Source organism: Nicrophorus vespilloides, unplaced genomic scaffold, assembly GCF_001412225.1.
Source record: "Nicrophorus vespilloides isolate i.1.1-1 unplaced genomic scaffold, Nicve_v1.0, whole genome shotgun sequence".
Lineage (NCBI taxonomy): Eukaryota > Metazoa > Arthropoda > Insecta > Coleoptera > Silphidae > Nicrophorus > Nicrophorus vespilloides.
Window position 1 is genome coordinate 21,609 of NW_017096091.1, and position 60,948 is coordinate 82,556.

At 29.4% G+C, this 60,948-nt stretch overlaps 5 protein-coding genes across 5 annotated transcripts in view; 3 read left to right on the forward strand and 2 right to left on the reverse strand.

The window, feature by feature from the left end:
- LOC108569483 (tankyrase-1-like) overlaps positions 1–3,871 on the forward strand; it is a 4,386-nt gene extending 515 nt beyond the window's left edge. The window contains exons 2-4 of the mRNA XM_017931053.1: positions 866–1,139; positions 1,336–1,444; positions 1,501–3,871. Coding sequence (XP_017786542.1) covers positions 866–1,139; positions 1,336–1,444; positions 1,501–3,738 — 2,621 coding nt within the window. The 3' untranslated portion in view covers positions 3,739–3,871. The remainder of the gene's footprint in view (positions 1–865; positions 1,140–1,335; positions 1,445–1,500) is intronic.
- An 83-nt stretch (positions 3,872–3,954) lies between these two features.
- Positions 3,955–4,569, reverse strand: LOC108569486 (39S ribosomal protein L14, mitochondrial). Its single transcript, XM_017931055.1, has 2 exons — positions 4,281–4,569; positions 3,955–4,226 (listed from the first exon to the last, which is right to left on the reverse strand). Exons 1-2 carry the CDS (start codon positions 4,486–4,488, stop codon positions 3,973–3,975), a joined length of 462 nt encoding a protein of 153 aa, XP_017786544.1. The 5' UTR covers positions 4,489–4,569; the 3' UTR covers positions 3,955–3,972.
- Positions 4,570–29,056: 24,487 nt separating this feature from the next.
- LOC108569479 lies at positions 29,057–33,181 on the forward strand. The gene is made up of 12 exons (XM_017931046.1): positions 29,057–29,271; positions 29,328–29,565; positions 29,627–29,904; positions 29,959–30,302; positions 30,353–30,619; positions 30,681–30,831; positions 31,297–31,509; positions 31,565–31,802; positions 31,861–32,138; positions 32,192–32,538; positions 32,589–32,855; positions 32,916–33,181. The coding sequence occupies exons 1-12, from the start codon at positions 29,087–29,089 to the stop codon at positions 33,083–33,085; spliced, it is 2,976 nt and encodes a 991-aa protein (XP_017786535.1). The 5' UTR covers positions 29,057–29,086; the 3' UTR covers positions 33,086–33,181.
- A 540-nt stretch (positions 33,182–33,721) lies between these two features.
- Positions 33,722–37,947, forward strand: LOC108569480 (cytochrome P450 6j1-like). Its single transcript, XM_017931047.1, has 7 exons — positions 33,722–33,900; positions 33,952–34,258; positions 36,088–36,281; positions 36,347–36,584; positions 36,650–36,927; positions 36,989–37,335; positions 37,390–37,947. The coding sequence occupies exons 1-7, from the start codon at positions 33,722–33,724 to the stop codon at positions 37,818–37,820; spliced, it is 1,974 nt and encodes a 657-aa protein (XP_017786536.1). The 3' UTR covers positions 37,821–37,947.
- An 8,633-nt stretch (positions 37,948–46,580) lies between these two features.
- Positions 46,581–48,404, reverse strand: LOC108569481 (cytochrome P450 6j1-like). Its single transcript, XM_017931048.1, has 6 exons — positions 48,177–48,404; positions 47,881–48,118; positions 47,543–47,820; positions 47,145–47,488; positions 46,828–47,094; positions 46,581–46,766 (listed from the first exon to the last, which is right to left on the reverse strand). The coding sequence occupies exons 1-6, from the start codon at positions 48,359–48,361 to the stop codon at positions 46,603–46,605; spliced, it is 1,476 nt and encodes a 491-aa protein (XP_017786537.1). The 5' UTR covers positions 48,362–48,404; the 3' UTR covers positions 46,581–46,602.
- Positions 48,405–60,948: the final 12,544 nt, after the last annotated feature.

Consider the following 60,948-nt stretch of genomic DNA (forward strand, 5'->3'; position numbering starts at 1 on the left):
TGCAGATGTCGTGACACACGTAAATAACTTGAATTTAAAGCTCCAAGGTAAAAACAACTTAATTTGTGATTTATTCAATCAAATCAAAGCATTCAGAGCCAAGCTGATATTGCTCGAAAGTCATATGAATGAATGTAATTTTTCCCATTTCACGTGCTGTGAAAAATTGAGTACAGAATCTGACGAAAGATTTCCCACCATATTTGCTCGCGGATTTAAAACTAGAATTTCAAAAGCGTTTTTCTGATCTTGACATAAATTCAAGGGAAATTCGGCTGTTTCAAAATCCAACGTTGGTGACGTTTCAAGTCAGTTTCAAATGGAAATAATTGATCTTCAAGCTAGCGATCAAATCAAGAACAAATACAAGGAAGGAAACTTGATCGATTTTTACAAATTTTCCTAATTTAAAGCAATTGGCTGGTAAATTTATTTCTATGTATGGCACTACCTATATGTGCGAACAAACTTTTTCCAGGATGAAGTATCTGAAATCTAAATATAGGGCAAATTTATCGGATGATCATTTGCAATCATTGCTAATAATTGGTGTTTCCGATTTGAATCCCAACTTTGAAGAAACTCTCCAGGAAAAAACCCAGTTCCACCATTCCCATTAAAAATTCCATGAAATAATTTTATAATTTAGACATGTTTGTTTAGTATTGTTATATCTGTAATTTACTATAAAAAATAAAATTCAATGCTGCTTTACTTGTAATAAGGTTTTTTAATTAAATACCAAACTGGCACTCGCAGCAAAAAGTTTGGACGCCTCTGTGCTAATGAAACCTGTTTGAGGAACACTGTTGCATGTACATCTAATACTTTATAGTAAATATTTTACATCTTTTGTTGTTTGCAGTTGAGTTGGACGAAGTCTTCAGAGTGTTCATCCCGGGCAAGAATCTCGTGCAGGTGGAATGGGACAGCATTTTCATCGAGAAGTTCGGGATATTGCACAACAAAGGGGAAAAATGCGATGGTTGCGATGGCGACGAAATCGCGACAGGCCAGATCCGGTGCTTGATCGGTGCCGACTGTCATCTCTGCATCAAATGTTACCATAGCAACAAACACTTTCCGTCGCATCCGTTCCGGACTTTCGGAAGCCACAGTAACGATGGAAATCACTTGACGTAATTGACATTTCAAATTTATGTATTATTTATTGATTTGCAGGATGTCATGAAAAAAAGCGTTGCCATTTTGTTTGTCGCCATTTTTGTTGTTAGTTTGAGGTTAATTTTAGACTTTTAGATCGTTTAATGGAAAAACACAATGTTTATATCAAAAACACAATTGAAACGATGTTAAATATTTTTTTTGTTGCAGATATCATTTGCCGGAGAGAAAATACGCGAAGATAGAGTTGGCGAGGATAGTGAAAGCGTTTTGCGGAAGATCGCTACCAGAGGGCGGTTTCGGTCTGAAATTCTATAAGGTGAATTAGGTTCAATTCTTATTGCGTTATTGAATTGACAACGTTTCTTTTTGTAGAGCATCAAGTTGAAGAGTCAGAAGAGCGCGCACGCGGCTCTCTTGATTGGAGAACTTGCGTTCGCCAGAAAGTTGATCCAAAGAGGAATGAATATTGATGCTCGCGACAGAGATGGGGACAACCTCTTGCATTACGCCGTTTTCGGTGGTCACTGCGATATCCTGCAAATGCTGATACGATTCGGCGCGAAGTTGAACGCGACCAACAAGTTTAAACATACGGCTCTCCATTGCGCGTGCAGATACAGCTCGAAGGAATGCGTGAGAATCTTGCTTGCAGCGGGTGCTGATTATCGGATAAGAGATCAGAAAGGAAACACGACTCTGCATTTCGCCGCGAAAGGCGATTGCTGGGAAAACATGCAATTGTTGATCGGTGCTGGCGCCGATCTGGAAGCGCTCAATAAATCGAACAAAACGGCTCTTCATTTAGCCGTAGCCTACGATTCTCGTAAATGCTTTGAAATCCTTTTGGCGGCCGGAGCAGATCCGAACTGCGAGGATATCAATGGTGATACTCCTCTTCATGTATTAAGCGGGAAACCTCATCAAGAAATGTTTGATCTTCTGTTGCGGAAAGAGCCGCAGCTGGATGCAACCGATGGGATGGGACGCACCGCTCTTCATATAGCCGTGTCTTCGAATTCTCGTAAATGCGTTGAGCTTCTTCTGGAGGCTGAAGCAAACCCGGATTGCGAGGATATCAATGGCAATACGCCTCTGCACTTTCTATGCGCGAATCCTCAACTTGAAGTGCTCGATCTTCTGGTGAGGAAGAATGTTAAAGTGGATGCGATTAACGGGTTGGGACGCACCGCTCTGCATATGGCCGTGATCCAAAATCGTGGACAATTCGTCGAGGCTCTGATGGGTGCAGGCGCTGATCCCAATTTCAAAGACTTGGATGGAAACACTTCTCTGCATCTGGCAGCTGAAAATACGCCGGAGATGATGGAAACGCTCCTGAAAGCAGGGGCTAAAGTGAGCGAGATTAACGGGAAAGGATGGACGGCGCACGTTATGCTCGCTCCAACTGGATCCGATGAGCATCTTCAGCTGCTTCTGTCGGCGGGCGCCAATCCCAACTACAGGACACGCGAAGGCGACATCCTGCTGCACGACGCCGTCCGAAGAAAGAACGTGGAGCGAGTGAAAATGCTGCTGAAAGCAGGCGCCAAACCGAACCTGATCGATCGTAACGGCAACGCACCTCTTCACATCGCCATTCAACGCTCGAATTACCTGCAGATGATCGACGTGCTCTGCTCAGCTGAAGGAATCAACTTTGGGGTGCGAAACAAGCTCGGACACAACCCTCTGCAGCATGCAGCCGCTCACGGCAACGAGTACGCAGTCGAGAAGATTCTTTCGATCAATTCTGATAAGCAGTTCGTCGATGCGAGGACCGAAGAGGACGGTTTCTCCGCTCTTCATTTGGTGCAAAACAACAAGGCAATAGTAGAGATGTTGATCAACAAAGGCGGCGCCAATATCGAGTTGAGGAGTCGCAAAGGACACACGCCTCTTCATCAGGCCATCATCAAGCGTTACCTCAAAGTCATCGAGATTCTGATCCAATTTAGAGCCGACTTGAACGCGGTCAACGATAACGGTAACACCTGCATTGACATGGCTCTGGCCGCCAAAAGAAACGTCTCCGAGCACGAGTTGGATCAATCGCCGACCATCAAGGCGATCTACGATTCTCTACCTGAAGAAGTCTTGGATACGAAATGCGGTATAGCCATCAGCTGCTATTTGTTAAAGCACGGCACAGATTACAATGCCAATAAATCTGCGATACAACATCTGGATGCGAACAGCAGGAACGTGTTGAGGAGTTACAAATCGCAGGTCGAGTGTAATTTCTGTATGGATTTCACTGATGAGAACGTGTATCTGGAGCCGTGCAAGCATTCTCCAGCTTGCGTCCACTGCACATCGTTCATGATGAAGTGCATGATTTGCGGCGTCTCCGTTAATAAAAAAATCAGAGAGGACGGTACAGTTCTGCAGGAAGCGAAAAATACGACCGGCGATGAGAGGGTGACGCAGTTGGAGATGAAACTCGCTGAGTATCAGAAAGTTCACGAGAGTTTGAAGTGCAGCCTTTGCAAGGAATGCAGGAAGAACATAATGTTCATCTGCGGACACGGCACCTGCTTCAAATGTGCAGACACCTTGACGGATTGTCACGAATGCGGATCGACGATTACGAGAAAAATAATCATCTATTAATTTCAATTTAACAATGAATCAAAATCGACTTAAGTTGGTACATTGTACAATTGCATCTGTCAGTCAAATTGCTCTAATTAATACCAACTTAAAACAATGGATCTCATAATGTTGGTAGATGTTTATGTCTTAAATTAGACATGGTGTGTATTCAACTTTAAATGTAAATAATTACGAAAATCAAATTAAATAATTAACAAATTTAAATATATTTACTAAGAGCTTTTCTATACACTATACAAATTTCGAGGCTATCGCCAAAATCTTCGTGTAATCGGCGCCCTTCGACTGCGTTTTCTCTTTCAATATCGTCCTCAGGATTGTTGGAATCGGTACGTGTATCCTCGTCCCAACAGGCGTTCCACTTTCATCGATTAAAACCAAATTGTTGCTATCGAATTTCGGAACTTTCGTCTTCTGATTTTGCTTCAGACCAACCAAAATCCCCTTTTTCTTCTCACCCTTAATAGCAACTAACACCTTATCACCTGAAAATCATACACTTTTTAATATCATTCCAATTATTTATGAACAAAACACACCTATTTTCCCAATGCCTGTCTTATTGTAAACATGTATGCATTTGGGTGGTTTTCCTTCGGCCATGGCTCGTTTACCAATCTCACTGTTATCAACAACTCTCAGCTTGGTCATCTTCTGGATTTCCCTGCAGCATGATGAAGTGTGGAAGTACTTGAGTCCATTGGAAACGCTTCTGCTTCCATTGAGAATTCCAGAATTCATCAACATTTTTTATTATTTACGTTATTAGCACTCTTAAATAATGATTTTTTTTGTAGGTTATGGTTCTTGTCAATAAATATTTAAGTTGGCGAAAGATGTCGCTGCTCTTTACGAATATAACCAATACTTAGAAATAAATCAATACAGATGTCGCCACAAGTACCGAAAGACATCACTTAAAATTAATAATATTCATAAAATTCATAGTAATTAGATACGTAAACAATTAATAAACATATATAATCAAAAGGTAAATTAATTTCAACTTGATTTATAATAAAATCAAAGATATCTCTGTAAAAACAAACAAATGAGAGTTGTTAATAACATAAACTAATTAATTGCATAAAAAACAAAACTTATTTTATAACTTTCGTTAAGTATAAATATTACATAAAATATTGATTGATGCAATGCGTGTTGTTGGTTGTGTCGGCTTTCGGTCAATAGGTGAAGAATGTTAGCACCAGACGTTCCCAACCCCTCGAAACAGTGGCGTGCACAAATTTAATTCAGATTAAAAAAAATTAGGGATGATAAATATTTGTGTTGTGAACATCTTAATTTTATACATTTAGTTTAACTAAAATTGGAAACTACACTCATAAGTATTTGAATTCGAATTTAATTATATAAAAGACGTTTTTATTGATTGAAATACTCAGATTTCCTTATAGAAATGTAACTGCTTTTTTCATACATAAATTGTATAGTTTTTCAAAAACAATTATAAATGTTTTAGTAATCTATGCAATACTAATTGTTCACTAGTCCATTTGTAGTTTTTCAATTAATCAATTTGAAACTGATAATTATTGTTATTTAAAATTTATACTTAAATGTTAAATAATGTGCAGATTTCAAAAAAACCATCTCTGATTTGATGTATCAATTATAATTTATGAAAAAAATAAAATACGCAGCAACTTGATTAAATTATCGTAATTGATAAACGTCTTTATATAATTTAAGTTGGTATTAATTTAACTTGTCATTTAAAATTTTTGTGAAATTGATGCTTTAATCAAATGTGGACAAGATACATTATATAACTCCTCTTTTCATTTATGTTAGTAGAAAATTTAATAAGCAACTTGACAAGAAATTGCGTTTTGTAAGTTGTAATAAAGATATACAAAATAAAATTCATATCTACGTCTAGTTTAGTTGGTATTTGTTTAAGTTAATTGGATGTATATAATGAAATGTCTTAAGGTTGGTACTTGTATAAAATTGTTTGTAGTTACTGTAAACAAAGGAAACAATAAACAAAATGTTTATGCAGAGTTACTTGATTAATTAGTAAATAATTAAATGATGGTAATTTAATAGTGAATGTTAAAATTATATAAAAATTTATGGATTAACCAACAATTTCAATAATTTAAAAACGTATTGAAATAAAATAAATGTATGTTATTTCTAATCTAATTGCAAGATAAATTTGGAATAAAGTTATATATTATAAAAAACAATAGACAACATTAAAGTAGTAAATTGAATCATGGCATGCTTCTAACTTCATTTTTTTTTATACATAACAACCAAAACAAAAAAAAAGATGAAGAACGTTGAGTATGAAATAATGAATGGATAAATAATAGTAGCAATGGAAACAAATGTAAAGAAAAATCACTTAAAAAAACAGTTATTTCATAATTGAGAATTAAAAATCTATCAAATACTTTTTATTAAAAATATAATTAATTGGATTAGACTTGGTTTATTTCATAATTGTTATTAATTATGAATAATATTGTAAAATTGTTGATATTAACTATGTTTTTTTTTTAACATTATTTATAAGAAAATTAATTATAAAATTATACAATTAATAGGAAATTAAGTAAATTTTGAGTGTTTGAATGATTTATTTATAAATATTAAGTATTAATTTGTGCGGATTGCAATTTCGCATTGTGATAATATTGAATCGAGCGTTTATAATTGTTTTTTGTTTTTTCCCTCGGCCATTGCGATCATTAAAAATTAAAGTTAATTGTGATTTGTTTAAGTGCAATTTATGGATTAAGAGAAATGTTCTTATTGGAATGACATTTTCGTAACGTTATCGATTTTTCGGATTACTTTTAAACTTAACGATGAAGAAGGAGTAGCAAAGAGATGTTTGTGTAATACAAAAAAACAAGAGATGGCTTTTCAAAACCAACAATTTTAATAATTTAAAAACGTATTGAAATAAAATAAATTTATGTTATTTCTAATCTAATTGCAAGATAAATTTGGAATAAAGTTATATATTATAGAAAACAATAGACAACATCCAACTTCATTTTTTTTTTATACATAACAACCAAAACAAAAGAAAAGATGAAGACAGTTGAGTATGAAATAATGAATGAATAAATAATGGAAACAAATGTAAAGAAAAATCACTTAAAAAAAACAGTTATTTCATAATTGAGAATTAAAAATCTATCAAATACTTTTTATTAAAAATATAATTAATTGGATTAGACTTAGTTTATTTCATAATTGTTATTAATTATGAATAATATTGTAAAATTGTTGATATTAACTATGTTTTTTTTGTTAACATTATTTATAAGAAAATTAATTATAAAATTATACAATTAATAGGAAATTAAGTAAACTCCTCTTTTCATTTATGTTAGCAGAAAATTTAATAAGCAATTTGACAAGAAATTGCGTTTTGTAAGTTGTAAAAAAGATGTACAAACAATTTCATATCCATGTCTATTTTAGTTGGTATTTGTTTAAGTTAATTGGTATGTATATAATGAAATGTCTTAAGGTTGGTACTTATATAAAATTGTTTGTAGTTACTGTAACCAAAGGAAACAATAAACAAAATGTTTATGCAGAGTTACTTGATTAATTAGTAAATAATTAAATGATGGTAATTTAACAATGAATGTTAAAATTATATAAAAATTTATGGATTAAGAGAAATTTTCTTATTGGAATTTGTAAATTTTTGTCTGTTGCGAGAGGTTATCGAATTTTCGGATTACTTTTAAACTTAACGATGCGTGGAATGGTGATGATGAGGTGTTTATGGTGGAATAGAAGAAGGAGTAGCAAAGAGATGTTTGTGTAAAGGAGATGGTGCTTTTTTGTAGAAATTAAATGTTTGTTATTCGATATTTTGGGCTCGCGTTGTGTCCGTTCGTTCGTTTCGTCATGGTAACGATACAAAATTAATAAATTTGCAACTTTTGTTTTATTAACAAGAATCTTCATTATAGAAAAAAAATAACTATTTTCCCCAATTTCCTTCAATGCAATTGATACATCAAACAAGAGATGGCTTTTCAAAACCAACAATTTTAATAATTTAAAAACGTATTGAAAAAAAATAAATAATTGAAATAAGATAAATTTGGAATAAAGTTATATATTATAGAAAACAATAGACAACATTAAAGTAGTAAATTGAATCATGGCATGCTTCTAACTTCATTTTTTTTTTATACATAACAACCAAAACAAAAAAAAAAGATGAAGAACGTTGAGTATGAAATAATGAATGGATAAATAATAGTAGCAATGGAAGCAAATGTAAAGAAAAATAACTTAAAAAAAAAACTGTTATTTCACGATTGAGAATTACAAATGTATCAAATACTTTTATTAAAATTATAATTATTTGGATATTGTAAAATTGTTGATATTAACTATGTTTTTTTTAACATTATTTATAAGAAAATTAATTATAAAATTATACAATTAATAGGAAATTAAGTAAATTTTGAGTGTTTGAAAGATTTATTTATAAATATTAAGTATTAATTTTGATAATATTGAATCGATACTTGAGAGCGTTTATAATTGTTTTTTGTTTTTTCCCTCGGCCATTGCGATTATTAAAAATTAAAGTTAATTGTGATTTGTTTAAGTGCAATTTATGGATTTTAATCAAATGTGGACAAGACACATTATATGACACCTCTTTTCATTTATGTTAGTAGAAAATTTAATAAGCAATTTGACAAGAAATTGCGTTTTGTAAGTTGTAAAAAAGATGTACAAAAAATTTCATATCTATGTCTATTTCAGTTGGTATTTGTTTAAGTTAATTGGTATGTATATATAATATAATGAAATGTCTTAAGGTTGGTACTTGTATAAAATTGTTTATAGTTACTGTAAACAAAGGAAACAATAAACAAAATGTTTAATTTAATAGTGAATGTTAAAATTATATAAAAATTTATGGATTAAGAGAAATTTTCTTATTGGAATTTGTAAATTTTCGTCTGTTGCGACAGGTTATCGAATTTTCGGATTACTTTTAAACTTAACGATGCGTGGGATGGTTATGATGAGGTGTTTATGGTGGAATAGAAGAAGGAGTAGCAAAGAGATGTTTGTGTAAAGGAGATGGTGCTTTTTGTAGAAATTAAATGTTTGTTATTTGATATTTTGAGCTCGCGTTGTGTCCGTCCGTCCGTTCGTTTCGTGATGGTAACGTGAGTCCTGTAATTCTTAAAGGATGTTTGAGAGGCAGGTGTCGGGTCCAATAAGTCCCCAACGAGGAGACGGGCATTCATCGAGGTGTGGACAGGCCATAGAGCGCTTGTCAAACAAGCCGTCACGAACATTCGGCCCTTCTGGAAAAGCCCGCAAAGAGACGACGACGAGGACGACGACGACAACGGCCTCACTTGCAATATACGAACGCACTTCTTCGGCCCTTTGTGCACATGCACAACACACACACTTGTCCAAAGAAGAGGTGATGTAGTTGATGATGATGATGTAGATCATTTAGATGCAGTTGTTGATGATGATGATGAAGAAGTAGAAGTAGCAGCAGCCGCCGCCGCCGCCGCCTCAAAGGTTAGAAGGCCTTGGCGCGACCCTGTGTGCGATTTTTAATTTATGGAAATGAATATTGCACACGAAATGTGTGCATGCATTTCACAAAATCACCACCCTCCTCCTCCTTCTGATGAGGACGAGGACAATGCAATCCTTTTTGTTGAAAAGGAAACTCAAACGAAACGGGAAAGACGCGCAACCGACAACAAACAACAGCAACACACAGCACAAAACGTCAAAGACCCTAACGATGCCCTTTTTTTTTGTTGTTGCTTTTCTCCTTCTCTCAAAAGCTCTTCTCTTTTTTAAGATTCGCCACGTTTCCTTCAGTTAATTAATCTAATTAATTTACAAATTATATAAACAATACTTACTAATACAGACAATTTTCTCGTTAACAACTGCAACACACAACACACGATACTTGTCAATTTAATTAACATGTACCAACTAGTATAAAAAAAATAAAAACTACAATTACATAATTCACAAAACTACCAACTTAATTATATGAAAAATATTAATATATTAATTTCAATTAATTGGTAGCTTTTACACATTACAATTCGCGTAATTCCACAATTAATTAACTTAAAAGATAATTAGAATTATATATTTTATTGATTACGCAGAATTACATTTTGTTATTTTTATTTTTGTTTCATTTATTTAAAGTAACTACAAATAATTTCATTGAAGTACCAACCTTCAGACATTTCATTTTATACTAATGTTTACCAATTATGCAATTAGTTTGAACAAATACCAATAGATATGTTTTTTTTATTATCAAATTGTATACTAATTTAAATAAAACGTATATTTTATATTATAAACGTATCAATCATAAGAATTGTCATTGCATTGTCAAATTAAATTAGTACCAACTTAAATATTATTATAATTTTATATAAATGTATATTTTTGTTTATTAATTAAAACAAAGTCGATAATTTAGATAATTTCATGCATACTTTTGTATACTTGTTCTACTCTTTCATAAATTATACAAAATTAATAAATTTCCAACTTTTGTTTTATTAACAAGAAACTTTATTATAGAAAAAATAATAACTATTTTCCCCAATTTCCCTCAATGTAATTGATACATTAAACAAGAGATGGCTTTTCAAAACCAACAATTTCAATAATTGAAAAACGTATTGAAATAAAATAAATTTATGTTATTTCTAATCTAATTGGAAGTTAAAATTGGAATAAAGTTATATATTATAGAAAACAATAGACAACATTAAAGTAGTAAATTGAATCATGGCATGCTTCCAACTTCATTTTTTTTATACATAACAACCAAAACAAAAGAAAAGATGAAGACAGTTGAGTATGAAATAATGAATGAATAAATAATGGAAACAAATGTAAAGAAAAATCACTTATAAAAAAAAACTGTTATTTTACAATTGAGAATTAAAAATGAATCAAATACTTTTTATTAAAATTATAATTAATTGGATTAGATTTAGTTTATTTCATAATTGTTATTGATAATTAATAATATTGTAAAATTGTTAATATTAACTATGTTTTTTTTTTTAACATTATTTATAAGAAAATTAATTATAAAATTAATTCAATTAATAGGAAATTAAGTAAATTTTGAGTGTTTGAATGATTTATTAATAAATATTAAGTATTAATTTGTGCGGATTGCAATTTCGCATTGTGATAATATTGAATCGATGCTTGAGAGAGTTTATAATTGTTTTTTGTTTTTTCCCTCGGCCATTGCGATCATTAAAAATTAAAGTTAATTGTGATTTGTTTAAGTGCAATCTTGTAACACTAGATGGCGATTCGCAAATGATCAATAATAATTGACGCGAAAACGATTTGCTAATGACTTCAGTATAGAAATCATCGCAAATAAATGGAATATGCAGAAGAGACGGACGTAGTTATTTGTTTTGTGATGCATCTCTTGTAGGTCTGCAAATGCATACATGCATATGCACCGATGCAAATTCCGATGAATGCTTTATTATATTTATTATATATATATATATAATATGATGTAAGTGAGAGAAAGAGAGAGAGAATGAGAGTATGAATGATGTGGATGTAGATGGAGTGAGTGAGAAATGTATGGATTTGGAAGTAAAGTCAGGATGAGGTGGAGGTTGATGGTGATGGAAGAGGAGGAGGATGAGGATGAGGCGGAATGGCGCGACTCTTAATAGGGGTTTACAATTAGAGATAATTAGAGCTGCAGCGAGCTCCCACCCACCCATTACTTTTCGAGTGGCGACCGCCAGATTAACTAACGATGTTTAATTGGATTAGTCATTCAAAGATGTTTAAAATTACACGGAACTCGGTGAAAATGAAAATTCCCCCGACCGCTTTTTCATCAATTTATTTCATCTCTTTCCATCTTTCTCATACACACTCAAACACACACACAATAATCGTTTTGCTGCGTTGCCAGGTGACACAAAAAGAAGAAACAAATGAGTCATAAATGAAAAAATTCAGTAGCAACAAACAAAAAGGAGGAAAATAAACAAATTTGGAAAATCAATCGTGGAAACATTCACACTTACACCTGTAACGAGGAAACGCGGAAAATGACGCTTCGTTCGTCCGTCGGAAAGTTTACTTTATTTTATTTTTTATTTTAAAAAACAAATCTAGAAGCTACAATTTATTCATTTACAACCTGCAATTATTTTCGTGACAACAACAACATTTGTTTTTTTTTCAATTGCTACTTGATTTATACCGCTTTAATTGCGTAATTTATTAATTACAAACATAAATGTGCAATTAATTACTTTTAGACCTTCAATTTATTGTTTTGTAGAATTTCCATTAAATTAAAAATAATGAATTGTTGATTTTCCAACTATAAATTACATAAAATTACTTATTGAAATGATTGTATGAAGTATGAAGTTTTTTAATAATACGAATTTGTATTATTTAGTATTAAGAATTTTTACAATTTCTCACTCATTTTCATGTTTCAAAGTCATCTATTAATTAGATGCAAAAAGCAAAAAAAAAGTGTTATTTTTTTCATTTAAATATGTAATGTAATGTTATAAATTCTTAAAAAAAATGGTTTCAAAACATAAAAAATAAAGGAAAGCAGAAATAATTAATACCTAAGAAAATTTATTAAAAAAACTAGTTATAAAATTAAATTAAAAGATTAATTTGATTCTGATTTTATGTAGTCTTAAGTCACGTTAATCTTAATAAAAATTGTAACTAAACACATACATTATTGAAGTTGGTACTAATTATACAAAAGCTGCTTATTTTTAGAAGATTTCATGAAATTTGTAAAGTGACTAAAGCATTTTTATTTATTTTTAAGTTTTCAATTTTTGTTTAGAATAAAATTAATAATAATTTAGTGTGCGAGAGAGAGATTCATTGATATAAAATATAATGTAAAACTGAAATATACAGCTGTAGTAATATTGAGAGGTTAAAAACAGCTGTCATTTTAATGTCACTGTCATCCTTGATTACCAAACGTATTGTAATTAATGAATGTTGTATAGTGTAAAATATATTTATTGAATTTGATCTAATTTAATAGAAATAGTTGTGTTTTCTTTTCTCAGTTAGAAAGTCATGTTTCGAAAATTAATTAATAACAAAAATTTCAATAATTATTAATGTCATTGTCATTGCAATTTACAACAGTATTTAGTGTAATCATTTTTATTTGCATAAATTCATATGAAAAGTGACTAAATTAATTTAGCTGTTTATTTATAGTAATATACAAAGAATAATTTAGAAAGTTATTTTGTTGATATAAAATGTAATACAATACAAAAATAATTAACTGTAACAAATTAGAGGTTAACTATAATTTAAATGTCAATGTCATTCTTTTCAGCAAAATATAAATAATAATTTAGAAAGTTATTTTTTAATATAAAATGTAATACAATACAAACATAATTAACTGTAATAAATTAGAGATTAATTGTCATGCAAATGTCAAATATTTTTTAAAGTAAAATACAAATAATAATTTTGTAAGTTATCTGTTGATAGAAAAATCTAATACAATACAAAAATAATTAACTGTAACAATTTAGAGGTTGATTATAATTTAACTGTCATTTATATGTCAATGTCATTGAAATAAATAAGTACCAATCTAATAGTATTAAAAAATTATTGCCTAATGTAAATGTATATAACGTAATAATTTGTATGTTATATAAATTAAAAGTATTTTAGTTCATTCTCAAGTTTTCGATTTAAGTAAAATACAAATAATAATTTCGTAAGTTATTTGTTGATAGAAAACTTTAATACAAAAAATAATCAGCTGTAACAATTTAAAGGTTAATTATAATTTAGCTGTCATTTAAGTGTCAATGTCATTGAAATCTATAACTAACAATTGCGTGATATAAGCAACTCTTAGTTGGTATAATTGCAAGAATTAATTAGATTCGTATTACGTATTATTGTAAAAATTGAATATTTCAAGTTTTTTTTATGAAATTATACATAAAGATTTAAAAAAAAAGATTTTGATTAATAACTATATTACTTTTGATTACTAAATATGTATCAAATGTCTATTTATAATCAAAAACTAATTGATTTAAACGATGATATTTCTTGACGTTTCTCGTCCAATTATTAAAACATGATATGAAAGATTTTTTCTCATTATTGTTGTGTGACATAATTAAGTAATGCAGAGATAATACGTGTGAATGATGGGCAAGGAGAAAGGTGTGCGGAAGTGTGCGAGTGAAATTAATTTGAATGATTCTCCTTTAATTGGTGCAAAAGGTGGACGGATGGAATTGATAACGAGTAGTTATAAATAGTTAAAAAAAAAAGAAGAATAAAGTTGGATGATGATGATGATGAAAGGGTGAGAAAGAAAAAGATGGATTTCCATTGTGCGGTAAGTGTGTGTAATTGGAAAAAAGATGAATGTGCGATGAAGAGAGAGAGAGATGAAGATTGAAACATCTGCGAGCGTTTCTTATCTTGTTCGTGGTCCGAGCGAGCAAGACATTTACACCACAATTTAAGGATCGGACAAAACGATGTATACAGTAATTTCACATTATACGCGCATAGCGGAATGACAACTGAAAGGCCGTACCTGTCTGGTGTCAGAAGAGGGATAGAAGAAGAAGAGAAGAAGAAGGCAGCAGACACGGCAGGCAGGCAGCAGCAGCAACATCTGCATTGCTTTAAACAAGTGTAGCTAATTTGGTTTTGGTTTGGAAAATGGGCCCCATCCACAATGGAAGCCCTCGTCACCGTCTGACAAACCACTCAGACATTTTATAAAGCAGCAAACTTGAATATCACCAACACACATACACACACAAATGTTTACACACACACGTACAGTCCACCACTATCCATTCTACATTATTATGAATTTATTCCGTGTTTTGATGCAAACTTTTTACTCAATGGAAATCGGAGATTTTTTTTTCTTCCATATAGATCCTCCTTTTCAAACAACTTATTTTTACATCACACATACACACGATTATATAAATATATATATATTTATATTGGGATCAAATTCCCTCTGATTGAATAAGAACACCTCCCATGGTAACGCGTACAATCATCATGTCAACTGTTTTTTTTTCTCTTCTTCTTCTTCTTCGTTGCTCTCCCTCCATTTTTTTCTTTCTTTTAATTGTGTACGCACACTGGATCCATTTTTCGATACAAGCGGCTTTTGTTTGGGTCTCGATGGAAACAGTTTCTCGTCCCATATTAAAATTCACCAGAAATAATTGTATCGTGTTTCCATTCCATTCAACGTCAAAGCAAACTATTTTTATTTGTCAGATCACATACAATGAGAGAAGGACATTTAAATTTTTATTTTTATTAATTACAATATTTTGTTAATATGGAAAATATTAGGGAAATTACTACAGTTTCTTTTTGAATTCATGATTTAAAAATATTTTCTCATATGCATTTTTATAGGGAATTTTAAGTAATTAGTAAATTTATGTTGGTATTATATTTACCCTTAGTATTCTGCTACAGTTTCTATCTAAATTCATGTTTGAAAAGTTAATCGCAACTACATTTTCTCTTAAGTTGTTTTATAGGGATATTTAGTGAATTAGTCAATATATAATTATGTTGGTATTATATTTAACGTTAATATTCTGCTACAGTTTCTTTCTAAATTCATGTTTGATAAATTAATCAAAATAATATGTTATTTTATAATGATATTTAGGGAATTCTTCAATATTATATTGGTATTATATTTAACCTCTATATTTGGTACAGTTTTATAGTGATATTTAAGAAATTAGTTATTATATATTTATGTTGATATATTATATTAAACTTTAAGATTTGCAGCATTTTATTTCTAAATTCGTGTTGTAAAAATGAATCAGAACAATACTTTCTTATTTTTTTGTAAGAAAATTTAGTATATTTATGTTGGTATAATATTCAAGCACAATTACTTACTACACTTTCTTTCTGAATTTGTTAACAATTGAACTAAATAACAAACTATCTTAAGTTTTTCAACTGTTTTTTTTCTTCAATTGTTTAATATGTCAACTATGATTTAATTAATCAACATTAACAGTTTTTTTTGTATTCTTTTGATATTTGTTCACATTTAAAATGTAGTTTCAGTAAAAGTTTTCATATAGATTTTGTTTTTAAATAAAATAAAATTTTCAACTTTGTACTTACTTTAAATTTTATAATTTACATGCAAACATTTTGTTTTTGTTCCCGTTAATGAAATATATTCTTTTGTTTGTGAATAAGCATAATTTTTATTAAGATTTAGACTAATTTTTTTGTTTTTTTTTTGTAAATTTTATTACTAATTATAATTCCTAAGATCGAAATACGTTTTTGCTATGACTTAATTTATATGAAAACTTTGTTTTCTTTTTATATTTCTTAATTTTGTCTCTTTCCCTTGAAAATATTAAAACTTTTACATCAGATTTCTTTTAGAAAATTTCAATTTTGATTTACTTGCTTATTTTCTTAATACATTGTTATTTTTTATTATTTCTTTCAATATTTGTGACTTTTCAAGTAATTGCAATTAATAACTTTAAACTCATATCAAAGTATTTATAATTACAAATTAGAATCAAATTTACAGATTCTTTTCGGAAAATTTTGTGTAACTCAATTTCCATGTATTTCTCATTGAAATTATGTTTATTTTATGAGCATTATAGTTGCAAATATGTAATATTTACTGTTTAAATTCATTTTTTAGTATTTATTCTTAAAGAAATTTGAATTAATTCATTATAAATGAATAATTTCAATTTAAATCAATCGTAAATTTATGCAATTTTTTTTTAATTAGAAATTTATCATTTATGCGAATTGAATTAAAACACTTTGTTCTAAATTAATCGCTTATTTTTTTGTTAAATAAAAGTTTAAATTTTGTAATTAATCTATGAAAATAACAATTTAATGTAAATAATCAAGTCGTCATTATGGATCTGCGAACAAATGAAAGAAGTGTATTAAACGCTTGTCACTTTGACATTTCATTGAGCGATCTTTCAATCATTCGAGTGTGTGCGTGCATGTCAATATGCGTGTGTACATAAAAGTGTGTAACGTTTGGGAAATCACAGGTAGCGATGATGATAATAAGAAGAAAGAGACTAAGAGAATTTCCGTTTTGAGGACCCTCGTGCAAAGAAGAATCGAGAAGTGGATTGATGGGAAATAATGGATAGGATTTTCGACCGCCCGAACTAAGGGAAGGGCGTGAAACGTTGCTGTCAAAACAAGGGTATTTTCTTCTATTCCATTCCTTCAAATACTAAACGGATTATTCCATCAAAGTAGTAAAAGGTGCGTGAAGTGTGATACATACACAATCCATTCATACTTTTCTACACTCATTCATTCATATTTTTAAGTGCTTGTTAACACATTACTTTCGAACGGATCAACTCTTTCCTTTCCAAAAGATGTTTGGGTAGTAATTATTAAAGTTTCCAAGGTAACGGGTATCCAATATTGCAACTTTTGCAATTACGAAGCCGAGCGGATCAAAGTTCACGCTGCAAAGTTTTTATTTATTTTCTTTTGTTTTTCCTTCCAGAGACTTCCGACATGGAAGTTCCAAACGACGTTATTATCTAATGTAGAAATAAATGTAATAATACAAGTAATAAGAGCAAATTGATTAACATTAATATATAAATTTATCAAATAATTAACTCGATTTATTTTGCTAACAATATTGTTTTAATTAACAGATGATATTTTCAAAGAATAAAATTTTTATTTTCTACAATTCAAGCGAGATTTTAATGATTTTTATATGAAAAAAAATTTGGAATAAACAAAAAATTCAAGTTTTCAACATTGAAAATGTTCCAACATGTAGTTTTGTACGCGAAAATTGCCGAAAAAGTCCATGAATTTTTGGAATTAATGAATTTTCTTTTGTTAAGATTACTTCATTTGTTGCTATTATTTATTGTCTACTTAGAGACTAAATATATTAAGAAATTGCATGAATTTGTCGGGAGAAAATCATAAGATTTAACTTTAGAAATTGAAAAACTACAGACTTTAAATGGAATTAGTATTTGTATGTAGACTAAACAAAACAAAAGAAGTGAACTAACTTTTTTTTTGTATTGTTTTTGGGTTGGCCTTGCAAACAAAAATATAGATATAATAAAGTGTGTAAATTAGTCTACTTAGTGTGAATATTACCATAGTAATGATAGTTAGAAAACTGAATTTGTTTTTTTGCTTTCAATTCATTTTTTTTTACTCTGTGTAATTGATTGATTACAGACAATGTGTGTATTGTCTGTGTGGACTTAGTCAAGTGGCAATTGATTAATTTGTCGAGTAAATATACAAAATTCGATTCAATTATTACGACTGAATCGTCACAATTGAGTGGTTCCAAACGTAATTGAAAATATGAAGCTTCTTCGTGCACGTACGAAATTTCTTACATATGAAATTGAAATGTAAATGATTTGTTATTCTATTAATAGAAAAAGTATTCAATTTTGTAGTCTAGTAGTCTTTTCTATATTTATCTTAGATTTTATGTAAGATTATTAAATTTAAGTGCAATGAATAAAAGATGAAATAATTAAGAAATTTTATGGTAAGAAAATATCGTAAAACAATGTTAATATCTCTAGAATAGTGCGGGTAATCGGTTACATTAATATACCGGACTAATTGAGGACTTTAAAACCGCACTCTGCGACGTCTTGCTGTATATTTTCAGATATTTTTTGCATTCTTTGTTTAAGTTTAATATCAAACTTTTGTATAATTTACTTATAGATTAGTAACTTCTATAAATAATTATGTAATTATTCATTCGTTTAATGCCATTTTTTGTGTGTTTTTCTTGCATTGAACAATTAACAGAGCAGATCGAAAAGTAAATTATTTATTGATGGAAATAGAAAGTTTGATCTTAACTCAGTTGGATATAAATTATACGAAATAATAAAATGAATACGCCTATTACATTTTCAACATATTCAAGTTTAATTTAAGCATTCATTTTCCAAAATCCGTTTAGTATTCATCGAGAAATTTTGAAAAAACTGAAGGCATCTTTTCGAAAATTGTTTATAATTATTCCTATAGTTTTTTTTAATTTCACTGAAAGTTAGTGAACAAACATACAAAATGAATATTCGTATTACATTTGCAATACATTCACGTTTAATTTAAGCTTTATTTCTTCAAAATCGGTTAAGTATTAATTGAGAAATTTTGAATAGACTGAAGACAATATTTTTTCAAAAATTGTGATAAATTTTTCGTTATTTTTGCAAACATTTTACTGAAATTGAGTAAACATATATACAAAATGAATACGCCTATTACATACTGAATATATTCAAGTTTAATTTAAGCATTCATTTTCTAATATCCGTTTAGTATTAATTGACAAATTTTAAAAATACTAAAGATAATATTTTATCAAAAACTATGACTAATTTTTCGTTATATTTGCAAACATTTTACTGAATATTAGTAAACGAATATACAAAATGAATACGCCTAATACATACTCATTATATTCAAGTTTAATTTGATTATTAATGTTCCAAAATAGCTTTAGAATTAATCGAGAAATATTGAAAATAATGAAGACAATATTTTTCAGAAATTGTGATAAATTTTTCGTTATTTTTGCAAACATTTTACTGAAAATTAATTAACATATATACAAAATGAATACGCCTAATACATAATCAATATATTCAAGTTTAATTTGAGTATTCATTTAACAAAATAGCTTTAGTATTAATCAAGAAATTTTGAAAAAAATTAAAGACATTATCTTTTCCAAAATTGTTTGTAATTATTCGTCATTATTTTTTTAATTTAATTGAAAGTTAGTAAACGAACATACAAAACTAATACTCTTATTACATTTGCAGTATATTCACCTCTAATTTAAGCATTATTTTTTTCAAAATCGGTTTAGTATTAATCCAGAAATGAAAATTTGTTATTTTTGCAAAAAAATTAACTGAAGATTAGTAAACGAACGTACAAAATAATTACGCCTATTACATAATCAATATATTCAAGTTTAATTTTGATCTCAATTAGACTATGCTATTTTTCTTTGTTAAACTTAAATTATTATAAATTAAAGAATTCTTTGAGAATGTTATATGATTAATTTTTTATTACCAATTTATAATTCGATTAATTGTTTTATCTTTTCTTGCGTTTAACAACTCACAGAGCAGATGGAAAAGTAAATTATACTATTATTTTTGTTAACGATTCATTTTACTGATTGTAATTATTGCTGAGCGCAAATTGTTCGCTCATTTTTATCGTAATATTTTTTGATTTTACTGAAAGTCAGTAAACGAACATACAAAACGAATATTCGTATTACATTTGCAATACATTCACGTTTAATTTAAGCTTTATTTCTTCAAAATCGGTTTAGTATTAATTGAGAAATTTTGAAAATACTAAGGACAATATTTTATCAAAAATTTTGAGAAATTTTTCGTTATTTTTGTAAACATTTCACTGAAAATTAGTAAACCTATTATTTTTGTTAACGATTCATTTTACTGATTGTAATTATTGCTGAACGCAAATTATTCGCTCATTTTTATCCTCCTTTTCATTGCGATTAACAATAAACTGAGCAGTTGGAGATGCATTGTTCGTAACGTTTATTGTTGCAAGCTCGAATTCCGTGCGTTAATTATTATGATTATCATTATTATTGTTGTTGTGCGTCTGTGAATTTTGCAAATTCGTCAATTAAGCGACGATTCGGAGCGTAAATCGAAGAAAATATAGCGGGTAGAATCCGTAATAAAGCATCTCATTAGGTATAACATAATTACGAAGGAGGATGGATGGATGGAGAGGTTGGGCTTCGAATGAGATGAAGGGGATGAGGTTTTTTTTAAAAGGGGGTGGTTGTGTATGGCGATGGTTTCGAAGAGAGTGGAAAGAAAGAAAGAAAGAAAAGGAAAACCGCAGGAGGATCATTCTTGTCTCAGAATGTACGAGAGCGAGCAGCAAAGTAAAGCAAGCAGCCATTGCTTGATAAATGCGGCGTCTCCTTCTAATATAACAATTACGGGACGTCCTTTCTCTCTCTTTCTGCGTGTGTACACCTCTTCTACTGCCATCGTTCGCAATGCGATTCGCATCTCACTCTTTCTTTCTTCCGTCCGCCGTACGTTTCTCTTTCTCCTTTCTCTCTCTCTCTCTGGCTCTAACTTTTACCTCCTCCACCCTTCTCTCGGCGAAATACATATTCAGAGAATCCACCCGTCCCACCTAGAGATTACATCGCAAATTTTGATCTTTCGCATGCAAAAATATGCAAATATTACTGAAAGCTCTCAATGGAATGAGCTTTACAATTCGAGTCCTTTCACAAGGGAGAGAACGTTTTTTTTTCATTGCACCCTCCTTTCCGTTCCTTTTTCTATGGAACTCTCCTCCTCCTCCTTCCCTCCCACCCTCTCGTGTGGCCGAAAGGAACGCCCTCCTCCCGTTTTGCGGGGAACACCCCCACCCCACCCCACACACACACACTGAATTTGTTTTTTCTTTTCTTGTCAAGATCACTTCACCAGTTTTATGGAGCGGCTTTTCTCGCATGGCCGCAACTCTTCCACCGCTTAAAATATTGACCACAAATCAATAATTCGATAATCATAATTCAACAATTAAAAACCTGTATAGATAGACAAAGAGGAGGCACTTGGCATTTGTTTTTAACATTGAGTTCATGGCCACCTGTATAGTGGAATTTCACCAATGATTCACTTTCGTTTTATTTACAAATCCATCATTCTAGTGATCATAATAGATGTTTGACAGTTGACGTTTTACAAATTATGTTTAACAGTTAATATTTTACAATTACTGTTTGACAATTGACGTTTGACAGTTGACGCTTTTGCATTTGTTGTTTTATAATTGTTATTTTATGATTGATGTTTCATAATAGATGTTTGACAGTTGACGTTATACAAATTATGTTTAACAGTTAACATTTTACAATTACTGTTTGACAATTGACGTTTGACAGTTGACGCTTTGCATTTGTTCTTTTATAATTGATATTTTACGATTGATGTTTTATAATTGATGTTTGACAGTTGACGTTACACAGTTGACATTTGACAAGTGTATTGGACAATGACCAAGATTGTTTTTGTCGTTTAACATCTTCATTTTCTTGCTTCTCTTGCATCAATTTCAATTATTTTGATGTAAATTTTTCATTTCGTCTTCTACAACTAAATCTGATACAACAACCTATGCATCTCGCAAGTTTATTTTCTTTAAATTTCCATAAAACTGTATATTTTTATCGTCAACCTATACAAAACATCCAATGGTGGCAATTGCGTACACAAATTTCAAAGAGCTGTGAACTTTCGTATAGTAAGTTCATAAACCTTATACTTTCCATTCCAGACAAAATAATGAGAAAATTATTCTTTGTATAGAAAAAATTTAGATTATATCTAATATATGTTTGAAGCAATTAGCTGCCAACTTGCACAGCACACTTAGATAAGGAAAGATTAAAATATGCTAGAAGTTAGTTAGTAACTATAGTTTGTGTTTTGTTTGCTGAAAATTGAGTCTGCAAACGTCTTTTACAGTTTGCAAATTTAAAACCTTGTTCATGGCCACCTATATGTATTGGCCAAAGACCAAGATTGTGTCACGCACTCTTCCTCAATGTCTTCATCAATTTCATTATTTTCATGTAAATTTTCCGTTTTGTCTTCTACAACTAAATCGGGTAGTGCTGATATAGCAACTTATGCATCTCGCAAGTTTATTTTCTTTAAATTTCTATAAGAATCTATTTTTTTATCATCAAACTATACAAAACATTACGTACACAAATTTTAATAAGCTTTGAAGATGTTTGTTTGTGTAAAAACCATACATAACTTTCGTATAGTAAGTTCATAAACCTTATACTTTCCATTCCAGACAAAATAATGAGAAAATTATTCTTTGTATAGAAAATATTTAGATGTATCTAGTAGGTCTTTCAGGCAATTGTTTGCCACTTTGCACAGCACACTTAGATAAGGAAAAATTCAAATATCGTAGAAGTTAGTAACTATAGCTAGTGTTTTGTTTGCTGAAAATTAAGTCTGCGAAGGTCTTTTACAGTTTAAAACCTTGTTCATGGCCACCTATATGTATTGGCCAATGACCAAGATTGTGTCACGCACTCTTCCTCAATGTCTTCATCAATTTCATTATTTTCATGTAAATTTTCCGTTTCGTCTTCTACAACTAAACCGGGTAGTGCTGATATAACAACTTATGTATTTCGCAAGTTTATTTTCTTTAAATTTCCAAAAAACTGTATTTTTTTTATCGTCAACCTATACAAAACATCCAATGGTGGCAATTACGTATACAAATTTTAAAGAGCTGTGAACTTTCGTATAGTAAGTTCATAAACCTTATACTTTCCATTCCAGACAAAATAATGAGAAAATTATTCTTTGTATAGAAAATATTTAGATGTATCTAGTATGTCTTTCAGCAATTGTTTGCCACCTTGCACAGCACACTTAGATACGGAAAGATTCAAATATGGTAGAAGTTAGTTAGTAACTATAGCTAGTGATTTGTTTGCTGAAAATTGGATCTGCGAACGTTCATGGCCACCTATATGTATTGGCCAATGACCAAGATTGTGTCACGCACTCTTCCATCATCAAACTATACAAAACATTGCGTACACAAATTTCAAAGAACTGTGAAAATGTTTGTTTGTGTAAAAACCACACATAACTTTCGTATAATAAGTTCATAAACCTTATACTTTCCATTCCAGAAAAAATAATGAGAAAATTATTGCTTGTATAGAAAATATTTACATAATATCTAATATATGTTTGAGGCAATTGTTTGCCACCTTGCACAGCACACTTAGATAAGGAAAGATTCAAATATGGTAGAAGTAACTATAGCTACTGTTTTGTTTGTTGAAAAGGCAGGTGATGAAATAATACAATTCTTACTTTGTCCGTTTATTTTCATCAGGATTAATTCGATTATAGATGGGGGATGATGATGATGATGGTTCGTTGGAAACAAATCATGCGCATCACATGTGAAACGACTGCTGAAAAGGAGTTAAACCTAGCGTGTGTGATGTTTTCGCCGTGATGCGACGTAACGAGCCGAACGGAAGAGCGCGGTTATGCAATTTTCGGCGCCATTTCCAAATCGAAAAAAGATAAAGAGACATCGTCGTCGTCGTCGTCACCCTCTTCATTCATCTTTTCATTCACAGCACCCCCATCGTTTCAACCCGCCCTCTCCAAGTCTTATTATCATCATCATCATCATCATCATTATTATATTCGAAATGGTAATTGCTCGAATTCTTCATCTGCAAATTCATTTACTTTCTGATTACGCAATTATCGAATGTGCGATGGGGGTTTTCTTTTTTTCAATTTTGCGACGTGCAATTGGGTGTGTGCCACCTCTTTCTCATTTCGATTGACGACCCCCCTCTTTTTAGTGTTTTTTTTTTGGGGGGTTGGTTATGGTGGTGGTAATTCGTTTTTAGCAACGCACCCTTTGATAAATTCTAAATAAGCAATGGCGCGTTTCTCCATTAATTCATTATGTTTTTAGTACATCTTTATCAAGATTCTTCAGTTGTAGTTAAAAAAAATAACGTGAATCATATAATAAAGCAGAACATTCAATATAATTGTATAGTATTAATCGAAAAACATTAAAAAAAACTGAAGATTATTTTGTGATTCGTTCTTTATTTTATCCAATAATTTTACTGAAAATTGATAAATTAATACGCCTATTATATTCTCTATATAATCAAGATTAATTTGAGCATTAATTTTCTAAAATTGGTTTTGTAGTAATCGAGAAATGTTAGGAAAACTGGAGACATTACATTTTCCAAAAATTGTGAGTAAATTTTGCAAACATTTTACTAAAAATTAGTAAACGCACAAATTGGATATGTCTATTACATATATTCAAGTTTAATTTGTGGTCTAACAAAAGTTCGCTTAGTTGGCGTTAATACATTTGTTTGTGAAAAACAAAAGTTGTTTCTTAATTAGTTAAAGTCTAACTATATTTCATGTCAAATTTCAAAAAGATCGGTAAGAATGGATAGGAGAAAATGCATGATTAGTGATGTAATGTTGGTAGATATTTCACCACCAACACTGCAAAATATTGTTTTTGCCATTCTCTACGGATTTCGACGACAACTCAAGCCTATGCAAATTTACTAGAAAAGCCAAAATGCATTCATAATGACCATTACCAAGTGGTTTCGAAGATTCCAAACCGAACATTTTTGAGTTGTGGACGAATCTCGTGATGATGGCACGAAATCTTTCACAAACGACACAAATGTAGCAAAAATTGGCAAAGATCCAAGGAAATGGTAGGTGATGAACTGGATCTTGAATGCTATGGCTATGTCGATAATATTAAGTCATCTACACGAAGAAATCCGCATGATTTGTTCCACGAATTTTAAATGACGACCGAAAAAAGGCACTTGTTCGTTTTGCCCAATATTTCTTGGAAAAATTTGAAAATGGAGAGTCTATTACCTTTAGGTAAATAGTAACAGGTGAAGAATCTTGGTTCTATAAGTAAAATCCGGAAAACCAAAGAGCAGTCCATGGTATGAAGCGCAGAAGGTGCTAAGTTAAGTCAAGAACACAAAAATCAGCAACAAAAGTGATGGTGTCAATTTTCTTTACCAGGGCAAAAGTGGTAGCTGTTATCTCACTGGAAACTGGCCAGACGGTAACTGCTAAGTGGTATACAGAAACTTGCTTACCACAAGTTTTCAAAAATATCTTGGGAAACCAGAAAAAAAAGGCAACTTCGTCGCTACTTTTTCACCAAGACCATCTTTCTTGCGCTCTCTGGAATCAATGAAATTCGCCCCAGCATCTTACTCTCCGGACCTTTTGCCGTGTGATTTCTGGCTGTTTCCGAAAATACAAATAAATTGAGGGAAAGAGTCTTCAGTTCGAATGAGAAGATCATTAATGCAGTTAATGTCAAACTTGAAAAAGCTCAAAAAAGCCGATTTTGAGGAATGTTTTGAAACTGACTTAAGAAATGTATTAAAACAAATGGAAATTATGTTGAGAAATTACAAAAGGATGAAAATTAAATATATTAAAATAAAATTGTTTTTCTTTTTGTTATCCAAAATCGTTTAAGTATTTATCAGGAAATTTTAGAAAAAGTGAATACATTACTTTTACGAAAATTGTGAGAAATGTTTCCTCATGTTTTGCAAATAATTCAGTGAAAATTAGTAAACGAACAAATAAAATGAATACGTTTATTAATTTTTCTAAATATTGAAGTTAAATATGATTATAAATCATGAAATTTAGGATGTTTTGTAAAGATTTACGATGATTATGGTACTGTGAATGTGATGAAATGGTGCGCAATTATGTATTGTCGAGGTGTAATGAAAGTAATCTGGTTGAACGTGTCTAAAGTGCGGTATTATGTCAACCTCTCGAGACTTAGAAGGTGCATTTAGTTGGTAGTCTTGAGGTATTTAAGTGGTTCGAGGTAATGAGTTGCAAAGTGGAGTGCATAAGACAATGGTCTGCGATGGGGTTGCAGGAGAGGAGAGAGCGATACAACACAACCAACAACAATCAACCAACCAACAAAACGTCGGTGGTGGTTTCCATTTTGTCCGAGCGTCGAGTTTATAATGGATCCTCCTCCTCGTTCAACTCTTCCTCCTACGTGCATGCAGGAGACTCCGATGCAAGCAGCAATCGGTGCATCGTTTAAGACTAGAAAAGAGAGAGAGAGATTGAGAGAGCAACAACTGAAATGAAGAGTTATAGAAGGAGATGGGGAGAAAACCCGCACGAATGCACTTTCCTCATTAAAATATTGCAATTACTAGCGAACCATTCGGATCAAAAACAAATAAGAGGGAAGAAGCAAAAAAAAAACGTAAAACCGGGGAGCTTTTAAATCAAAATTCCAGCGGCTCGATTCGATCGTGGCGATCGCGTCGCGACGCCGACGGCGACGTCTCCCGTTGGGCCGTACGTTCGTTCGTTGCATCCTGCATGCATGCCGGGCCAGGAATCATTACGCAACGACAATCTCCTTTTATCCTTCGCGATTATTATTTTTTAATTACGAAACGGAGCCTGCAAACAGCAGCACACAGAAAGAGATGGAAAGCCGTGCAGATAGACACACACACACACACACACACAGCGAGAAATATATTAGAGATTCTCCTCGTCCGTTTCTAAAACGAGCGAGATATTAATACATCTACATATCATCAAAAAGAGATTCATGTTGATTCGCTCTACATCTAAAATGCAGTTTCCTCTTTCTCTCTCGAACACATTCACACACACTGTGATCGTTTGTTTGAATTGAAGAGTTACCATGGATGCAGGCAGCATCCGATTGATATGCAAATATCGTACACGAACGAATCAAGTATTTATATCGAGTCGATTCTAGTTTGTAAAATAATTTTCAAATAAGTTAAAGAAATTGGAATTTTCTGAGAAATTCTATCAATTTTGACAGTTTCTATTATTGTTTTGTTTTTGGTATATAAAATGACATAAATTGGAATTTTTGTGAGAAATTATATCAATTTTGACAGTTTCTATATTTGTTTTGTTTTTGGTATAATTAAGACTGTTTAAAAATGACGTACATTTGAATTTTCTAGAAATTCTATCAATTTTGACAGTTTCTATTATTGTTTTGTTTTTGGTATATAAAATGACATAAATTGGAATTTTTGTGAGAAATTATATCAATTTTGACAGTTTCTATATTTGTTTTGTTTTTGGTATAATTAAGACTGTTTAAAAATGACGTACATTTGAATTTTCTAAGAAATTCTATCAATTTTGACAGTTTCTATTATTGTTTTGTTTTTGGTATATAAAATGACATAAATTGGAATTTTTGTGAGAAATTATATCAATTTTGACAGTTTCTATATTTGTTTTGTTTTTTTTAAGAACTAATTATATAATTAAGACTGTTTAAAAATGACGTACATTTGAATTTTCTAGAAATTCTATCAATTTTGACAGTTTCTATATTTGTTTTGTTTTTGGTATAATTAAGACTGTTTAAAATGACGTACATTTGAATATTCTGTGAAATTCTATCAATTTTGACAGTTTCTATTATTGTTTTGTTTTTGGTAAAATTAAGACTGTTAAAAATGACATAAATTGGAATTTTCAGAGAAATTATATCAATTTTGACAGTTTCCATTTTTGTTTTGTTTCTGATATGTTTATTACTATTAAAAGTAATATAAATTGGAATTTTCCAAAAAAAAAGTTACAGTTTTGACAGGTTTCAATTTTGTTTTGTTTCTGATATGTTTATTACAATTAAAAGTGTCGTACATTTGATTTTTCTGAGAAATTCTATCAATTTTGACAGTTTTCTTTTTTGTTTTGTTTCTGATATGTTTATTACTATTAAAAGTGACGTACATTTGAATTTTTTGATAAATTCTTTCAATTTTGACATTTTCTATTATTGTTTTGTTTTTGGTATAATTAAGACTGTTAAAAATGACATAAATTGGAATTTTTTGTTTTGTTTTTGATATGTTTATTACTATTGAAAATGACGTAGATTTGAAGTTTCTGAGAAATTATGTCAATTTTGACAGTTGTAATTTTTGTTTTGCTTTTGTCAGAAATTCTATCAATTTTGACAGTTTTCATTTTTGTTTTGCTTATGATAAATTTATTACTATTAAAAGTGACATATATTTGAATTTTCTCAGAAATTATATCAATTTTGACAGTTTATATTATTGTTTTGTTTTTGATATAATTAAGACTGTTTAAAATGACAAAAATTGGAATTTTTGTGAGAAATTGCATCAATTTTGACAGTTTTCATCTCTTTGTTTTTGGAATAATTAAACCTGAAAAAAAATATTTCGGTTTTCGAACACATTTTAAGAACTAATTATATTCGAAAACCTAATTTACATGAACACATTGTACTTTAAAAGTGCGAATCATGATTTTGATTTATCAGCACTAGAAAATTTAAGTATGTAAATAAAAGTTATATAATTATCTATGAAGTGAACAGCAGATAAAAACGTGAGATAAAAATTATCGCTCCATACGATATATTCGCATTGACCTTATTATAAAAATTCAAACATTGATAGATTGGAGTTCGTGAAAATCAGTAGGACGCTAGAGTTTCATTGAAAATGTGGATATTTTTGTCTTCAGCTGCAGGTCTTCTCTGCATTCTGTACGTGTTATTGAAATGGCGAAACAATTATTGGAGGGAACGAGGAGTCCCGTGTCCACAACCAAGTTTATTTGTCGGTAATATAGGTGCTTCTTTGACATCCAAATTGAACGTCGGAGAAATCTACAATAACATCTACAAGTTAGTATAATTATAATTTACAAAAAGTATATTTAGTAAACATTTTCTTTTTTCAGAAAATATGAAGATTGTAAATACGTGGGATTGTTTCTGTTCATTAATCCCGCTTTGTTAATCAGAGATCCCGAAATCATCAAGGATATTATGATCAAAGATTTCAATCATTTCGGGAAAAACGATTTCGAGGTGGATGTAAATCACGATCCGATCATGGGAAGAAATCCGTTCGTTTTGTCAGGCGAGAAGTGGAAAGCTTTCAGGAACATGTGGACGCCTAACTTTACCAGCGGAAAGGTTTGTGTTGTGTAGAAAAAATTCGAATTAGTTGATAATAGTTTTTTTTGGTGAAAACCAGTTGAAGCAGATCTTCCAATTCGTGAAAATCCAAAGTGGAATTATGAACGATTACATAGAAAATCATCAGAAATGCGTCGATTTGAAAGATTTGATGAAGAGGTTCACGATTGGTAACGTGGCCAGTTGCGCTTTCGGTCTCGAAGCTAACAGTTTTGAGGAGGAGGAATCAGAATTCGTGAAAGTCTCGCGACAGATCGGGGATATTTCGAGTTTCGTCGAGATCAAGGTTCTCTTAAGAAACATCTTTCCTGTACTGATGAACGTGTTAACTGTTAGGTCGTTGACTCAACTAAAATTTTTGAATTGATATTTTAATTGATGATTTTTCAGGTTCTTCTCGAAGTACGCGGAAGAGTATCTGATTAGAATCGTGAAGGAGACTTTGAATTACAGGAAAGAGAACAAAGTTGTTAGGAACGATTTTTTGGATACTATGGCCGAGCAAAAGGTCAAATGCACTGACTATAAATTCGAAGACATCGATATTGTTGCTCAATCCGCGGGATTCTTCGGAGACGGCGTAGAATCCAGCTCTGTTGCCATGAGTTTCGCTTTGTACGAAATCGCCAAAAATCCTGAGGTGCAGAGTAAATTGACGCAGGAGATCCGCGATCATGGGGAAATAAGCTACGAATCCGTTAATGAGATGAAATATTTGGATTGCGTTTTAAACGGTAATTTAAACATCGTTGTAAACAAATTCGTGGTTAATTTGTAATTTCAGAAAGCATGAGGATGCATTGGGTTGGATTTTTCCTTACCAAAAAGTGCACCAAAGATTACCGTTTACCACCAACTAAAGACGGTGCTCCAAGCATTATGATTCAGAAAGATACGAGCATAATCCTGCCGATGGACGCAATACACAAGGACGCAAAGTACTTTCCGAATCCTGAAATTTTCGATCCTGAACGATTCACGAACGAGAACAAAGCTAACATCACTAAATGCTCTTTCATGCCGTTCGGAGATGGACCCAGGATTTGCTTAGGTGAATAATTTTTACATTTTTGTTTAAATAAAATAAAAGTTTTAACTTCTTTCGTTTACAGGCATGAAATTCGGTTTGATGCAAATCAAAGTCGGCATCGCTGCAATTCTATCCAAATACACTGTTTCGATCAACGAAAAGACGTCGAATCCGCTTGTGTTGGAAAAAAATACCGTCCTGAGGACTCCGATCGGTGGAATTTGGATGGATTTTCAGAAAGATTAAATAATTAGAATTAATTGAAAAAAAAAAATGTAATAATTAATTGAGTTTTAGTGGAATTTTTATGTTTTTTTTAAGTACCTTTTATTATTTGTATAAGAAATTGTTTATAAAATAAAAATGCACTATTCATATTAATAATAAAGAATTGTTTCTGTGAAATGTTGAAAATAATTACTCATATTATCATTGATTTCGTAACGATGCGCAAAACTTATTTAATTATCACATTATGTAAAAATTTAGTTTGAATCAAGAAATTTGGAAAGATAACAATTTCGATTAAAAATTGATATTTAACATAAAAAAACAGTTAAAATTTGATTAAAAAAAAAACATAACACACTAATCTTGAAATGATAGCTTTCAGCAGTAAACTCAAGAGTACTGTTATTATTTACATTTACGTGTTATCAGCAGGACTTGAACCAATATAATCACAATTTATAGTAAAGTTCGCAGTTGCGTTCCAATCTCATCGACATGTGGATCTCATTAGTTTCTTTTGCCACTCTCCTCGGCATTTTCTACGTTCTTTTAAAGAAAAAATACAACTATTGGAAGGAACGAGGAGTCCCGCACGAAGAACCGACATTGTTAATAGGAAATTTAGCTCCAACTTTGACCACGAACAAGCACATCGGAGAGATCTACAATGATATTTACAAGTCAGTTTTTGGAACTTAATTAACTAAATTTAAATTGTTGTTGTTTTCTTTGCAGGAAATACGAAGGGTTTAGGTACGTCGGTTTATACAATTTCATGCATCCAGCTATTTTGGTGAGAGATCCTGAACTGATCAAAGATATTATGGTGAAGGATTTCCATCATTTCGGTAAAACCAATTTCGAGGTGAACGTTAAAGTCGACCCGATTTTGGGAAGGAATCCGTTCGTTTTGTCTGGAGAAAGGTGGAAAGTTGCTAGAGGTCAATGGACTCCCAATTTTACTGTGGGAAAGGTAAATTATAAATGAAAAGTAGGTAAATTATCGAATCTTCAGATTGCTGCAATTTCAGACGAAGCAAATATTTCCTTTTCTGATGGATCAAGGCGAGAAACTGAAAACGTATTTGGACGATCACCTTGATTGCGTCGAGGCCAGGGATTTCCTGAAGAGATTCACTTTGGGAAACGTGGCCAGCTGCGCTTTTGGCTTGGACGCGCGCAGTTTCGATGAAGAGGATAGCGAGTTCGTGAAGATCTCACGAGAAACCGGTGACGTCTCCGGCTTCAGCATGGTCAAATCGATTATTCTCACCATCTTCCCGATATTGTCCAACGTCACGAGCATTCGGTACATCGTTAATAAACTTAAATTTTAAACTTGATTTAAACTAAACTTTTCAGGTTTTTAACGAAGAACGCTGAAAAGTATTTTATGAACATCGTGAAGGAGACTTTGAAGTACAGGAGAGAGAACAACGTGGTTCGTAACGATTTCTTAGATAGTATGGCTGAATTGAAGGTGAAATGCACTGCGTACAAATTCGAAGACATCGATATTGTTGCACAATCCGCTGGATTCTTCGCGGACGGTGTCGAATCCAGTTCTTTGGTGATGACTTTCATTTTATACGAAATCGCCACTAACCCTGAGATTCAGAGGAAGCTGCAAGAGAAGATACAACAGCTTGAAGGAGATTTCAGTTATGAATCAATCAACGCTTTCGAATATCTCGATTGGATTATAAATGGTAATCTAGAAAATCTTGTAGTTTATTTATAATTTTCAATTGAATTGTAGAGAGTATGAGGATGCACGTGGCCTTCTCGTTCTTCGGGCGGAGATGCACCGAAGATTACGATTTACCACCAGCAAAAGAAGGCGCGGGTTCCGTACGCATTACAAAAGGTATGACCTTCGTGATACCAATGGGTGCGATACAAATGGACGAGCAATACTTCCCCGATCCTCAAGTCTTCAATCCAGAGCGATTCTCTAACGAGAACAAAGCTAATATCAAGAAATCCACGTTCATGCCTTTCGGAGATGGTCCGCGCATGTGTTTAGGTAAACTGAATTCCATCTAAAAAAAAACCATCTACATACTAAATTGATTTACAATTCTAGGCATGAGATTCGCTTTGCTGCAAATCAAAGTCGGTTTGGTGGCGATCTTCTCCAAATACACGATATCTTTGAACGAGAAAACCATCACTCCTCTACAGTTCAAGAAGAACGGTATAATTCTGGCACCGCTCGGTGGGATTTGGCTCGACTTTAAGAAAAACAACAACTGAGATTTTAACTTTGTTTAATTGAACTTGCAATTACGCTTCATCAATAAATTTTCAACAAATTGATTGCTATGTTTTTAGTAAACAACAATTATCGCCAAGTTGCCAAGTTCAAATTGAACGCGTAACACTTGCACTTTTCCTTCAGTTTCATTCCAAACTTGAATGCAGAAGTCCTTAATATATAAAAGTGAAAATAAGTGAAGTGACTACAATGAGATTATTGATATTTATTTCATTTAAATCTATGTTGTTTTAAAAAATCTGAGCAGAAATGAATGACAAATATCAATCAATTAACTTCCATACCTTCCATTGTTAACTTCAATTCATTTTAAAGCCATCTGCATTCTAATTTATTTTTAATTCTTAAGTGTAAGTCAACCTTCTCGAAACAAGAAAACTCTTACAACACATTCAAGAAGATTAGTATAATGAGATTCGTCTTGATTGAAAAAACACAACAAAAATTGCGATAATTTGTTTCATTGAACTTATAATTAGCGTTTCATCATTAAATGCAATTAGCAATTAGATTAGTGCATTAGTAAACAGTGATTTGGCATGTATTTGTTTTAAGATTAATTACAGCAAAACACTTTGATTCGTTCCAAATTGTTCAACAGTCTCATTCCAAATATGATATTAACAATACTTGCAACGCTTCTATGCGTTTTATACGTTTATTTAAAAAAACGTTACAATCATTGGAAGGATCGTGGAGTTCCTTACGAAGAACCGACTTTGCTTGTGGGAAATTTAGGTTCTTCTTTGATCTCCAAACGGCACATCGGTGAAATCTACAATGCGATTTACAAGCAAGTTTCTTTGTTATCATATTTACATCATTTTTTATTAAAAAAATGTAGGAAATGTAGGATTACTAAAGGGATGAACGTGATGATACCTATAGACTCGATATATATGGATGAGCAATATTTTGATAATCCGCATCAGTTTAGACCGGAACGTTTTTACAGATCCAACAAAAGTAATGTGAGGAAAAGCACTTTCTTTCCGTTTGGAGATGGACCGCGCATTTGCATAGGAATGCGTTTCGCTTTGTTGCAAATAAAAACTGCATTAGTCGCGATATTTTCGAAATACACGATCACTCTGAACGAGAAGACGATCATTCCTTTGAGGTTCGAGAAGAACGGTGTTCTCAGAGTGCCGGTCTGTGGAATTTGGTTGGATTTTCATAAAATTTAAAAATCTAAATGAAATTAATAATAACAACAACAAAATCATTATTAATGTACAATTTATAGCTTAAAACTATTGGTAATAAATGGATCTAATGTAATTGTTGATATTATTATGAAAGTTGATTAAGTTGAATTTTTTTATAATAAATAATGAAATTTTAAAAGTCTTGTTTAATTTTTTTAATTTTTCTTTAAAATCAAATTTGAAGAAGAAAAATCAAGTTTCTTTTTCTCAAAAACAATGAAAAATTAATATATAAATTGAATAAGACTAGAATTTACAGAAATTAGTTAATATTTATTTCATTGTTTAGCATTGAAATAAGATTACTTTTTTTGTATACAAAGAGTGAACTTTTAACAATTATTTATTTCTCATTTTCTCCGATGACCTTTTTTTATATTTTTTGCAACTTCATGATTCCGGGCTCATAAATTTTCTGGTTTTTATCAACAAAAAACTGAACTGAAGTTCGATTTCAGATCATCATGATTACTGAAAGTTTTACCATTCAAATTTCGAAATAAATGTTGATCTGATGGTACAAGGTCAGGGCTATATGCAAGATGCAACATCATTTTCCAAACTAGCTTCAATGCAATAAAATCACAAAAAATATTCATTAGTTTTTGAGTTATTAACGAAAATCGTTTTTTTTTCCTATGAAACTGCGATTCTTACAAAATCCAATTGGCAATTGGACGAAATTGCGATTGTATGTCAAACTTTTGACAGTTCGTAGCAGACTAATTGATGACAGATGTCAACGAGCTCGCTGGTTATACTTTCAGCTTTAAAACGAGTATAAGATGATGGAATTATCTTCAGCGGTTCTCGAGTTATTCACTAAAAACTGAAGACATCGAAAATCATCGATTCTCGGTCACGTAATAACCATTACGTAACTTTTCTTGCAAAATACGTTGCGTAAGATTGGTGCCATTCCTACTTATCAACAAAAAATGCAAGAAAATCACGTAAATTTCAAGAAATTAATTTAAAAAAACTGATTGATTCGTTGTGTTAACTGATTGCGATTGTATGTCAAACTTTTGACAGTTCGTAGCAGACTAATTGATGACAGATGTCAACGAGCTCGCTGGTTATACTTTCAGCTTTAAAACGAGTATAAGATGATGGAATTATCTTCAGCGGTTCTCGAGTTATTCACTAAAAACTGAAGACATCGAAAATCATCGATTCTCGGTCACGTAATAAACATTACGTAACGTTTCTTGCAAAATACGTTGCGTAAGATTGGGACGATTCCTACTTATCAACAAAAAATGCAAGAAAATCATGTAAATTTCAATAAAGTTTGCAATATTTTCAATAAAATTTGCAGTATTTTTTATTAACTACAATTAATTTAGTAATATTTTGATATATAAACAAAAAATGAGAAAAAATAATAAAGAGAAACAAAGAATTTTTTTGCTAATTTTACAAAATCTTGTAATTTTTAATTTAAAAAAAAAAGCATCTTTATATATTTTCTATTTCTCGAAAACCACAAATGATATAGCAGTAAATTAATAATCAAATTAAAGCTAAAACTACAAAGAAAAAACTATATTTTGTAGTATTATTGTAACACTTATCTTTTACAAATCATTTGAAATGCAAAAAAAATGAAATATGATTTCATTAAATTAAAGCTGAAAAAATAACTTTATTAATAAACCCAACAATCGAACATTATCTAATAGATTACCTAATTGGTAAACAGAGATTATCTCAGTTGTTATTATCAGTTATAACTTGAACGCACACTTCAATCTACGAATTTCGAGCAGTTTCATTGCAACATGTGGATGATAATACTTGTCGCAACGTTCCTCTGCGTTTTGTACGTTTATTTGAAAAAACGATACAATCATTGGAAAGATCGCGGAGTTCCTTACGAAGAACCGACTTTGTTTGTGGGAAATTTAGGTCCTTCTTTGACTTCCAAACAGCACATCGGTGAAATCTACAATGAGATTTACAAGCAAGTTTCTTTATTATCATATTTACATCATTTTTTATTAAAAAAATGTGATTGATTTGATGTAGGAAATATGAAGGATTCAGATATGTCGGAGTGTACACTTTCCTTCATCCGGCTTTGGTCATCAGAGATCCCGATCTAATTAACGATGTAGTCATCAAGGATTTCCATCATTTCGAGAAGAACAATTTCGAAGCTGACGTGAGCAACGATCCGATCATGGGAAGGAATCCTTTCGCTTTATCTGGCGAAAAGTGGAAGACAGTTCGAGCCCAATGGACACCGAATTTTACTAGCGGAAAGGTCACTTTCTTCAATTTGAAATGAAAATTTAGAAATTATTCATTTACTTTTCATTTAATTAACAGATAAAGCAAATGTTTCCTTTCGTGAAGGATCAAAGCGAAAAATTGCTGAATTACATGGAAGATCATGCGAGTTGCATCGACGTTAAAGATTTGCTGAAGAGGTATAACATTGGCGTCGTCGCCAGCTGCGCTTTCGGTTTAGAAGCGAATTCTTTCTCTGAAGAGGAAAGCGAATTCGTGAAAATAGCTTCAGAGATAGGAGACGTTTCCGGATTCAGCATGATCAAAATGACTTTGATCAGTATATTTCCGCAATTAGCAAAGTTCACTAGTGTTAGGTAATCTAATAATTAACTAGTAACAACTGTAGTTTTCTTTTTAAATAATCTTCATTTTTAGATTTTTCACGAAACACGCCGAGAATTATCTAATAAAAATTGTAGAACAAACTTTAGAGTATAGAAGAAAAAACAATGTAGTGAGAAACGATTTTTTACACAATTTGGCGGAGCAGAAAGATAAAAGTTCAGAGTATAAAATGGAAGATATAGATATTGTCGCACAAGCTGCAGGCTTCTTCGGCGACGGAGTTGAGTCTAGTTCTGTCGTCGCCAGTTTCATCCTGCACGATTTAGCGCAAAATCCTGCAGCTCAACAAAAACTTCAGCAGGAAATCATGGATTTAAAAGGAGAAATCACTTATGATACAATCAATTCGATGGAATATTTGGAATGCGTTATTTACGGTTTTTCTTGAATTAAATTATCATCATTGAAATGTTAAATATTTTGAGTTGCAGAAAGCATGAGGATGCATCCAGCTGTTCTATTCTTAACGAGGAAATGCACGAAAGATTACGTTTTTCCACCGCCCAAAGAAGGTGGATCTGAAGTGCGGATTACTAAAGGGATGGACGTGATGTTACCTGTAGATTCTATACAAATGGATGAGCGATATTTTGATAATCCGCATCAGTTTAAACCGGAACGTTTTTCCAAATCCAATAAAAGTAATGTGAGGAAGTGCACTTTCTTTCCTTTCGGAGAAGGACCGCGCGCTTGCATAGGTATGCGTTTCGGTTTGTTGCAAATAAAAATGGTATTGGTAGCGATATTTTCGAAGTTCACGATTACTTTGAACGAAAAGACAATGGTTCCTTTGCAGTTGGAAAAGAACGGTGTTATTAGAGTGCCTGTCGGTGGAATTTGGGCTGATTTTCATAAAATTTAAAATTTCCGAAATTCAGTATTTTAACTTATAATAAAGTAATAAATTAAAGCTTAAATTAAGAGGAATAAATGTGTTGTAGTTATTGTGAAAGTTATATAAAATTTAAATAAAATTAAGAGTATCAAGAGTAAAAGAGTTTCTAGAGAATTACTAAAAAAAAAACTTATAAAATAAACTATAAATATGAAAAAAATTAAGTTGAAATTATTAGTATGCAAGTGAATATGATAATATTGTTATAAAATATATAATATTCTTGTTTCAAAATTCGTTAGCAAGTAAATTTTCGTGTAACTTTCTGTTAAATCATTCTGAAAATTTAATGAATAAAAGTAATAAATGAAACCGAAGTTAAATTCAATGATAATATTTTAACAACATGTTAGATTTTTTTTAGTAATATTCGTTACCATTACAGGTATTTTTGTCTCGAATAGTGCGGATAATAGGGTTTTAGAGTTTCTATAAAATTACAACAAAAATTGAAATAAAGCCAAGAAAGATTTTCTGTAATATACAAAAATACCTCGAATAGTACGAAGAAACCGGACTAATCGAGGATATTTCAACCGCAGAAATTTAATGCAGCAATAAACATATTTGATTTCTTAACGATTTGCTTGAATATTCATCTACAAGTTAATGAGGAAATCGTTCGTATAACTTTCTGTTAAATCAAGAAAATTGTAATCAAGAAAATTAATAATTGAAATCAAAGTTGATGTTTGTGGTAAAAGGGATTGAGTATATTGGCATTATTAACAAGAGTTTTCAAATCTATTCAAAATCAAGTTGAAAATATTGAAAAAGAACATTTAAAACAATTTATTTTACTGAAAAAATACTGTAATTTTGCGAATCAGTGATAATGTTGAAATAAAGCAAAGTAAGAACAATACTTTAAATTTTTTTGTAATATTCGTTACTATTACAGGTATTTTTGTCTCGAATAGTGCGGATAATAGGGTTTTAGAGTTTCTAGAAAATTAGAACAAAAGTTGAAATAAAGCAAAGAAAGATTTTCTGTAATATTGATTACTACAAAAATACCTCGAATAGTACGAAGAATCATTTCCACATTCTTCTAAACCGGACTAATCGAGGATTTTTCAACCGCAGAACTTCAAAGCAGCACTAAAAATATATGATTTCTTTACAAATTTCTCCAATATTCATCTACAAGTTAATTAGATAATTTTTGAATAATTTTCTGCTAAATCATACTGAAAATTTAATGAATAAAAGTAATAAATGAAATCAAAAGCAAAAAAACAACAATAAGTTAGATTTTTTTGTAATATTCGGTACTATCACAGGTATTTTTGTCTCGAATAGTGCGGATAATTGGTTTTTAGAGTTTCTAGAAAATTACAACAAAAATTGAAATAAAGCTAATAAAGATTTTCTGTAATATTGATTAATACCAAAAATACTTTGAATAGTTATACATTCTTCTTAACCGGACTAATCGAGAATTTTACAACCGCATAAACAGCACGAAATATATTTGATTTCCTAACGATTTTCTCCAATATTCCTTACTATTACAGGTATTTTTGTCTCGAATAGTGCGGATAATAGGGTTTTAGAGTTTCTAGAAAATTACAACAAAAGTTGAAATAAAGCAAAGAAAGATTTTCTGTAATATTGATTACTACAAAAATACCTCGAATAGTACGAAGAATCATTTCCACATTCTTCTAAACCGGACTAATCGAGGATTTTTCAACCGCAGAACTTCAAAGCAGCACTAAAAATATATGATTTCTTTACAAATTTCTCCAATATTCATCTACAAGTTAATTAGATAATTTTTGTATAACTTTCTGCTAAATCATTCTGAAAATTTAATGAATAAAAGTAATAAATGAAATCAAAGTTAAATTCTGTAATAATTTTGAAATAAAGCAGAAAAAAGCAACAATACGTTAGATTTTTTTTGTAATATTCGGTACTATTAAAGGTATTTTTGTCTCGAATAGTGCGGATAATAGGGTTTTAGAGTTTCTAGAAAATTACAACAAAAATTGAAATAAAGCCAATAAAGATTTTCTGTAATATACTATATAAGTACAAAGAATCATTTCCACACTGTTCGAAACTTTTACAACCACATAAATATAAAAAGCACGAGAAAAATGTGATATCTTAACGATTTTTTTTTTCCAATATTCGTTTATAATAGGGAAATAGGACACTATCTAAAGTTTAAAATCCTTGATTAGTCCGGTTTCAAAAGCAGCGTGGAACCGATTATCCGCACTATTCGAAATAAAAAAAATTGAATTCAATTTTCTAGTCATCTGTGCGTGTAAATACAATAAATTTATACGAGCTAGTTGGAAGCTATGCGGATGCATTTACGTGGAGAAAAAATAAAAGAAGGTGAGAGAATTCTCGATGTGCATTTCCATATCAATATTTCCTCACCTCGAAGGAGAAGAAGTGGAAGAAGTCAGGTGCGCGAAAATTCAATAGTCACTTTAGGCGAGAGGAATTGGATTTTCCGCCGTTTCCCCGGCAATGCCATTTCCCTAATCCGTAACAAATTCCATTTTATTCCATCCCCAGATATTTCGTGCTCGTCAATCAGAAATCGAGATACAAACACATAGAAATAAATGTACGAGAGATTGTGAAAGAATGAAGAAAAAAAATGTATAATGGAGTTCCAATTTGCGGCAATGAATTACGGCTTAATTAAGTTCATCGGCTTAATTTTTGTGTCAAGGGGTTGCGGAAAATGGATAACAAAAAAGAATGGATTAAGGGTGGAGAGAGAGAGAAAGGAGGAGGAGGAATTCGAGATGCGGCGCGACGGAAAATGATTGATTAAAATGCTGTCTTGTCATCGAATTCGCCAATAGGCTCTTAGCTACTTCTCCACCCTTCCTTCCCTTGATTCTTGCATCAACCCTCAGGCATTCGAGTATTTCCATCCATCATCCAATCACACGTTTAATCGCAGGAAATGAACATAACTAAATATCTCACGCGCAAATACACTTTGCAGTCGGAGAAACCAGAGGCGATGACTCAAAAATATGAGTCGCAAATTTCCCAATCATTATAAATTTGAATAATAATTCTATAATTTATAGGATGAAGAGTTAGAAGACAGAATCGAAGATATTAGAAATTAGATTAGTAACATTCATCTGTGAAACCGTACTAATCGAGGACTTTAAAATATCACTAAATGAGACTTGAATGTAGATAAATACGATCAGTTATACATAAAAAATTAATGTATAATTTTATTTTTTGGGAATTATCATTATATTGCTTTTAGTAATTGTACAAAATTCTCATCTTTGTTTGAAAGCGATTATCCGCACTCTTTGAGGTAGTTTAGTAATAACCAATGTTATAGAAAAATACAAAAATGATTTACAGTAATTTTTCCAATAAAATAAATGTTATTTTTGAGAAGTTTTTAATATTTTCAATTTTATTTTGAATAGATTTGAAAACTTTAGTTAATAACAATATTTTTAATTTATTTTATCAAAAATTCAATGATTAATGATTTAATAGAAAGTTATACGAAATATTTCATCATTAACTTGTAGATGAATATTGGAAAAAATCGTTAAGATATAATTTTGTGCTGTTTATATATATGTGTTTAGGAAATCCTCGATTAGTACGGTTTCAAATATAAACGTGTTAGAATTACTGAAATCGTTGATGATCCATACTACAAATTACACACTTATTATTCAAATTTTATGAAAAATGTGTGATGATTGGGAAAAAATTTTTACAGAATATGATGCACAGATAACTAGAAAATTGAGTGATTGTGAATTCAGTTTTCTAATTCATATAAATTGGTTTAGAAATTAAATTAATATGTAGGATGTTTATTAGTAAATACGAAATATTAATATAATTGAATATAAGAATGAAAATATTTATATGAATAACTAAATAAATTGTGAAACTTATATCTTTCTTATAAATTATTGTTAAATTTGAATTCATAAGAGTCTTCACAATTTGAAGACTCTTTTGATATACACAAATGATTTTGTATAATATTACTAGTGGAAAAAAACTAGTAGCATTATTTGTAATATTGTTAAGAAGTTATATCTTTCTTCAAAAGTTTGATGAAATGTAGGAAGTAGTGTAAAAACATATATTTATTATCATTATTTTATGTTTTCTTGTTCTCAAAGATTTTTTTTCTGAAATATTGGTCAAATTATTTCCTCACTCTTTGAAACCGGACTAATCGAAACGCATAAAAAGAGATTTGACTATAATTTCTTTTTATTTTGCTTTATAAGTTTTCAAAGCGAACTATAGTGAAACACTCGTCGAAACCGCACTATGCAAGGTATTAATAATAAATGAATCATCATTAGAAAGATTAATATTTAAAAGACAACTAAAAAAATTGATAATTTTGTAAAAATTTGTTAATTTTGTTTATTTTTGTAAATTTTCTTCTTGATTTGTTTCATTTTTTTTTGTAATAATTTATATAATATAAAATGAAAATTATCTTTTTTTTTTTTAATTTTAGTGAAAATATTTAGAAAAACTAGTTAAAAAGTAGCAAAATTAAGAAACTTGAGTTTATGTATTATTAGTTAATAAACAAACGTGTTTATTTAGGATTAGTTTATATAAAAAAATCATCATTAACGTTTGTTTTATACTTGAAATATTAAATGGCTTATTAGATTTTCGAGTGTTTCGAAGGGATCAAGTGACAGCAGCATTCGATATGTCGGTGTTTGTTTTCGTTTTTCTCTTTTTTTTTTGTTGTTGTTGTTGTTGTGTTGTTGGCGGAAGGAAGAAGGCTTTGAACGGCAATCACAACAAAACGCATCCCAAAGACGAAATAATAATAATAATAGTGCGAGAGGATAAAAAGTACCACGAGAGATGAATAAAGGAGGGATGAAATCCAATCTGATCAATCAAGTCTGTCACAACACCGGTTCCATCAATTACTCTAATGAGAGAAGGTACATGCAGATGACGTGAACGACGACGTTAAAGAGGGGTGATGCAAAATACACACAAACCTAAACGTCAACATTCATTTCCCATTTCGATAACATCTTTTATTGATGTCAAGCAACGAGATTTGATTTCCACGTCACGATTTATACACACACAGAGGGTAAAAAATACACGCAGTTATTTATTTATTCCTCCTCCTACTACTACTACTACTTCTACAACCACTTCTTTTACTTCAACGAAATTACGTTCCGCCATCATCGGATTCCCACCATTTTATGTTGAATAACACTTACCTGAAAAATAATACGTTCACTATATAAATGACAGCAAACTTCACAACTGTCAAATTTATGTCATCGACTATCAAATTTATTGATTTAACTGTCAACTGTCACAATTTGTTGGTTGATATTTGAGTAAACAAAAGCGTTGTTATTTTATAACCTCTTTTTTTAAAGTAAATTCCAATTATAAAAATTCTTATATAAAAATTCTTTAATTCGAACGAAATGAGCATTTGTATGAAACAAAAATAACAAAAATTTGAAAAACATAATATTCAATTATTTTATTGCCATGTTGTTAATGTTACACTAATGTACAAGTAGAGTGTGTGTCATCATCTATCAAATTTAATGGTTATCTGTCAACTGTCAAAAATTTGTTGGTTACGTTGACATTTAAATAAAACAAAAGCGTTAACTAATATTATATTATTTTCAATTGGATTTTCTTATAGTAAATTTTAAGTGTGAAAATCGATAGAAATTCAATATTTATGGAAACGTACGTTTATTTGCTATATATTTCGAACAAAATGAGCATTTACAAGAAAAAATATCGAAAATTTGAAGAACATAAAACTCGACTATACAAATTTAAGTAATATGTAATTTTAATATTATCGAGATCAAAACACTATTATTCCAATAGATTTTTGAAATATTTTTCAGTAAGAGAAGTATTTTCAAAAACTCAGAATTATAATATATAAAACGTATTGAATATTATTAATGGACAGGTAGAATTGTCATTGTCAACTGTCAAATGTCTGTCATCAGCTAATTATCAACTGTCACAATTTGACTGCTATGTTGACATTTGAGTAAACAAAAGCGTTGTTATTTTATAACCTCTTATAGAATTCATTTTTTATGTTGTTTTTTTTTTTAGTAAATTCAAATTATAAAAAATTTTATATAAGAATTCTTTAATTTGAACGAAATGAGCATTTGCAAGAAAAAAAAAATCAAAAATTTATAAAACATAATATTCAATTATTTTATTGCCATGTTGTAATTGTTACACTAATGTATAGGTAGAACTGTCAAAGACTTGTTGGTTACGTTGACATTTAAGAGAACAAAGGCGTTGGTAACTTATAAACATTAATAGAATATTATTTTGAATTGAATTTTCTTATAGTAAATTGTTGTAAGTATGATAATTGGTGGAAATTCAATACTGTATTATTATTAATATTATATCTATAAATAATAATGTTATACTAATAGATAGCTAGAATTGACAACTGTCAAATATGTGTCATCAGCGATCAAATTTATTAGTCTTTAACTGTCAACTGCCAAAATTTGTTGGTTATTTTGACATTTTAAGAAAGAGAAGCGTCGATATTGTAAAACTCAAATAGAATATTATTTTGAATTGGATATTTTTTTTTACGAAATTCAATACTTATAGAAACGTACGTTTGTTTTCTTTAAGTCAGAGATTCTCGAAATAAAGTAAAAAGGGTTCCATTCTTCCGGTTTATTTTATTTATTTTCCTTGCGGATGTTTTACAAGGATGGTTTCGTGTTCCATTCAATATCCTTTTATTGATGAATTGTGAATGGATCCAACAAATTTTATTGAAAAGAATTTTCAACCTATTGCAGTTTCTCACATGCTTTTTCGATTTTATTTTCATTAAATAATCTTACTTTAAGTATGAAATTTATAAAATGTAAAGGTTTTTGTTTATTATAATAAATTTTTCATTAATTTAGATAAATTTAATAGTATTTTGAAAATATATTAATTTTAAAGGAAAACTTAGTAAAGTCGATACTAAATTCAAACAAAAATGAAAATTTTGAACTAAATATTCATGAAAAATATATATATTTCAGTGATCTTTTATGATATTTAGAAATAGAAATTAGTAGCTTTTGAATTATGTTTAATGAAAAATCCATGTAAATTTCGTTGACAAATCTTACATTTATAGAGGATTTAAGTAAGCCAAATTGATAATTATTATATTTAATATAAAACTAGTAATATTTAGTCAACTATTATTAAATGAAATATGTACTTATGTAGTTTTATTTAAAAATTATTTAACAACAAAATCGTAACGCTTCTTTTATGACAAATTGCAAATATTAATATTTTATTTACACCTTCAAAAAATTAAAGAAAAAATAACAATAATGTTATAGTGAATCCGTACTGTTTGAAGCTGAGATATTATTGTATTTATTTTTATAATTTTTTCATTATTTTAGGTGGAACGAATGTTAATTATTTCGTTGATTAAATTCGTTTTGTATGCTGAAATTAAAGAAAAATGAATGTCTTTTTGTTTGGAACTTCTTGAGGATGAAAATATTTAATAAGTTTCCGTCCGAACTATTATAAATTACATGATTGTGAGGGAAGTAACTTTCTTTCTTTTCTTTCTTTCTTTATATTTATTTTGTGTGAATTTGTGTGTGAATGTGTGTGACTGTCGCCATTGGAGTTCTCTTTATAAAAGCAGTTGGAACCGCAGGATGCGACCGTGAAAGGCGAGCCTCGTCTCCTCCAACCGACCCTAACGCAACAATGATAAAATAAATTGGATTAAAGGCTGCTCCTGCTAGTGACTTGTAGAGTTTTCACAATAGCTCATCATTTCTAGAGCCGAATGCAATCCGGAACGAACGAACGAACGAACTCTCGGCCCTAAGGAGACGTCCCACAAGGACGAACATTCTTCGTTATCCCTGTTTACTAAACCTCCCATCAAAACCCTCAACCACCCTCACCCACCTCCCTACTGCTGCTGCTGAACTGTCAGAGCGTGGAAAGCGTCCTCTGGAAAAACGCTTTTCCCCGACAGCGAGCACAGTTTGAAAGAGAGAATGGGACAACACTTATCCAATCTTCTTCCACGCCTCATCCAATATGATCAATAAATGGATATGGAACGAGGAAATACCCACCTCTTTATCCTCATCCTCCCACCCTTCGCTTGAAAATATTTCAATCGTTTCCAAACCAAAGCTCACTAATTTTTTTTTCTATACTATAATAAAAATCAATGGCGGAACTACAGTGGAACATCTTTTAACGAGTATTTTGCATATTGAGCAAATTGTAAGAAAAATGAGTCGCTTAACATCATTTTTAAAACTTGTGTACACATATTATGTGTATTTTTGAATAATATTGAACATCATGTTTCACTATACTAATATTTCACTACACGAGTAAAAATCCGGAAATTTTGGAACGGATTAAACTCGTTAAGCGAGTACAATGAAACTTCTATAAGATTTCTATGTGATTCCTAAAAAATCTTTTATGAGATTTTGAAGCGATTTCTATAAACCTTCTATAAGATATTTCTATTAAACTTCTATGGAATTTCTCAAATTTTGGAATACTAATGAAAATAAAAATCAATTTTTTTTTTAGTTTTAAATAAGTTTAATTCAATATTTTCTATATTTTTTTCTTCAATTTTACTTAATACAATTTTCTAGTTAAAAAAAAAATCGAATAACCTTCATGCAAGTTTTATTCAAATTATTTAATCTTTCTGAAAATCCATCCAAATTCCACCGATCGGTGTCCTTATGATGGCATTTTTTTCGAACTGAAGCGGATTCGACGTTTTTTCGTTGATCGAAATAGTGTATTTGGATAGAATTGCAGCGATGCCGACTTTGATTTGCATCAAACCGAATTTCATGCCTGTAAATGAAAGAAGTTAAGGCTTTTGTTTTATTTAAACAAAAATGTAAAAATTATTCACCTAAGCAAATCCTGGGTCCTTCTCCGAACGGCATGAAAGAGCATTTAGTGATGTTAGCTTTGTTCTCGTTCGTGAATCGTTCAGGATCGAAAATTTCAGGATTCGGAAAGTACTTTGCGTCCTTGTGTAATGCGTCCATCGGCAGGATTATGCTCGTATCTTTTTGAATCATAATGCTTGGAGCACCGTCTTTAGTTGGTGGTAAACGGTAATCTTCGGTGCATTTTTTGGTAAGGAAAAATGATACCCAATGCATCCTCATGCTTTCTGAAATTACAAATTAACCACGAATTTGTTTACAATGATATTTCAATTACCGTTTAAAACGCAATCCATATATTTCATCTCATTAACGGATTCGTAGCTTATTTCCCCATGATCGCGGATCTCCTGCTTCAATTTACTCTGCACCTCAGGATTTCTGGCAATTTCGTACAAAGCGTAACTCATGACAACAGAGCTGGATTCGACGCCGTCTGCGAAGAATCCCGCGGATTGAGAAACAATATCGATGTCTTCGAATTTATAGTAAGTGCATTTGACCTTTTGCTCGGCCATAGTATCCAAAAAATCGTTCCTAACAACTTTGTTCTCTTTCCTGTAATTCAAAGTCTCCTTCACGATTCTAATCAGATACTCTTCGACGTACTTCGAGAAGAACCTGAAAAATCATCAATTGAAATTTCAATTCAAAAATTCTAACAGAGTTGATAACCTGACACTTAAAACGTTGACGAGAAAGGGAAAGATGTTTCTTAACATAACTTTGATCGTACTGAAACCTGAAATATCCCCGATCTGTCGGGAGATTTTCACGAATTCTGATTCCTCCTCCTCGAAACTGTTAGCTTCGAGACCGAAAGCGCAACTGGCCACGTTACCAATCGTGAACCTCTTCATCAAATCTTTCAAATCGACGCATTTTTGATGATTTTCTATGTAATCGTTCATCTTTACGCTTTGGATTTTCACGAATTGGAAGATCTGCTTCAACTGGTTTTCACCAAATAAACTATTATCAACTAATCCGAAACTTTTCTACACAACACGAACCTTTCCGCTGGTAAAGTTAGGCGTCCACATGTTTCTGAAAGCTTTCCATTTCTCGCCTGACAAAACGAACGGATTTCTTCCCAAGATCGGATCGTGATCTGCATCCACCTCGAAATCGTTTTTCCCGAAATGATTGAAATCTTTGATCATAATATCTTTGATGATTTCGGGATCTCTAATTAACAAAGCGGGATTAATGAACTGAAACAATCCCACGTATTTACAATCTTCATATTTTCTGAAAAAAACAAATGTTTACTGAGTGTATACTTTTTGTAAATTATAATTGTACTAACTTGTAGATGTTATTGTAGATTTCTCCGATGTTCAATTTGGATGTCAAAGACGCACCTATATTACCGACAAATAAACTTGGTTGTGGACACGGGACTCCTCGTTCCCTCCAATAATTGTATCTCCATTTCAATAACACGTACAGAATGCAGAGAAGACCTGCAGCTGAAGACAAAAATATCCACATGTTCGATGAGATTCTGGCGTTCGACTGATTCTCACTCTACTCATTGAGTCCAATTGGACGCACTAACGTGGTTATTATTCAATTGAATCTCGAGGTCAATAAGAATATTCAATGAAAAACACATCCTTCGTTCCATATGATAATAACGATCATTAATCACATAATTTTATCTACTGTTTATTTAGTAATAGTGATGTAAGTTTCATGTACGTAGATTTTGTAACTTTGATTTGTTTTGTAATTCAATATCATAATTAGCGCTCTCAAAGTTGAATGAATACATTGAAACATCAAATGCCGAATTAGTTTCATAAATTGTTATTTTCATATACTCTTATTTAACGGATTTTTTAATTTTTTTCAATTTTTTTTTTGAAATATTTGTTTTTTTTAATTGTTGAAATTACATTGTATTTTTTGAATATTTCAAATTTACTGTTTTTTTTTTTAATTTTTAATAAATTTCCTATTTATTTTTGAATTTTTTTTTTCAAATTTACGTTATTTCTGGAATCTTATTTGATTCTATAACTATGGATGAAGAACTTATTTACAAAAATTAAATATTGCTTAGCAACAGTTGAAGTTAAAAAGATTTGATCTTATTTTGTTCGAAAACAATCGACGAAAAACTTAATTTTATAACATCAATATAACTTAGCAACACTTAAAATATTACTAGAATCTTTCAAATTACTATTACATTTCATCCATGGATGAAGAAGATTTGACCTTGTTTTGTTGATAAACAATGGATGAAGAAGTTAATTAACAAAAAAAATCAATATTGCTTAGCAACAGTTAAAATATTAGTTGAATGTTTCTTCTTTTTTTGTTTGTAGATTTGATCTTATTTTGTTCGAAAAGAATTGAAAACAAGTCAATATTATTTCTCTTTTTTTTTTAATTAGATTTGACATGAAAACAATTGATTAAGAAGTTAATTAAACGAATATTGTATTGCTTAGCAACAGTTAAAATATTAGTTTAATCTTTCAACTTTTTTTTTAAATGAATTTGATCTTATTTTGTTCTAAAACAATCGACGAAGAATATAATTTTATAACATCAATATAACTTAGCAATAGTTAAAATATTAGTTAAATGTTTCAAATTATTATTACATTTCAACTTATTTAGATGGAAAACCACAGATGAAGAAGATTTGACACTATTTTGTTGGAAAACAATCAATGAAGAAGTTTATTAAAAAATAAACAATATTGCTTAGCAACAGTTGAAATATTAGTTGAATATTCTTTTTTTTGTTTGTAGATTTGATGTTATTTTGTTCGAAAACAATTGAAAACAAATCAATATTATTTCTCTTTTTTTTTAATTAGATTTGAAAACATGAAAACAATTGATTAAGAAGTTAATTAAACGAATATTGTATTGCTTAGCAACAGTTGAAATATTAGTTGAATCTTACAACTTTTTTTTTCTATAGATTTGATCTTATTTTGTTCAAAAACAATTAAAAACAAATCAATTTTACTTAGCAACAATTGAAATATTAGTTAAATCTTTCATTTTTTTTTATTGGATTTGTCAGTATTTTGTTCGAAAACAATTGATTAACAAGTTAATTAAACAAATATTATATTGCTTAGCAACAGTTGAAATATTAGTTGAATCTTACAACTTTTTTTCTATGGATTTGATCTTATTTTGTTTGAAAACAATTGATTAAGAAGATAATTAAACAAATTTTGTATTGCTTAGCAACAGTTGAAATATTACTTGAATCTTTCAACTTTTTTCTATGGATTTGATCTTATTTTGTTCGAAAACAATCGATGAAGAAGTTAATTAAAAAAATAATTAATATTGCTTAGCAACAGTTAAAATATTAGGTGAATATTTCTTCTTTTTTTTTTGTAGATTTGATCTTATTTTGTTCGAAAACAATTGAAAACAAATCAATATTATTAATTTTTTTTTTTTATAGATTTGACATTATTTTGTTCAAAAACAATTGATTAAGATGTTAATAAACAAATATTGTATTGCTTAGCAACAGTTAAAATATTAGTGGAATCTTACAACTTTTTTTCTATGTATTTGATCTAATTTTGTTCAAAAACAATTAAAAACAAATCAATTTTACTTAGCAACGATTGAAATATTAGTTAAATCTTTCATTTTTTTTTATTGGACTTGTCAGTATTTTGTTGGAAAACAATTGATTAACAAGTTAAATAAACAAATATTATATTGCTTAGCAACAGTTGAAATATTAGTTGAATCATACAACTTTTTTTCTATGGATTTGATCTTATTTTGTTCAAAAACAATTGAAAACAAATCAATATTATATCTGTTTTTTTATTAAATTTGACACTATTTTGTTCGAAAACAATTGATTAAGAAGTTAATTAAAAAAAATCAATATTGCAAAAGTTAAAATATTAGTTGAATATTTCTTTTTTTTTGTTTGTAGATTTGATCTTATTTTTTTCGAAAACAATTGATTGAGAAGTTAATTAAACAAATATTATATTGCTTAGCAACAGTTGAAATATTAGTGGAATCTTACAACTTTTTTTTCTATGGATTTGATCTTATTTTGTTCGAAAACAATTGACGAAGAAGTTAATTGTATTTCTTAGCAACAGTTGACATATTCGTTGAAATGATTAAATATAGATTAGGATTAAATAATTGATGAAGCGCATCCGAATGGACGGATACAATGTTGCATATTGTCAATGCACGTGTTTTCAATTGATTGCGTAATGGTGGAAGTGAGATATACAAGCTGTATAGATGCGAACAATGGTCGCGAAGGGGATTTGAATGTTCGAAATGTTAACAGTGACAAGGGAAGAAAGAGAGAGGGTAAAAAACGAATTATAATAATTATAGAAAATCGTGCTTAATGAATGGTCGGGCGCGCCATATTTATCCACAAATATGTCTACCTCTGATTACAAATCTCCCCTTTGATGTATTCAACTGTTAATTCGCACCTTGCGCCCTCTAAGACCCCTCGAAATAGGGTCGAGAATCGAGTTGCGACCGCAACACGAAGTGTACTACCTACATACCTACCCACAAGTAAAAAGAAGAGGAAAAAAAAACAAACAAACAGGGAAAAATAAAAGTTCGAAGGGGGCCGAGGAAAAAATTGCAGTAGGGAAAAAACGTGTACACATATGGCGCGTATGCATAACAAACAAAGAAAAAGAGAAGTCCACACACACACAGAGAGACATGTGTGTTTTGTGAAAACACCTTGATGTTTCTTGCGATCTGATTGGTTGCTGAGTATGTTAAGGTCTGATTGGGCGAATGCGCTATTCCCATCTCTTTCCGTTCAACGTTATTTAATTTCTTTTCCTTTTCGTCATCTTTTTTCCATCTCTTTCTCCCTATATTCCCATTCCAATTCATATATATTTATCATTTCGTCCGTGCATAATAATAGTGCGGAACAATTATGAACTGGCTTGAACTTTCCTAATGAAAGCGAGTAGCGAGCTGGACGTTTGGAAGTAGGAGGGTTGCTGTTTTTCAGACGACTTATACATATATTTCTCTCTCTATCTCTATTCGTATTTAAATTTTCTGTGCGTACACTCGTCGGCAAAAGCAGCGCAATCTTTGATGTGTGTTTGCATGCATGGATGCTGCGATGATGATTATGACGATGAAGATCATCATCGTGATGATGATGATGGCATATTTCCACACACACACTCTTTTATCCTTGCTCCCCTCAAGATATTATCGTTTACGTCATATGCATTATTCTTTTTTTTTATATAACCATGCGCATAATGCGAGGAGCCACATTAAAATATGAATACGTACGTTGCTTTTTTACTTTTTTTGCATTTTATATTGATTCATTTCTTTTAACAATGCAAATTTCCATGTAGGTGAGACAACATCGATCAATTCTACTTAAACTTTCAGTAAAAATAATTGATTCTGTGTAAATAACGATATAAAGTATACTTTTTTCATTTAGTGTTGGATTTAATCAATAAATTACCAACATTTGTTTTCTTTTGTATATCAACAATAGTTTGCATATTTAATTTTCATTAATTGCTAATGAATAATTTGGAAAACAATTGATTAAGAAGTTAATTAAAGAAATATTATATTGCTTAGCAACAGTTGAAATATTAGTTGAATCTTTCAACTTTTTTTTCTATAGATTTGATGTTATTTTGTTCCAAAATAATGAAAAACAAATCAATTTTACTTAGCAACAGTTACAATATTAGTTGAATATTTAATTTTTTTTATTGGACTTGACAGTATTTTGTTCGAAAACAATTCTACTAAACTTTCACTAAAAATAATTGATTCTGTGGTTTTATAGTATCTAAATAAAGATATAAACTATACTTTCTTCATTTATTGTTGAATTTAATCAATAAATTACCAAAATTTGTTTTCTTTTATATATCTACAATAGTTTGTACATTTAATCTTCACTAATTGTTAATGAATAATTTGGAAAACAATTTATTAAGAAGTTAATTAAACAAATATTGTACTGCTTAGCAACAGTTGAAATATTAGTTGAATCTTTCAACTTTTTTTTGTGGATTTGATCTTATTTTGTTCCAAAACAATTAAAAACAAATCAATTTTACTTAGCAACAGTTACAATATTAGTTAAATCTTTCATTTTTTTTTTAATGTACTTGTCTGTATTTTGTTCGAAAACAATTGATTAAGAAGTTAATTAAACAATTATTGTATTGCTTAGCAACAGTTGAAATATTAGTTGAATCTTTCATTTTTTTTATTGGACTTGACAGTATTTTGTTCGAAAACAATTCTACTAAACTTTCTTTAAAAATAATTGATTCTGAGGTTTTCTAGTATTCTAAATAACGATATAAAGTATACTTTGATCGTTCAGTATTGGATTTAATCCATAAATTACCAACATTTGTTTTTTTTTGGATTTGGATTAAGAATAATAATAATATTTAATGATTGCAGTTTATTATTGCATCTGAAAATATAATAGATTTTGCAAAATCTTTATTCGATTCAATGGATTTTTCTTATTATTAACACATGCATTTTTATAGCAAATTGTATATTGAATTCAAATCTTTTCACTTGTTTCTTGAAACATATTATAATCAACATTGGTGATTGATTATTTGACACAAATTATAAACAAGAATTTAATTAAATTCGGAATTTTTTAAAACAAATATTGTGTCTGATGTTATGGAAAAATAAACTATCGTTTTTACTAAGAATTTTCATATTAAAATAGATTTGTAAGACTAAGCTTCATAAATCAAGTTTAACATTGACAAACTACAACAATTCTAATACTAAACACTAGAAAAAGATCCAAAGTAATTGCGACAAACAAATGTTATAACATAATTTGTGAGTAAAAATAAGAAATTTAGTAAAATGATCCGAAAGTCTAGAAATTGATAAAAATTATACAGTTTTTCTTGTTTTATACATATTTATACTTCCTTTTTTTATAGAATTTAAAATTGGATATGATCCAAATAAATTAAAATAAACACGTTTGTATTCAGTCCTAATATTTTAAAGTTCTTTCTATTCATTTACAATTAGAATGTTATTTGTAGAATTATAGAAGAAAAACGTTTGTAAATTGAAGAACCAATTCATTGTGATATAATATGTCATATTGAGTGTTTTAAGATGTTAATAGTTTCTAGAATTAGAAGAAGTTGAAAATTGCTTTGTTAAGTTTCAAATTTATTAAAGTTTAATACGTTACTATATCGAAAGTTTATAATACGTATTTTTTTTTAAATTATTAATTTAAATTGTTGAAAATAGTTGTAAATTAGTATAGAAATTGTGATGAAATCGAACAAAAAAGCTTGATATTTCATGTTACAAACATTAATTTTGAACATGGAAAAAAGTTGAGTACATTTAAATGAAATTTCATAAAACGATGCTGCATTTCTTTGTGTATTGTTAATATGTCATGTTTATTCTATGAGAATGTTAGAATAGTTGTAGAATTTACAAACGCTTTTAAGAACGGATGAATTTTGAAAGGTTTAACACGTTTTTCTTTTACAAAATTACAATAATACAGTTATATTTTAAACGTTCAGAACGTAATTAATTTATGAAATTTATAAAGTACAAAGTGTAGTTATCAATTCATAGATTAATTCAATTTATAATAGTTTTAAGTATTTGCATTAAGTTTTCACATTTTAGTATATTAATATCATAAACCAGAAAATCGTAATTTCATTAATTTATGGAATTTAAAACAGTTGAAATATAGCGCAAATATTGCTTCCAAAACGTTAAAAAACATGACATATTAAAATATTTTGATTTGATAAATTTTGTTTGATCTTCAAATTGATATTTCTATGAAATTGATAATATTAATTCGTGATTTACTGTGTAGATTTAGACTTTTAAAGTGTTGTTAATTTATAGAATTTGAAACAATCGAACATTGCTACAGTTTGTTTTTCATAATTTAAGCAACATTTTTCTATAACAAAACCATCAGAATTCAATAAAATGGATAGAATCAAGTGTGTTTATTATGAAATTATCTACTTATGATCATGTTTCAATTCATAGTTTAATTGAATTTGTAATTTAAAAAAAAATGAATTTGATTTGATAATTTTCGTTGAATCTTCAAATTAATTGATTTACTCATATTTCTGTGAAATTGATAATATTAATGATTTAGTATGTAGATTTAGACTTTTAAAGTGTTGTTAATTTATAGAATTGGAAACAATCGAACTTTCCTACAGTTTGTTTACAGTGGCTTCAATGAAATTGATGGAATTTTAATAGAAACAAAATTGTCAGTAGTAATTTTTAAAGAAAACTCATAATTTTAATAGAAATTAACACTTTTTTTTATTACATATTAATTTATAGAATTTGAAACAATCGAATATTGCTGCAATTTGTTTACAGTAGCTTCAATGAAATTGATAGAATCAAGTGTGTTTGTCATGATTTTATCTACCTACAATCATGTTTAATAGAAACGAAATTGTCTTATAAAATTAAGTAAACATTTTCTCATTTCATTAATTTTTGATTTGCTTTAATTATTTAATTGTTACTAATTTATTATTAGCAGTGATTTTTAAAGAAAACTCATAATTTTAATAGAAATTAACACTTAATTTAATTGTAATTTAAAAAAAAATGAATTTGATTTGATAATTTTCGTTGAATCTTCAAATTAATTAATTTACTGATATTTCTGTGAAATTGATAGTATTGATTCGCGATTTAGTGTGTAGATTTAGACTTGTAAAGTGTTGTTAATTTATAGAATTGGAAACAATCGAACTTTCCTACAGTTTGTTTACAGTGGCTTCAATGAAATTGATGGAATCAAGTGTGTTTGTCATGATTTTATCTACCTACAATTGTTTAATAGAAACAAAATTGTCAGTAGTAATTTTTAAAGAAAACTCATAATTTTAATAGAAATTAACACTTTTTTTTATTACATATATCACAAATTAATTAAATTGCAAAGTTTTTATTTTACCGACGAAATATTTCATAATTTAAGCAACATTTTTCTGTAACGAAACCATCCGAATTCAATAAAATGGATAGAATCAAGTGTTTATTATGAATTAATCTACTTATAATAAATAATATAATAATGTTTCAAATCATAGTTTAATTAAATTTGAAAAAAACTTTGATTTGATAATTTTCGTTGAATCTTCAAATTAATTGATTTACCGATATTTCTGTGAAATTGATAATATTAATTCGTGGTTTAGTGTGTAGATTTAGACTTTTAAAGTCTTGTTAGAATTTGAAACAATTGAACTTTGCTGCAGTTTGTTTACAGTGGCTTCAATGAAATAGATAGAATCAAGAGTGTTTGCAATGAATATAATCATGTTATTCAGATGAACTGAAACTGTATGTATATACGTATGGATGGATAATGGAGGTAGCAGAATGAGGATGAGGTTCGTTCGTCGGAATCGAAGCAATCTGCGATCCCCGGGCGCGTTTTAACAAGCCACCCGCGATCCGATCACGAACAGGATTCATTTCCGAAACAAATGATTGTAATTTGATATCGCAGTCGAGAGGTGATCCATCGAATAAGTCGAATTAGAAGAGATCGACGTGAGAGAGAAAGAGAGAAAGGGAAGAAGCGTTTTCCATCCGTTTCCACCACGAAACAGAGAGAGGAAATGAAGAAAATTTTGCATTATTATCATCACCCTTCGCATCACTTTTCTTTTTGTATCCTTCCTTCCCATCGTTTATTTTATTATTATTTTCTTCCACGTAGAAGCGAAGCGAAACGCGCGCGTAAAACTTTTTTAATTGTTCCAATTTCGGATGAACGGCAAAACTAAATCCGATCATTTGTAATTGATCTCGCGATTGTTATTTCTTTCTTTCTTTATTTCCGATGCAAAATCTGCTGGAAATCCGACTTGTTTTAAGAAGGAGACGCATTTCTTAGAACCATTTAATGATGCCATAATATATTCTTTTGATCGCGTATTAAATGTTCCCTCCGTACCAAAGTTTTCTTTTGATTATCACTCATTTTTTTCACGAAGAGCTATCGAATTCCGTCTCATTTCTTTGCATCCTCCGTGAAGCGACATCGCTTTATTTAATTATTGGTGTCTGGTCACAAACATTATCGGATTACCTACATTTTCATTATATCTTTTCGACTTTGTGAGAGAGGAAAAAAAAAACAAAGCGTCTTTATAAATTATAATCGTTACAGAAAATCATATGATTTTTTAATATTCTGTAATTTGCAGAAATTTAACATCAAAAGGAAGAAAACTTTGTCGGAATCAAGTTTCAATTTGTCTCCTTTTAGTCAAGTCGTTATATTATAATATAATTCAGAATTAAATTTAGAAAATATTGAATTTCTCATTGAAATATCTTAATTATATGATAATTAATAGAAAATTTAAATATTTTTTAATTGTTAAGTAAAAGAGGAAATCTACACTTAATCTAATGCAATAAATTTAAGAAATTTAAATTGAATTAATTGAATTATTAGTTGAAATTCTAATATCGATTTTCTTTATTGAGTTTGTTAAAAATACTTGAATTGAGATGTTTTCTTCTAATTTTTATCTAATTATCTGTTTAATTCAGACAAATATTGTTATTATTTGCGAATAAGTATAAAATGTTAAAATAGAAATCGTTTTAATAGATTTTTTTATGTTTCATTCAATTAATTTCCTCTAGAAATCTTGATTAACTCTCCAAAAATGTCAAAGATCAAAACATTGAAAGAATTTAGTAATATTTCTCTAAAATACTATAGATTTTTACGATAATAAGAGCGTAAAACTCTTCTCAATCAAAGATTTAAAAGTAAGCATTTTTATACAAATTATGTAGTCAAAATTGTAATTTTAATATCGATTTTCTTTATGAAATTTATTGAAATTACAGAATTACTTTAATTATATATGTATTAATATGTTTTCTTCTAATTTTTATCTAATTATTTGTTTAATTGTTAATTGTTAACAGACATTGTTATTATTTGCGAGTAAGTATAAAGTGTTAAAATAGAAAACGTTTTAATAGAGTTTTTTTATATGTTTCATTTAATTAATTTCCTTTAAAAATCTTGATTAACTTTCCAAATATATCAAAAATCGAAACATGAAAAGAAATTAGTAATATTTCTCTAAAAAACTATAGATTTTTACGATAATAATAGTGCAAAACACTTCTAATAATTTTCTTATTTCATTCTTTTTTGGTTTGTTTTTTTATTATTTAATTGTTACTAATTTATTGGTAGTAGTCATTTTTCAAGAAAACTCATAATTTTCATAGAAATTAACACTTTTTTTTTATATAAATTAAATTACAAAGTTTTCTCTAACGAAACCATCAGAATTACTTTTACTGTTTGAATTTTCATAAAATCACTACTAAATTAACAATAAATCAAAGTTATAATTTTCATTTTTTTTAATTTAATTCTCTTTCATCTGAAACTATTAATTAATAGTTTTTATTTATGTTCAATTATAATAAAAAAATTGATAAGTTTTCTTTTATAATAAATAATATATGTACATTTTGTAATTCTCTAAATATTTTAACAAATAAACTTAAAAAAATTTGAAAAAAATGAGTAATTTTTTAATAATAAAACCACCTTAAATTGTTAATGATAATTTGTAAAATTAAAACTTTTCGATAATAAATATATGATGCAGATTCTTGTGAGTGTCTAAATATTATGATGACGTTAGTTTTTGGTAATAAAAAGACTTTTTTATATATAATGTGCATCATTTCACACGTGTGTATACTTAATAGGAAGAGACAGTGAATGTGTGTATGTGTATATTGTTGAATTGCTGACGTGATAAAAGGTATGTTCAAACACAAGTTGAGCCAATCATGAGATAACAAGTTATAATATTCCCTTACACAGGACTTTTTCACAGTTTCCACATCGGAATATCACCCCATCCAAGTGTTTACAGCATAGAAATCATGGATGAAAATTATCGATTTTAAAAAGGACAAAAATTCTGTATTTATAGTGTAAAAATTCTGTAAATAGTAGTAAAGCTGATGTAAATGTAAAAAGCAAAATTAGTGCATTTTCTTTTATATTTATTCATTATAAATTGATGTTAGCTAAATTTTGAAAATTCAGAATTTGTTAAAATTTATTAAAAAATCGTTATCAAAATGTATTTATTTTCAACTAAAGTATACATATTTGTTACTTATTACATATTGATTAGTTGCACTTTAAAAATTTAGTATAAGTTTTTTGAATTTTACATACTAAATGTGCAAAAATATATTAACTTTAAAGTGATTTTTTTCTAATTTATAAAAAGTTTATTTTTCAGTTAGATTTTAAGAAATTTTATAGTTTTAAAACAAACACAAATATTAATACTATATAGTTGTCTTAGTTTTCTTAAATTAAGATCAAAATTAAAAACATCATTCTTATTAAACAAAAAGAATAATATAAAATTCTAGAATTTTCATACTTTTTTTGTTCTTAAAAAATGAAATTAAACTATTTTTTTCAATTTGATGTTAGAAATGTATAGTAGGCTGATGTCAAATTGTTTTTTTTTGTGGTTGTTGTCAGAATTGACGTTTGTTGACTGTCATTTATAGTGTTAATTTATAAACATGATCAAGTTACCTACCCACATGATCTGTGCATAGAAATGGATCCATCAGTGATCATTATTAGTGCTCTGCGTTTCAGTAATGTAATCTGCTAAGACAATGAAATAAGTTAATACATTATGATTTGTGTATATTACAATATTATTTAAAAAAAAAAACATATAATTTATATTAATATAAGATAACAGAGTTTGTATATGTGATTTTTTTATTTACTTATGTAACAATGTACTTTACTTATATATTTATCAAATTTGATGTATATTTTTCATGTAATATTAATACTAATGTTTATATAAATATTCAAAGAGTGCTCAAGTTAATAATTATAATTTGTAATGTTTGAGTTTTGATTTAAAAGTATAGTAGGCTGCACTTGAATTGTTTTTTTGTTGTTGTCATAATTGACATTTGTTAACTGTCATTTATCGTGTTAATTATTAAAAAATAGACTTATAATACTTTTTAATATTTGTTGTTTTTTTATTAAATTTATATTATAAATTTTACTTTTTTATATTTTTGACAATATTTTTTGTATATAATTATTTTTTCATGTAATTGTTTATTGCAATACGCAAATAGTAAATAAAAATAAAACAAACATATTTCTAATTATTAAAAACAATTGGAACGAGTTGCTAAAATTAATTATTATAATTGTAGTTTTTGGTTTTGATGTAAGAAATATTTAGTAGGCTAACCTTTTATTTTGTTTTTTGTTGTTTGACGTTTGTTAACTGTCATTTATCGGGTTAATGAGTAGTGTATTTTATAAAGATGATCAAGATTTATAATATTAATCTAAGATTACACAGTTTGTATGTTTTTTTTTAAATTTATATAATATATTTTTCTTTACTCACATATTGAAAACTCAGAATTTCTATAGAAAGTATTCTTAATTTACAAAGTCTATTAAAAAAATCGTTATGAACATGTATTAATTTTCAACTAAAGTAGTCTAAATTTTTTAAATTTTAATTTTACATACTAAATGTACAAAATTACAAACTAAATATATTAATTTTAAAGTGATTTTTTTATCATATTAATGAAACAATATTCAATAGATAAGTTTAATTCATAAAAAGTTAGAAATTAAAAACATAAAATTTTGTTAATTGTAGTTTTTGGTATTGATGTAAGAAATATTTAGTAGGCTGATCTTTTATTTTGTTTCTTGACGTTTGTTAACTGTCATTTGTCGGGTTTTATAAAGATTATTAAGATTTATAATATTAATCTAAGATTACAGAGTTTGTATATGTTTTTTTTTTAATTTATATAATATTTTTTTCTTTACATAAATATATTAAATTAATTATTATAATTTGTAATGTTTGGGTTTTGATGTAAATTAGAAGGCTGATCTTATATTGTTTTTGTTGTTGTTGTTGTTGTTGTCAGAATTGACG

What these genes read in the sequence shown, in the direction of transcription:
- LOC108569486 (XM_017931055.1), bottom strand. Translation starts at nt 4,488, where the DNA reads ATGTTGATGAATTCTGGAATTCTCAATGGAAGCAGAAGCGTTTCCAAT. An exon ending in GACAGGCATTGGGAAAATAG is followed by an intron (nt 4,227 to 4,280) that starts GTGTGTTTTGTT and finishes TATGATTTTCAG; the next exon opens with GTGATAAGGTGTTAGTTGCT.
- LOC108569479 (XM_017931046.1), top strand. Translation starts at nt 29,087, where the DNA reads ATGTGGATATTTTTGTCTTCAGCTGCAGGTCTTCTCTGCATTCTGTAC. An exon ending in TCCAACGTCACGAGCATTCG is followed by an intron (nt 32,139 to 32,191) that starts GTACATCGTTAA and finishes TAAACTTTTCAG; the next exon opens with GTTTTTAACGAAGAACGCTG. An exon ending in TGGTCCGCGCATGTGTTTAG is followed by an intron (nt 32,856 to 32,915) that starts GTAAACTGAATT and finishes TTACAATTCTAG; the next exon opens with GCATGAGATTCGCTTTGCTG.
- LOC108569480 (XM_017931047.1), top strand. Translation starts at nt 33,722, where the DNA reads ATGATATTAACAATACTTGCAACGCTTCTATGCGTTTTATACGTTTAT. An exon ending in ACGGTGTTCTCAGAGTGCCG is followed by an intron (nt 34,259 to 36,087) that starts GTCTGTGGAATT and finishes AATTTCGAGCAG; the next exon opens with TTTCATTGCAACATGTGGAT. An exon ending in ATCTACAATGAGATTTACAA is followed by an intron (nt 36,282 to 36,346) that starts GCAAGTTTCTTT and finishes GATTTGATGTAG; the next exon opens with GAAATATGAAGGATTCAGAT.
- LOC108569481 (XM_017931048.1), bottom strand. Translation starts at nt 48,361, where the DNA reads ATGTGGATATTTTTGTCTTCAGCTGCAGGTCTTCTCTGCATTCTGTAC. An exon ending in ATCTACAATAACATCTACAA is followed by an intron (nt 48,119 to 48,176) that starts GTTAGTACAATT and finishes TGTTTTTTTCAG; the next exon opens with AAAATATGAAGATTGTAAAT. An exon ending in CTAACTTTACCAGCGGAAAG is followed by an intron (nt 47,821 to 47,880) that starts GTTCGTGTTGTG and finishes GGTGAAAACCAG; the next exon opens with TTGAAGCAGATCTTCCAATT.